General features: G+C 42.5%; 1 protein-coding gene across 5 annotated transcripts; it reads left to right on the top strand.

The window, feature by feature from the left end:
* The first annotated feature begins 14211 nt into the window (after positions 1-14211).
* GPRIN3 (GPRIN family member 3) lies at positions 14212-50657 on the top strand. Of its 5 annotated transcripts, none has more exons than XM_042871532.1 (2): positions 14212-14230; positions 41346-50657. In XM_042871532.1, the coding sequence occupies exon 2, from the start codon at positions 41459-41461 to the stop codon at positions 43670-43672; it is 2214 nt and encodes a 737-aa protein (XP_042727466.1). In that variant the 5' UTR covers positions 14212-14230; positions 41346-41458; the 3' UTR covers positions 43673-50657. The 5 variants fall into 5 exon arrangements, with proteins under 5 accessions (XP_042727466.1, XP_042727462.1, XP_042727463.1 ...); XM_042871528.1 differs by lacking the exon at positions 14212-14230 and adding an exon at positions 15195-15257; XM_042871529.1 differs by lacking the exon at positions 14212-14230 and adding an exon at positions 25537-25588.
* The last annotated feature ends 21432 nt before the right edge of the window (positions 50658-72089 follow it).

The following is a 72089-nucleotide window of genomic DNA, read 5'->3' as shown; positions in this document are numbered from 1 at the left end:
AAAAATGCTGTGCAAGTTACTGGAGAGATTCTCATCAAAGAAGGCAGACGCTAACTGATGACGGGAATTTAGCTCTAAACAGTGACTTAGTGCAAGAAGGGCAGTGCCAACAAGAGGAATGGGTGCTGTGTGGTGGGTGAAAATATGGAGTGAGACACTTATCAACACCTGCCTATTCAGCTACCCTGTTGACAATTTCGAGTGGGCTTATCATGTATATCTTGATGTATTGCAAGTGGTGACTGTAAGGGTGTTGAAGCAGTAGCTGCAAGCATTCCAGCTGATGGGAAAGGTAGCAGAAGGGACTTGAAGAAGTGCATCGAAGCAGGAATGATGTCACAGAAGATAGATATTTGCACTCTTCAGACTTTTCTGATCAACCTAGAAGCTGGCATTTGGTGTGAGATGCAGTGAGGCTGGTCTGACACATCACAGGCTGAATCATAGTAGCAGTCTGGGATGCTCTGCTTTCCTACACAGGTAACTGGAAGAGTCTGATTTCAGGTGCATGGCTTAGAGGCTGGATTCCTACTCCGCCTCATGTCCCTTAATTTTCTAATGTGAGCCCTTGAGGCCAGGAGTTGTGTCACGCACTGGCCAGCTGGGCATTAGTGTAACACAGATCATAATAACTACTCAGGTCACACTGAGGGATGTTGATGAGTCATGAAATCTCACCATTATGCCTGAAGAAAGTTCGTATTTTCTTTCAACAAAAGTGCCTCTTTCCATTCTGAGAACAGGACAAGGCTAATCACTGTTATTATCTTGTAAGGGAGTGATAAAACACAGTGACACGCATGAGGCAGCTGTCACAGCTTCTCTCAGGCAGCCCATCAGCCCTATCTGCTTCTTTCCAACAGATGCGATGGCAGTGCTGTGCTGATGTCAGAGACAGGAAGTGCTGTAGGTGGGGCAGAGGACTGTGCAGTTTGTCCCGTTGCCCAAGGCGACTGAGTTTGCACAGACCTTTGCAAGCTGCATGAAAAGACATTATTTCATGGCCCTTGTCTGGCTTAATTATCACTTCAGCAAGATAATTTCATCTCTGTTTTTCCCCTCCTTCTCCGCCTATTCTTTATGAAGGGCTCTCTGGAGCAGAAAAGGTCAACTATGGAAAAAATCATAGCAGAAGTTAAGGCTAAGTAAAGGTCAGGTGATTTGATTTGACTCTTGTGTACGCAGCAATTGTGTTTTCTTCTTTGTGATTTATGAGGGAACTGATGGAAACATCTATATTTAGATGGTCTGATAGATCTCATTATATTATGGGCTCTTGAGACTTCTTTGCTTGAATAAGCCTGATGTCTGCAGAAGGACTGACTGCCCTGTGGCTGCACAGTGCCTCTGCTTTGCTTATAAAGCCCTCTTCAGTTTCTGTCCGTGGGAATGATTTGCATATCCAGAAAGATACGTGGTAGAACAGGCCTGCTTTTACAGGAAGCAAACAGAATGTCAATCTAACCAAAGTGATCAGTGACTCTGGATTTACAGGAAGATGACAGAAGAGGTTTTATCATTAAGAATTGCTTTATCTTTGTTTATCTTTGTTCTCTGACATCTGATGAATGTGAATTTTTACAATGGCTCACATTCCCCATTTGATCCCGAGGAGTGATTGCAGCTACTCCAGATCTAAACAGATACGAGTTAGGTAAAATATGTGCGTAAATAATAGGAGATAAAAATAGGAAGAAATTTTATTCTCAAAGAACAAGGAAATGCCCTGGAAAAAACAAAGTCAGAGTTTAGGTGGTGAACCATTTAGGCTTTCTGGTACTTGTTTTTTACCTAATATAGACCTTATACCTTAGAGCCACTCAGCATGAGAAGCTGTAAGATATAAGAATTCCTTGCATCTCACTGTATGTCCTTATTGACACAATGCTTCTACAACTGTCTCATCACCTTCCATTTGTTCTATTGGACCATACAGTATGGAACTCACCTGGTCTGTCTCTACTACAAAAATCTGCAAGATAAGACCACTTATCCATCAAATAATAATGCAAGTGCAAAGTATAGAGGGCTGGGAAGGGCAGACTTGCAGAAACAAATTGGCCTACAGGGAGATTTTGAGGTATAAGTCTGGAGAATTAAGGAACAATCGTTTCTGTTACAATGGGCTGCTTACTGTTGATGACTACCAGAATGCCAGATATCTTTCACAAGCAGGCTTTTGGTTTCTCCTGTCTATTTGTATGCAACACATCACACGTTCATGCTCATGGTGAAAGTGACCTTACACGAGGGAAAGCAAGAGTGAGCCCAACCACTGTGCTGCTCCAAGGCAGCCAATCCACAGCCGATGACTCGTTGCTAAATTAAGCAATAGGCCAGGGTCTGTAGCAGACATGGAATCAAGGCTTCATAAATCAAATTTGCTTGCAGCAGTAGAAGCTTGCAGGGAAAATAGCAAACAGTGCTTTTGTAAACCCATTGCTCTTGTTTGGGTTGTTGTTCTTTTTGTTGTTTTTTTTTCTTTTTCTTTGTGAACTGTTCAGTGCTATTAGTAAATAAATGTTGCAATAGATTTTTACTACATGATAATGGAGCATTTAAGCATTTACATTATTACTGAAATATTTATTGAAACTAAACAGTACTATATGTGCAAAACCCATCTGCAAGAAAACTGAAACAGAAGCAGTATAAATGTTGGATCATAATTACTCCTAATTGCAAAATCTTTTAAGCAAAAAGGAATTGAATCTTGAAGCACTTGCTGAGCTTGATTTAGCACTTCATTAGTCAGGTTTTGAACCAGTTACAGAGATGATTTGGAATTCAGTTGGAGTAGCACAGTGGTGAATAATGGGCGTGCTTTATGTATGTACCCCTCGTGGAACTAGAGATTCTTAGGACTTCTAAAGTTCAGTTTTATAAGTCTGAAAACTGAACAACGTCTGAATTTCCTCTTGAATGGGAAAGTCAGTTCTAACTTACAGGTCAGAGGAAACTCAAAACATACAAGCCCTCAGATACTGAAATAGAATCAGAACCTCTCACCATACAGTTCCGCTGGATATGTGTATATAGCAGACGTTATTTGTAATGCGTAAATGTTTCTCTTTTATTGCATGTGTACCTATCTTTAGATGTGTGTTTATATGTCTGCATGACAAATGGCAACATGAAGTCTATCCTACCACAAACTTTATTTGCAAAAAATGATACTCTAAGTCTCCTAACAGTGAGATTCCTGATAGCAATTCTGTTGGTATGTAACGTATTGTGGAATTGCCCATGAGTTAACAACAAAGAAAGCGTCTTTGTTTAAAGCCTTGTGCAAATGCACAGATGTGGAATAAGGAGTGCCTGCCAGATGACTTTATGGTATCACATATTGTATAGATCATTCAGTCTTTTCAGGAGAGTCTATTTTCCTCAGGCCACTGGTTTTATTAGTGTCTTGCTGCAATAGTAACCACTATGTGGTAAGATCCATGAAAATATTTCTTGAATCTTTCAAACCCTGAAAACGACACCCTTCCTTTTCAATAGAACTTGGAGCACCATGTCTTACTGTAGGAAAGCTTTGGTTTTATTTATAGAAACTTGGAGGCCCACTTCTTTTTTCTGAAGCAGAACTGAGAAATAATTGCTTTTTACTTCAGCGTTGCAAAGAGAAGTGACAGAGAACAAGTGAGATTTTATCTGTTACTTAGGTACAGTTCCACAATAGCTTAGGCCAAGTCTATGACCTGTGGGCTTTGTTTCTGTACCCGCAATTCACTTGAGGTGACGGAAGGCCCATGGTTTAGGGGGTTGGGAAAGCTGTTACAACTAAAATTAATTATTTGGAGATACAGATATTTTGTCTGGATTAACCCTCTGGTCTGGCTAGTGGTGAGGCTGGCAAGGATGTGAACAATGCAAACTACCCCGAAACTACACTCTGGAATGTTCTTTAGGCAGCTAGGCAAAGACTGAGCCTGTTGATCAATCATCAGAATAATGATGGTCCAGCTGCTTGCCCTGCTTACCCTGTCTTCTTGGAAGCCTCTGGATTGCAAAACAGTAAGAAAACCTTAAGAAGGGAGAAAAACATCTTAGGTAATTGCCCTATTTTCTCCACTGAATTCCCTCAATATCTTTATTATATGTTTCCAAAATGTTTGTCCTCGCGTTATACAGGCAGAAAAAGTTTTCTGGCATGAAGCTCCTGGGGGAAATGTCCTGGAGGAGACTAGGCTAAGCCTGATCTCAGTGGCTATGGAGAATAAGCATACTGCTGTCCTCTATGGAAACAGGATTAAAACGAGTCAGTAAACAGCACGTGTAGCACAAGAAAAATCCACACACTTCTGACTTATGTGGAAAAGCAATGTCTCGATTACTCTACAAATGCATGGCATCTCTCTTTTGTGTGAGAGACTTGAAATGAACTAATTTGTCTTGATTCACTTTACAATTCTCCTAAAGAGTTGTTAAGATAAAGTGAGCATGTCAAGACACGGCCCAGGCAAGGGGGCCATGCGTGTCAAGACACTTGTCATTTTGCAAAAGTCCTGATCAGCACTGCAGTGCCCCTTAATTAAGGTCATAAGGCAGCCCATGGTAAATGAGGACGCACATACAGATTTCCCTGTGCCCTGCCACTGCTATCACGCAGTTGCGCAATATAAATGAACACAGGAGGGAAAATTACTTTCATTTCTCACCCTTTCTTCATCAATCTCAGCAAATAAGCAGGTTTTTCTCTTCAATCCACTTTTCTCTTAACATAAGTAAATGAAACAAAGAAGAATCTGCCTTTCACTGTGCTCAGTTGAACCTGAGTCCCTTCTTAGCAATGGCACTGAGATCAGAGAAGCATTGTCTGCCATTAACCTAGCCTGAGAGCACAATGGGATCCAGCTTTGAATGCAGTTTTTAATAAGAGCCTTAAACTCTTTGAGAGATTCCTTAACGGAATCAAGATTTTATGTTTTCCTCTGTTCCCTATCTGCATTTCAAGAGACCCATTCAGTGCACTGGTGATATCCAATTTATTTTTCTAGTTGTGAGTAATATCTTTTGTTAGTGGTATAAATGGCACCCTTTGCCCTTGGCAAAATTCTTAACAATTCTCCTGCTGCCTATTAAAGCAGTTACGTAAATAGACCCACTTCATTAATATCAACTTTTTCAACGACTAATTGAATCTTTCCAATATATCTCTGAACAGCCATTGAATTATTTAGATTGTGGTGGATATGTAGAAACTCATGGGCTGTGATGCTGAAAAGTCACTAGAGGCAGGGAAAGAACAGGATGTGCTTGACTTACATGTTAGCTGAGATGCTTCAAAAGACTGTGTTCCTGAGAAAGCAAGAAAAATAGGAAGTTCTGATGAGTATTGTCTTGCTGTGACAGTCATGCTTGCTTGTGGGGAGAAGACTTGTCAAAATCATCTGATGTGAATGCACTGGGAAAGAGTAAGACAAACCAAGACTGAAAAGGGGAGGAATGTCTATGGATGCCAGCTCAAAATCTGGCATGATATCCTGAGGAAAAGAAAGGCATAGATTGTGACATGGCCTTTACAGAAACCTTAACAACACAAGAACTGAGGATGGTAATTCTTGTTGGGAGAGATTCATTTTTAGTCTCTCAACGAGGATTAGCAGGGCTCATTTATTAAATCATCAGGCATTCTGAAATTTATTCTAGGGCAAAGAATCCAAAATCCACCTGCTGAAGTAGAGAAAGGTTGAGTAATACGAACAAGTTCAGAAGTAGATTTTCTCCATATGTACATGTCCATGCATGTGTAACTAATTCACAGTGCTCTTCAGCTAAAAATGGATTGATTTTTATCTTTTTTATCATTTGGGCAATTTGAATTCTTTGCATGGGTACGCATAATAGGCAATTGTTTGCATGTACAAGGAGATAAACCTATTGCAAGTAGTATCAAAAGCAAACTGTTTGTGTTAGCACAAGTTAATCCTGTTAAGACTTACTTAGACAAATACTTGGTAACTGTTCTTGGTAATTACTGGAGTAATTTTTATCTTTGTCTGTGTTAAAGATTGATGGTGTATAGGGCTCAAGACAAGTTATGTAGAGGACAGAGTTTCCTTTGGAGATCCTGCAATGAGTGAGAGTTTATTATTGGCTATATCACTGAAGTGGCAGTATACCATCTATTACAGACTGTTGCCATTGTGTCCATTAGCACAATCCACTTAAAGACTAGGCTCAACCAAATTTCCTGTGCTGAAGAGAGTTCACAAACTGCTTTCCCAAAGAGCAATGTGACCGTTTTTAAAGAAGAGCAAGAATAATGTGAAGTAACTGCATGCTCCAATAAAATTGGAGCCATCCCAGTGGAAAAAACAGCTCTGGTGCCTCGTAGAACAGGGTATTGGTGTCTCCTGGGAATGGGGTCCTTCTGTGAATACATGAGAATTAAAAGGAAGCTGAGCAAATACACAGCTACAAATACCAAATATAAATAAATTTACCAAATTTACCAATTATAAATATATTAGTAAATAAATCATATATTTACCTATATATATTTTTTTAATCAGGTTGATGATCTTTCAGAAAATAATTCATTGCCTTAAAAACTCCCACTGTTTTGAACAGTAAACCATTCTCAAGTAAATTTAAATGGCCATGAACCTCTCAAACATGATAATTTTATGTGAAGAATATGAGTTGTAGGTAGATATGTCAATGTAAAGTGAGCAGGAGTAGTGTCTTATCCACCCTTTGCAATCTGGCAGTTAATATACTATAGCTCTGTGGAGATGGCTATGATGACTTACATCTCTCATGTACGTACAGAAAGTAAGCTGACTTTCTCTATTTCTGTAGTCCTTTAACTACCAAAAGTTTCCCAGAGAGCAATGCAGTAAATCTTTTGATTGAGAGCTAAGTAGGTGATAAGAATGTCAAGCCATATTTATGCTTTTATTCTTCCATAACAAGTAAAAATGATTTATATGTGGACAAAGAGCTGATATAAAAAGATGCCTATAAATTCAAAATGTTTTTTATTCCAGTGACATAAAAGTACACTGTTCTACTGGAAATAAGAAATATTCTTTTTCCATGTATTCCAGAGGCAGCACCAAGAGAGAGTTAAATTTCTAGTCATTTTTGAAAACTCAGAAACCTTTTCTTTGTGGCTGAACTTAAGGCTGTCTCATGTCATTACTTAATTCTCAGGGTCTTTGCAACTCTCAATAATTAGCAAAAGGAGATGTAGTTCCATGACTACTTGATGTTGCAGTCATTTGTTTTGTATCCCAGGGCTTTTTGCAGCATCTGCTCTATCTGGCAATGCTGCCTTAGTTCTACGTCCCCAGAATGTCCATTTAACTTTGTTTTGACAGCTTTATGACTGCTGAAGATTTCTGTGTCGTACTGGACCCTTTAGATCAGCTTTAAGGCTTTATCTGGTCCTGAAGGCAGACTCCTATCCATTGTAAATTGCCAGAGATCCATTGATTTCAGTTTACCAATAATGATTTCTTCTTGCCGTGTTACCAATTGGCCTCATTTTGTTCAAGAGCCTAGCTCAGAAAAAAAAGTACACAAATCTCTCATTTAAATCCAACATAGTTATGCCTGGGGACTGAGCACTTAAGAAACAGAGAGGGTCCAGCTCCTTTGAAGACAGCAGTCATGCAGCGTTAAGAGTTAGCCATGCAAAACCTCAGCCCAGGTTATATCTTTGACTTTGTTTGTGTATACCCTCAGAAAGCACTGACCATGATGACTGAGAACTTTACTTCACTGATATGGAAGTAGTGGAGGAAAGAAGACTGATTTGCCTTATCTTTTTTAGCTTTGGCTTTGCATTCCGTGACCATGTCCAGGATCTCACACCAGCTGAATGTGTTAATGAGCAGGGATCAGCCCCAGGCTTCACGTTCTGTAGTCTCTCCATCAGGATGCTATCACAGAGGAGAAAAAGTAGCAGCTGGCTTGGAAACATTTAGCACAATTACAGAAATGATGGGAGGGTGAAAAATACTATCACATGAGACCTGAGATCATTCCCAGTAAGAGCTTGGGGAAATGTGATTCAGTGGAGACTTACAAGGATGAAGCCTGTTTGTGTTTAATAGTGGGGTCAGAGCAAAAAGGGGGTTTTGCAGATACTTTAGAGAAGGTAATGCCAGTTGAATTGAACAGAAAGACAATTTCTAGTACTTATGCATTTCCTTAAAAACAGGGAAAATGATTTCTTGCTCTGCAACCGGGAGATATTTCTTGCAAGGCTACCCTCGATTCACCAGACCTTGCCTATCTCACATTCTGAAGGGTGTCCCAAATTCCAAAGGACAACAAACAAACAACTGCTACAAATTCCACACGTTTAAAGAAGGGGTATGTTGATACTCCTAATACAATTCAAACAACCAAAATGGATATGCTTTTAGCTGGGGACTTGCACACAGAATGGTGATGAAAATCCATCTCAAAATGCATTCTGTACATCTGCCTGCCATAAAAAGCTGGGATTGTACAGAAAGGATCCTGCACATATCTCAGAGCGATTGGTTCAGTCCTAGCTTGAACAGGTCATGTCTGACTCTTCGATGTTAGTGACAGAGTTTGGATGCTGCCTGTAGCAAGGAAAAACTTAGAAGGAGCAAACAACAAAAGAACAGTGGAAAATCACCCTAGCAGAAAGAGTTATGAGGACAAACAGTTCTGTGGGAGAAACTCACAGGAAAACCTTGTGCATTCAAGTGAAACTAAGCCAATGTAAGCTTTATGGTTGAATACTGCTGTGGTGGAGCCCATGGTGAAGGTGCACTGAGGTCACTTGGGGAAAGAGGCTTGGTTGCACGTGAGGATGAGGGTGTGTGAACAGACTGAGTTCCTTACAGCATGCATGAATGCTTTAGCAAAAAATAGTCCTGAGACAGAGATGAAAAGGCCTGAGCTACTGCAGATTGAGGAAATGTAAAATGAGTTGGCTTGATCAAATGGAGATAGTTACTTCTGTGGTGAGAAAAAGCAAACAAGCAAAACAAGGCTTTTGAAAGATCAAGCTTAGCTTCCATACAGAGCTACTCTGAGCTAAGTTTGAGCTACAAGTAATTTTATTTTTTTTTCCCAAAATATTTATTTCCTATTTATTTAGACTAATAGAAGTTATTACCAGTGTCTGGTGTCAGTGATGTTGTTAGACCCATCGCTGAGTATAAGATAAAACAGAGGCATGAAAAAGCCAAAAAAAAACCTGGAAAGATTGCATGTCTTTATTTTAGATACAACAACATTAAGGATGGTCAGGAGAAAGTAAATCAATTTTTCTTTAATAATTCAAGAATAATTTGCACACAAATTCAATGATACCAAAGAACATCACTTCACAATACACAAATACATCACAGACACTTGGTAGCACACATTTGTAGGATTCTGGTGAGAATTACTAAATACTGGAAACAGGAACATTTACTGTTTCATTTTATACATTATCTTGAATGAATGCAAAGCTTTCTGTTTCAGGGCAGCACTGAGGAATTTAGAGACAATACTGATAGGTGATTTAATTCATGATTTTTTTTTTTATCTTTTCAGGCAGCTGGTTCTAAACTGATATATAGTTTATGTCAGCAGCTGTTGTTTTTATAATATTTTTTACATTTAAACAGGATATTCTGCTTCTCGTCTGCTTTTTTTTCATCTCCACTCCTTACTGTTCACAGTACTTACTCTCCATGTTTACACCTATATATCTTTTATCTGCTAACCTTGCAGCATCAATTACGTCTGCTTTTTATCTCTCCTGTAATATGAGTCAGCATAAAAATCCAAGTTGTAGGGAAGGCTACCATGAGTTATAAACTGTCTTGGTAGCCGCCCAGGAAAGAATTCTTTTGGTAACATGAGGTTAGATATTAGGAGGAGGCTTTTTACTGTAAAGACAGTGAGGCCCTGGTACAGCTGCCCAGAGAAGCTGTGGATGCCTCATCCCTGGAGGCGCTCAAGGCCAGGCTGGATGGGGCCCTGGGCAGCCTGAGCTGGTGGGGGGCAGCCTGTCCCTGACAGGGGGTTGGAATTGGGTGGGGATCGAGGTCCCTTCCAACCCAAGCCATTCTACATCTGATTCCGTGAGAAGCTTCCATCTTGCCTGACAAAATGGGAGAGCACAAAAGTAGCTGCAGTAACATCATCAAAGGATGTTTCTCTCAGAGTAATGTTTTTCCAGACAGCTGATGACACCCAGGGAAGTAGGCAGAACTAGACTGGCAATTAGAAGTAACAAGTACCTAAAATCTGTACAAGTCTACAAGCAATATATAGCAGCCCTGCTTCATAGAAATGCATTGTTGAGATTATTTAATTTCAATTTACGTTTGTCTGCAGCCCTTACAACCACCTCCTAGAAGGTGCTCTGGGTGATTTTCTTATTTCCTGAACTTCTGAAAATATCAGAGACATTTGGTATACACAGTTAACGTAACTGGAGACAAGGCCCTGAATCCAGAGTTCCCATGTATCTGGTACCACATTAGCTTAATTTATTGCTCACAGTAAGCCACGGTTATCTGAGCAGATAAGTTTTTTAGTTATATTATTTGCCATCATTACTGTTGAATACGCACCAGAATACCATGTGGTAAGTACGTAATAAATCAGCTCATTATGTCTATAATCGTTATGATTATGTGTTGTTCCAGATCTCAGTTTTGTTGACATAAAAAGAGGTAAACAGTATAAATTACTGACTCATCAAACGGTAGTTTTAATTTGTTGAGAAAGGCAGAGGGTTATTTTTTTTGCATGGCCTGTTTCACATTTAGAATCACAGTAATGAAAATATAGAATATTTGTGAAACAGGAATAGGAGAATGTGGAATTAATCATACCCAAATGTACTGCACAGACACAAAGGGTGAAAATATTAGTAACACAACATATTGACCAAAAGCTTCCTGTCATATGAAATGAATCAAAGAGTGGTTGAGGTGCTTTTCTGTTGATTGAATAGCCCCAGTATATACCGACGCATGGAGATATTCCTCCCTCGGTGCAGGACTTTACATTTTCCCTTGCTGAACTTCATGAGGTTTCTGTCAGCCCATTTCTCCAGCCTGTCCAGGTCCCCCCAGATGGCAGCAAGACAATCTGGTGTATCAGTCACTCCTCCAAATTTTGTCATCAGCAAACTTGAAGAGGGTGCACTCTGCCCTTATCCAGATCATGAACAGGACTGGACCCAGAATCAACCCCTGGGGTACATGACTTGCTACTGGTCTCCAACTAGTCTTTTGGCATTGATCAGTATTCTCTGAATCTGGCTGTTCAAAAAACTTCCAGTTTTTCTCAGTGCCTACTCACCTAGCCTATGCTTTATCAGTTTCTCTATGAGAACCTTAGGGGAGTCGGTGTCAAATGCCTCAAAGCCACACTGAGTTAAAGTAAGACCACATCCACTGCTCTCACTTCACCTACCAGGCCAGTTTTTTCATCGAAGAAGTTCTTCAAGTTGGTCAAGCACGGTTTCCCTTTGGTAAAACCAGACAGACTACTCCTGAAGATTTTCAAAGGCATGTAAGAGAGGCAGTTGACTATTCAGCCTTGAAAGTCACTGAGTCATGCAGGTTCAGCTGGAAAAACTGGGAAGATTTTCTGTGTCAAACACTTGGAGGACCTGCCTGCAATTCTGAAGCCAAAATAAGACAACTATCGTGATTTGCACTTCGTTGTCACGTGCTTCAAAAACAGTGCCCAAATGTTTTCCTGCGGAGTTCAGATAAAATCCAATCATGTTTCGATTTCAATTAATCCCAAAGTTTATTTCCAAAAAAGAGGGAGGTATTAGCTATAAATATTAAGACAGATGAAATTTCTCTCTTTGCAAACGGTGGCAGAGCCAAATAAGGGCTAACTGGAGACAAGCTTGACTCTCACCTCTCCATGGTGTATATTTCTCCCTAGGTGGGAGAAGTTGCTGTAGAAGGTAACAGCACTAATATTCTTTCAGTGAATTGGGAGAAAGATGCTGAAAGGGAAAGATGGCAGTGGGGTCAAAGCTGCATCAGATAAAGCAAAAAGACTGGCTAGCTTAGATAATTAATTGATTAATTGAGTGCTAAGACTGTGATTTTAGTATATCGGGCTAAGGAGAGGGTATGATCAACAGAAAGGTCTGTATTAGGAATTTGGATAAGCAATTTTTTTTTGCTTAGAAAAGTTTAGGAAAGCCACAATAACTGCCTTCCTGATGTCTGAGGATATCTTTGTAGCAGCAAGGCCTGTAAGTGTCTACAGCTACCTCCTCCTGAAAGTCCAATGGCCAATAAAGGAAATTGTATCATCCAGCCTTCTTCTTTAACAAAAAAGAGGAAACTTTTCTATAGTAATATTAATGGCAACAGGATTAATTCTAGGAAGTCTGGAAATGTTTTTGTAAAAATTATGTCATTTAAGAGAATAATGAGAAGAGTTTGTCAGGCTGATCTGATTCCAGACTCAGAGATGACAAGGGTAAGGAGTAAGCTCTGTAACAGTCCTCTGAAGCACCAAAAAAGGAGCAAGATTGTAACAAGAACAAAGTAGAGTCAGATTCCTAGGAACCCTTGGCTGTGCCAGTACTGTACATCTTTGCTTTTCCTGATGAAGTTTGATGCTCTTCCCACTCTCCCCCTGCATTGAGGTTCTCTGTGTTTGGATGTTCAGGCTCTTAAAACTACTGCTATTTTTGATTTTGGCATATGTGAAGAAGCAGCTGTTGATGGCAGTTATTGAAGATCTAGCTTAAATTTTCCATGGTTAAAGACAGAAAGCCACATTCAGGCATGGATATTACATAAATATGTGCTGACCTCAGTGGCCAGTGTTGGGAAATAAGTTGCACACTCCATAGTAGGAAACAGAAAAATCACAGAAACATAGAATATCCCAAGTTGGGAGGCATCCACAAGGATCATCAAGTCCAACTCCTCGGTCCACACAGAACCACCCAAAATTCAAACCTTTGTCCAAACACTTCTTGAACCCTAGCAGCTTGGGGCCCTCACCACTGCCTGGGGCATCCTGTTTCAGGGCCCAATTACCCTCTGGTTTAGAACCTTTTCCTAACACCCAACCTGACTCTCCCTTGATTCTGCTCCATGCTACTCTCTTGGATCCAGTTGCTGTTACCACAGAGCAGAGCTCAGTGCTTCCCCTCTGCTCCCTATGAGGAGCTGAAGGCTGCCATGAAGCCTCCCTTCAGCCTCCTCTTATCTGAACTGAACAAGCCAAGAGACCTTGGTTAATTCTTATACATCTTGCCCTCTAGTCTTTTCCCCAACTTCTTAGCCCTCCTTTAGACACTCTAATTGTTTTATGTCCTTCTCATTATTGCGGTGACCAAAACTGCACCCCGTGCTCCAGGTGAGGCCACACCAGCACAGAGCAGAGTGGGACAATCCCTTCCGTCACTCAGCTGGCAGTGCTGGGCCTGGTGCACCCCAGGGAACGTTTGGCCCTTTAGACAGCCAGGGCACACTAATGCCTCAGATTCAGCTCGTAATCAACCAGAACCCCAGATCCCTTTCTCTGGGGCTGTTCTTCATCTTATTGCCCCCAGTCCATATGTGTATTCAGGGCTGACCCATCCCAGATGCAGAATCTGGCACTTTTTAAACTTCATGTGGCTGGTGACTGCCCAGACCTCTGATACGTCAAAGATATCTTTGCAAGGCCTCTCTACTCTCAAGAGAGTCAACAGTTCTTCCCAGTTGTCTTTCACAAAGTTATTATTATACCTTTGAGTTTTGCATCAAAGACATTTGTTAAAAACATTAAAAAGAACTCACCCTAAAATGGAGCTCTATGGAACTCCACGAATCAGCAACCATCAGGTAACCCACGAGTCAAAGAGGTTTAGGATCAATAACTGAGCCTGAGGGTGTTTTGCTGTGCAGTGAAGAACATATGGATCCACTAATACGGATAAAGGGAATATGATTTATTAATGCTTGGGGTGATTAGATATCAAAAGATGATTTGTTGGGTCTTTTAGCCTGCTGTCGTTTTTTGCTCCCCGATCTTTTCCTTGATCATGTTACAAAACACTGTAAAAACAGGAGTTCTCCTCACAGCTTCTCCCACAGTATTTCCATAAAGGAAAGTGGAAGAGTTGGAATCTCTCTGGTTGAAAACCTGCCCTCAAATCTCCTGGCACTGCAGAACCGTTTCCTGCGAGTGCAGCAGAGATAAAATTCCACGCTGGTGGGAATAGACTGCAATTAGATCAAAGATTTCCAGACAAATCCTACTAGTGAGTCCTAACACAAAATGTTTTTCTTGCTAGTATTTTTGTGGGGGTGCTGGTTTTTGTTTGTTGTTGTTGTTTTGGGTTTTTGGTTTTTTTTTGCTCTCTCGCCGCAGGCAGACCGGCCAGCGCTTCACAGTGGCAGCTAAATTTGCCTATCAAAAACAACAATCCGAGCCGAAAGCGTGACAAGAGTCCATCAGTATTTGCATACTCTGCGATCCCACATGCAAATGTGTACAACCCCGTAAGCAAACGGCTCGTTAGGTGCCTGGATAGCAGTCTGGAGGCACACTTTCTCGACTGACACATGCAGGACAAGCAGAGGTGGATGAGACTGGTGGATTTCCTACGTGCAGGTCTGGCTCTTCTGTTGCGGAGCAGCCACCCGGCGGCTTTCGCCGTCGGTAGCTTTGCGCTGGGAACGGGAGTGAGCCTGCTCGCGGGATCGCCGGGCGGAGCGGAGGCGATGCGGTGCGATCCCCGGTGCGCCCCGGGGTCTCGGCCACGGCTCCGGGGCCTCTCGCTCAGCTCCGTTTCCTCGACGGAGAGCAGGAGCTCCCCGCGTCCCGGGCCGGCGGCTGCGGGGCCGTAAGAGCCGGGTTGTGCCCGCGCGGAAGCAGCCGCCCGTCCGCCACTACCGGCACCGGCAGGGCAGGAGCCCGGGGCTGCCCCTCTCCGCCGGCGGCCGCGGGGGGGAGCGCTGCCCTGCCGGGGTCCCCGCCTCCCCGCGCCGGACGCCGGCCTGCAGCCGCAGCTCCGAGCGGCCGGGAGGTGCCGCCGCCCGCCCGGCTCGGGTGCCCGAGGCCGCTCCCGCCGCCGTTGCCTCCTCTCCGCCCGCTCCGGCTGCCTCCCCCCTACCTTCGCAGCGGGGAGGGCAGCCTGGCGCAGCCCTCTTCCCTCCGCCCGCCCTCCCACCGCCGCGCACCCTGAGGAAGGGCTTGTTTTCCTGGCCGGATGATGAATTTCTCCGCAAGGTCATCCCTACCCGCGGCGGCGGCGCGCCCGCGGCTCCCCGGGCGCTGCCGCGGAGGTAAGGGGCGGGGGGAACGGGGGGAGCGGTAGCACCTCCAACCCCCGGCACATTTGCCTGAGCGTGGAGCGAGAACGGCTGCCCGGGGCTGCCGGACGTGGCGAGGGCCGCTTGCTCGCCCTGCCCGGCTGGGTGTCCTCCTCCGCAGAGGAGCGGGGCTGCGGGCAGCCCTGGGGGCCCGCTCCCACCTTCTGCTGGTTGTTACCGGTGCTTTGGCTCCCGCGCTTTCATCGCGCCCGAGTGCGGAAAACTTTGATCGTGATAACAATTAATAATAATAACGACGTGCCCTCGCCCCACCCGCCGTGCCGGGTTGCGGCACTCCGGCCCGGCCGAAGGGATGCTCGGCGCGATCGCCACGGCAGCGCTGCGGTCGCCACGGCAACGGCCCGCGGTGGCGCAGCGGGAGAAGACCCCGCGAGTTCTCGCAGCGGGTCGGGGCGGCCCGGCCCCCGCACCTGCAGCCGCCCCGCGGGGCTAAGCGCCGAACGGCGACCTCGTGGCCCGCTCCGAGCCGCCGCCGGGCCGCAGCGAGTGGTGGGCGGCAGCGCGGCGCAGGTGGACCGCGAGCTCTGGGCTCCCGCAGCTTCGCTCTCAGTGTGCCAGCCGGGGGCTCAGTTGCTGGGTTTTCGATCTGCTGCGTTGCATTTGGATAACGGGGTGCGTTAAAGGCTTGCCCGGTGCCGCTAACCCCTTTTAGCTAGCCGTTTAGGTTTGCTGAAAGTTTGCCTGGAGCAAATTGGTCGTAAGTCCCCAATGGGTCTCTTCTTTCTGCTAATGAAGTTAGCAGCCAAACTCGGTGAATTTTACCAAGTTCTGCTGTCCGCAGCTCAACCTACTTTTGTGTTCTCTCTGTGCAGGCCTTGACTTTTTTAACACTTCTTTTCCTTCATCCTACTTTCCTTTTCTCCCAGGAAAAGACAGCAGTGCTGCCAGCGGGCTTAACAGAGTTCTGATGGTGATCCCGTAGCCTAACCTCCTGTATAGTACAAAACACAGAGTGTTCCCCAGTGAGCTGGAGGCCTGGCCCACCAGCCTCTTCGAATAGCTGTGATTTAATGACTTTAAACGATGGGGAATTTACAGCATTCCTGGGTAACCGGCTCCGATTGTTAATCTCATTGTCAAACGTTAGTATCTTATTTCCAGTTTGAACTTTTCTGACTTCATCTTCTTGCTATGAGATCTCGTAATGTCTTTGTCTGGCAGATTAAATAGCTCTCTAGTTTCAGATAGTCTCTGTGCAAGTATTTAAGGACGGTAATTAAATAGCCATTTAGTGTTGTCTCTGATGAGATAAATAGGCCGCGCTCCTTTGGTCTCTCCCAGGAATACAAAGGCTCCAGAGGAAAAGCGGCTGCTCTTCTCCAGGCCCCCAGAGCGGCTGCCTGCAAAGTGCAGCCACCAGCACAGCACAGTGGCTTCCAGGAAGGCTGCCATTAATGTCACTGCAGAGAGAATGACATCGGGCGCAGTATTCCCCTGTCTATTCACCCAGCAGTACGAACTTTGCTTTCCCACGACCACACGCTGGGAACTTGTGTGTCTGTGATCCCTGCATTTCTAGGCAAGCCAGGCTTTTCTCAGGAGTTGGTTGCCTGTCCTGGAAGGAGTATTTAAACTAAAGTTTCCTACATGCATCACTCTGGATCTGCCTGTATTCAAGCTTTTCTCCCCCTCTTATCACTTCCAGGGAGTTTGCAGTATGCTAACAATAGTCAAGCTCTGGTGTTTCTCCCTCTGCAAATCAGCTGAGTTTTTCCTCCATCCTAAAAGTGTCTTTTTCCTTCTCAGTCAGTGTAACCTTTAAGTTATTTGAAGTTTACTGGAGGAGAAGTTATACTGAGTAAAGCATAAACGAAGAACTGAAAGTGTCCACTGCAGTGAATTGGTTTCGTAGCTGCTTTTATTCAGCTGTGCCTCCAAGTGTTGGTGAGGGAGAGATCTGCTTTCCTGCCTTACAGAGAGGTAAAGCCCTCGCTCAGTGTGATGCCAAGGCTGACGCGTACATGGTCACTATGTTGCAGGTCTTGAACTTCAATTACCTGAGTTTTACTTGTACAAATTGCACTCCACCCTGGGTTGATGGTTTTCATTAGAAAGCGCACGGCCTGACAGCATGGGCCAGAGGCTTCTGGCAGGATGTTGTCAACTTGTCTGGTAGCATGCAGCGGCCCAAAGGGGACTGAAAAGCTGTGGGTCGGAGATGTTCTCTGAAGTGAGACCTGTTGGGGTTTCTATAAGTGGCAGAGTTGGCTCAGTAAAGCTGACTGCCCTCTGCCTGTGGGGTTACCAGTGTGCCTGGAGGGAGGGCGGTGTCAGAGAGGCACAGTCAGGCAGCTCTGTGAGGGTGTTGGTGTGTGTACAACTGTGCTGAACGCAGCACTGAGTCAGTCGCTTTCTAACTAATACCACTTAGAAAGTGCAAGAATCATTTCCTGTAAGCCTCATGAAGAAACACTGAAACACTGCAAACAAATGCAATGCTTGCAAAGCTACTGCTAGGCATGCCTGTGGCACAGAAAAGCAGGGTATTTGCCTTTCACAAGCAGAGGAATAGAAAGGCCCCTTATCAACATAGTTTCCCAGTATGTCGTCTGTTCATTGTTGTGGAGCATGGTGATGATACCATTACGAACCTCAGTAAGATTTAAAAAAATATCCTTGGATTGAATACTGCTCCATCATTTCCTCCTTCGAGGTGTTTCAGTTTGCAAAATCAAAGTCCTTATCTATACAGGCAAACCATTCCATTAAGTGAGGTGACTCTATAAGCAGCATTTGTTTGCGTGAATAAATATGGCAGGTTTCAGTCTGAATGTCTTCAGTGGTAGAATTAAGAAAATGTAAATTCTGATCATGTAGTGGCTTAAATATCACTACAGTGAGATCTCTAGCAATTCCACAAAGGATTCTTTGTGGGGATTTTTTTTTTTTTGATCCTAGTCCCTGAAAATATGTCTATACAAAATGCTGCATGAGGTATTAACAGTGATGAATGAGGGAGATGCCTATTAAAAGGGTAAAAATAATTACTGAGCTAAGATATCAGAGAATATCTGAAGGGAATACAGAACCCTGTGAGCCCTCGAACTGAGGAAATTCTTTTCATGTTGGTGTCAGCATATTAGAAATTGTTTATTGTGGATTTAATTGTAGATTTCCCATATACTAAATTCTGAGTTTCTGTTACCTGGAATGCAGCTTTTCCTGCTCATTCAAATGCTGTCTCTTTCTCCCAAACTGGGCTAGTTGTTTTTTTTGTTTGTTTGTTTGCTTGGTTGGTTTGGGTGGTTTTTCTTTTTGTTTTGTTTTTTTTTGTTTGTTTACAACTTTTCTTTCTCAATGTTGCATCTTCTCTTCAACCACTAGAAGAGCATATAGATCTCTCCATAGAGTGGTTGGTCCCAAAACTCATCTGTTTTTGAGTTACTATGACCAGCTTGGGTCAGTCTGGCATTAAGAATGGTGCCTGGTGATTAAGCCCGCTAGTCGGTGATGGACAGAAGATGGTGTTTTTATGAGTCTCACAGTTACAGCTGAAGAGCACTCAGCAAGGAGAGACAAGTGGTGGGTACAGCTAGGTTAATTTCATAAGAAAAATGTGGTCGCAGTAGTAACATTTGTCAAACGGGTCCTACAACCATTAGTGCAACATTTATTTTTGAACTTGAGCGACATTCATTAGATGCAATCAAAACTAAGGGGAAGCTGATTACACTAAGAACAGAACTCTGGCTGTGGTTTGCTTCTGAAATTGATGCCGGTGTGAAAAACGACATGCTTGTAGTCCTACAGCTATAGAGCAAAATCTCGGAACTTGTATGACTATTCTTCTAGATATGCATAATTCCTTGATTTAGAGAACCTGCACTGAAGACAGAGGTGGCACGTAGGCTGAATCTGTTGCAATTGTGGATTTGAGGCTAGTCCTGGATGTTATTTCATGAAATGTAATGATTTCATATCTGATAAAACTTTCAAATCTGTCCTACAGGGTTATGAACTGGTGCAGAATGCTTCAAAAATAGTTGGGTAGTTAAAATAAGTGAAACTCCAGGTTGACTAGGTTTCAAGATAAGGTCAGCTGAAAAATCAAGATTGAGGCTTTAGCCCTTTCCTCAGTCTGCACCTCTGTGTACGTATGAATAGCATAACTGACCAAAAAAGATGATTAGCATGAGGGATTGTTGGCAGTAGTTTGGCATTATTATGGAAGACTAGAAATGTACCAAAATTTACCCATTATTGTTTATTTATTAATCATAGGATAGGAGTTGGATGCACAGAGACATCCAACTTTGTTAAGAGACATCCTCTTTGTTAAGAGACAGAACAAAGCAAACACTGACAGTATTTATTGGTTAAAAAAAGTAATGTTCTGTATACATTCTGAATTAAATTAAATTCTTGCAGGGAACGCTTCTGAGAGCCTCTGGCCACAGTTTACTTCTACAAACAGTAAAAAAAGAAAAAAGGCTGCATATATATTTTTTTATATACATGGACTTTAAATTCTTTAACAGTTCTACAGAAAGAAAGATTTGTACTGATTATTTTTTTAATCACAGATCAGTTACTTATTGAAGTTGAGTGACTTGTTTTTTGGAGGCAGTGACTAAGTGTTCACATCTGTAAATCAGCAGCACATGTGAAAAGGCAGAAGCGTCAAAATGTTGCTGAGCAAATATGAAAAAAGCACATCACTGACACTTGCAACTGCATGCAGTGTGTGAGCGTAAGAGAAAAGAGGAAGGATGGAGACCAGAAGAGCGATGATTAGAAATGAGCGTAGTATCATTTTGTGCCCTGCTTTGTCCTCTGCCAGCAGTGGATGCATGTACATGGGAAAAATGATTAAGCGGAGGGAAAAGTGCCAACAATTACAAACATTGCAATGAATTACTGTAGCATCTTCTATAAAGAATGTCCAGAGAGGACTAAGGGTATTCTTTCTTTCTCCCCATCTCAACTCCACACTCCTACATTACAGAACTTCTTGGCAGGTAAGGAAACTATTACCATAGCCGACATCAAACAAACATGCAAGAAGGTTCTGTCATTACTTTTTTAATAACCCAGAACCAAGGGTCTTTAGCTATAATATCTGTGGTTGTAATTGTCAGCAACTCCTGTTATTTTTACTTTTCATTTTGTTTTTTATTTATTATAAGTTAGTGAAGTGTGGCATTGTTTGAGTTTGCTCCCTTTCATGCCCATCTCCCTCCCTCTGTCCTCGAGAAGTACAAGAACTGAGGAAAACACAAACCCTGGTTCTTGGTTAATCTGTTAGAATCTGCAAATATGGTGCCTAGCGCAGTGCGGAGCAGCTCTTAGATGAGACTCCCAGTTTGTAGCACTTGGAAGATGATGATAATTCATTTTCCCAGCTGAGTTATATCACTGTTTAGTTCTGGAGATGAAACTGCTCTCCTGAGGGCATGGACAAGAGTGTATTCTGAGCTATTTCTCATTACCTTCTTAGGCAACAAAATCGCTACTAAGGAAAGAAAGAAAATGGTTATTTTAAAATCTGTTTTATAGATATTAAGCCTGTCACTAGACAGAAATCTTAATTGCAGACTGATGAAGTTCTGATCCAGGAAGCAGGAGCATTAATTTAAAATTGCTTGTGTTGCCCATGGATTAATCATAGGTCCAATCTGTAGGACACAGAATTTCCACAGCCAGACCAGAGAAGTCCATCAGCACAAGAGTGACTCATCAGCACACTGCATGATGGGGTGAAGAGCACTAAGGAGGGAGCACATGTTGTAGGGTTAGCACTGTGCCAGTCTCTTAGATTTAAGATGCTCCAGTTCTTGTGCAGATGGCCCTGATTAGCAGTTAGTTTCATGGTAACAAGTACACCTTTAAAAATGCACAGAGGTTTGCTTGCTTCCTCTTCTACTTTTCTTTTTTTTAATGCATTATTAGCTACCTACTTTACTTTAGGTAAATCTGTACTAACATACATGGTAAAGTGTCTGCCAAGTCTGTAGTGTGAAACGCATCTGTCATGACTTTGCAGCCAACATCTGAGCCAAAAAGAAGAGAGAGAGGGCAGTCATCTGCAGGGTGAGCCATGGTATGCCGTGCTGATCACATCTATACATTTAAGTTTTTATATCAGTGATGTTCACTATTTGAATACTACAAAAATATCAAAAGTTACTCAGTGAGGACATAGATTCATTTGTGGAATGAATGGAATGGCAGAAAGATCAGTGTTTTCTGAAGTTCTGGTAGCCTGGCAAAGAGAATCATCATGCAATTACCAGCAGTTGTTTTTTTGTCCTCAAGATCCTGAAGATGCACATGTAGTTTTCATTTGGAGAAAGTTGGAAAATATTTGTTGTTGTGATCAGGATCCCAGATTGCTTTCTATAGATGAAAGGTCTTTTTTGTTTAAAACTAGTGATACCAATGTGCAACAAAGGTGCTCAGTTTATAAAAGGGATCTCAAGATAAAAAGATGCAACCTATGCAAGGTGCTATGCATTTTTTACTGTTCTTGGTGAAAAAAAAAAAAAAAAAAAAAAAGGCAGCAGACTCAAATAGCGAACACAAGTACTATGCTACATTATGACAGGTCTAAAAAGGATACTGTAAAAAGAAATAAATGGCTTCAATTAAATAATGATAGTGATGTTGGGGAAGATTTTATTCAGAAATTTTCCATGGCTCCAGGGCCCCCTTTTGAAATGCTGAGCTAGACCTGCTGCTCCATGAAACATCACTAGAGATCTGAGAAAAACAGTTTGGGTGTTATCATAGAACAGTGGGCACTTCCAACGTGGGGTAACAAAGCGGCCTCATGATACCTTAAATTTGTGTAAACTGGTGTTTATCTCACTAACAGTGTGTAAAACAAATAAAAATAGATACGTGGTTGGGTGTAAATTTCAGATGGATGGATTTTCCTTTTCTGGGTGGAACAGAAGAGGAAAATAAGAGTAGGCTAATTACTAATCTGATCTCACATGGTTTTGGGAAGAGATGGGTGTTCCTGTTTGTAGGGAGTAGAGTAGGAGTGTGATTACTCAGATACTGGAGAAACGGTAGCATCTCTTAATGTAAAGCCAGACTGACTGAAAACAATATTCTACTCTTGTGCAATCCTTTTGCTTTTATAAAGAAACTGTACATTTTTTTTAACTCAAAGGACCGGTTCTTTACCTCTGGTAAGTTCTTATTTTGTCAGCGTGATCTTAGCCCACAAAGCAGTGTGTCTGCCAAGTACTTGAGGAAAGGTGTCTCCACTCACATAGGGCCCCGGGACTCAGACCATGGACTATTTCCCAAAGCAGCATTGAACAATGGAATAAATTTGGAAAGTTAGTAGAATGGACTACACAGGAAATCTTCCACCCTGGTAATGCGTAACAAAGATGATATGCAGGGTCATGTTGTGTTTTAGCAAATTCTGGTTTTCTTAGACTATCAAAGCTGCAGGTCAGAGCAGCTTTTAGGGTGGCCTTTATGCACTAAAGAATAAACTGGATATCACCGTGTCCCAAGCTCAGAAGATGAGGAGGTACAGAAGTCCCGTCAGTCTTCCATTTCCAGGAGAGCTGAGCTGGGTTGTCTAGCCCATAGGCTAAAAAAGACAGAAGGATGATCAGTCCTTAGTATTTAACTTTTTGAATTTATGGGTCTCTAATGTTAACGTCACTCTCTTTTCTCTGAAGCATCAGTTTCATGAAAAACTTCACAGTCGATAGGCTTAGCTCTAGAGATGAGTCATTAGGGAAATGATAAAACATAAGAAGCATGCTGGGTGGCATTGGAAGAAGTAGAAGTAATGTGACAAAACATTTGTCAGAAAGATGATACTCTGAGAAGAGCTGTATGGAAACAAGATGACAGAATTATTCCACCCTGAAAGTCTGGTATTTCACAACAAGAGCTGAAAGTTTTATAACACTGCAGCATGCTACAGCATCTCCATATTTATTACAAGAAAATGTTAATCCTCCCCCTGAGGTTAATAATTAGGTAGTATCTGTTAAAAGCCACTGAGAAGGCTATAAATATCTGCATACGTTTATGAGAACCCAGATTTCTGCTCAAGCTAAAGCAATAGCCTCACAAGTTTGTTTGAGTGCTCTGTAAAAGAACTTACAGGCTTCCATCTAATCCACAGGGACAGGTATTCCACTTACAAATGCAACAGTGATAACATTTGACAATTCTCAGAACAACAAAGACATTTTCAGATCAAGGGCAAGTGGTATTTCTGATGGTTACCCCAGTCAGTGGCAGATGGAGTTGAAAGACTCATACCTGCTCGTGGTGACTTCAGGTTAGGACTGCGCATGATTGGTGCTGTTTATCCTATGCCTAAGAACCTAAGATTCATAGGGCTAAATCCAGCTTGTAGTTCTGGCCATGTGCTAATGATGCTGGAAATGCACAAGGATGTGCTGCAAAATATGACTGAGGACCAAAATCTGTTTCTTCATTTCCTGAGAAGTCAAGCAAGTTTCATCAGGAGATGAAAGTTTCATCAGGAAAGTTTTTACAAATGAGGATTACAAAAGGATGAACTTGATTAATTTAGCGACTTGGGCTTTTTGACTCATTTTTATTCATTCAGGAATGAATCTAGGCCTTCGTTTTTATTTTTATTTATTTAGTTATTTATTTTGTCTTAGTCTTGAGTAGTTTGATGCCTAAGAAATGGAAGGGATAAGAAGCCTCCTCTTGCATTTACCAGACGTACAAACTAATACAGAGGTCATCTTTGTTTTGGTGAGGAGAGAGGCCTTTACCTTCCTGGCTAGGTTTTGGTATATACATTAACATCAGGGGAACAATTCATACCTCAAGTCTTGGGGCCACTTTAACTGTCCACAGAGCAATAAAGTCAGCCAGATAATAGAATTCTGTCATAAGGCATAGAAGGCTTCCATTGGAAATATTCCTGTATTCAATTATGTACTTCAAGAGTTGCTTCCAGCCCAACAGTGCTTGGGCATTATCATAGAAATACATGCAGTTGATACTGGGAAATAGCAGAACAATATTTATTCAATCAAAAGATGTTCTTATTATGAAGTGCCTCAGGGGAACTTTGCTTGGGAAATGTATTTTTATAATAAAGTGACCTATTTTAGAATTACAGTTTTCCATGCTGGAAGGTGGCAGAGGGTTTGCCACAGAGACAGACAGTAGGCACACTCACATTTGCTCCCAAACAAGAAAGCAAGTGGACTGACTGTATTAATCAGATAGCACACAGAAGGGGTTCAGCTAGGTTCCTGGATGCAGGGTATGTGTAGGTACCTATCACATCCAAAGCAACATGCCTGCAAGAACATGAGCAGATGTCCCTGTCAGTAGCCAACCCAAACAGGCAGATGATAGGGGAGAGAGCCACTCCTAAAAAAACTTAGGTGTAATAAAATAAAATTTAAAAAGGAAAAGCTAATAACAGGTATTTTTTTTTAAATAGCTAGCTATTCAATTAATAATATAATAATCACTAATAGTGAGCAGTGTAACAAACATTATTCACTGTTTACTCATCAGTTGGATCTGTTTGCTGATGCCCTAAGACAACTCATGTGCTGTTGCTTCTCCAGTAACACAGCCTGCCTTCTAGTGACTAACGAGTCTCTCAGTTTGTCTCTTATTTTGTCTGCTTAAACCTTTTGTCTTTTTCAGTGCGATTTATAATCCAACATCTGCAATCAAATTAGTCTTTAGCCGCCACATGAGGTCAACTAGTCAGCAATCACTGCCACACCTGCTAGTGTGAGAAGTACATTAGTCAGTAGCTTACACGCTGCTCAGAAAGAAGAAAAACACCAAACCTGAATTAGATGGGTGAAATTTGACCCTGTAGTAAAAAGCTGTAATTTCATTGATGAAAATCCCATCAATTGAGCTGCTGTAGTTTATATGAAATATAAATATGGCCTTTTACCAGTAGTATCCAACCAGAGATATAAAATTGCTGCAATTTTATTTCCAGGCACTGTAGCTGCCATTCTGACAGGAAGGCAAACAACATCCTTTCAGTCATCCAGTCTGTAGGCAGCTGATTCAGAATGAATTTAGGGCAGATGAGTTAGAAATGAATGAGAGGAAGATTTAGCAGTGATGCTTCATTCAGCCAGCAGAATGCTCTTCTAAATACTTGTGCTCTCCATTCCTTAGTGATGGTCCTGAAGTGTTCCTGGCTTGTACAGAGCAGTGTTGGTATTCCAAAGAGCTGATAATGATGGTAATGAACTGACAAATAAAAACATTTAAATTCACAGATGCCTGTGGCCAGAAAGAAACTACTGGAGTGGGGAAACAAACTGAAGAAGGAATTATTCACAGTAAGTTATTAAGTTATGGCAGGAACATCAGTTGATGAAACAGTATGATAGCATTTTCCTTGCAACAGTTTTTGGTTTCTTTAAGGTGTGTTTCTTTCATAAAATCTACCAGGGATTTGCCTGTACAGAGTAGCTTTCAGGATGTGCTTTTGCTTGAGCATGGGGTTTTGCTTAACACTATTTCTTCTAGCTTCCACACTTTGATTGTACCAGTGAATTCTGCAAATCTGGAGCCAGTCTCCAATGTGCTTTGTGTGGATAGACTATCCTGTGTGAAGGCCTCAAGCCCACTTATTTCAGTGTGGGTTTTTTTGCAATAACTTACTGCAAGACTTGAGTGGTAAAAACTTGCAGAGAAGAAGACTCTGAATAGGTCTTGTTATTACTTTCTCCATTCTGTAATTGCAGTCACTTTTATGCACTCTTCCTTGATCCTTTTGCTAAGTGGTTAATGATTCAACTTGTCCTTGTATCTTAAATGAAAAGAGTGCAGAAGTGCCTCTTTTCTAGAAGGCCATACTGACACTCTTCCTAAGATCTGTATAATGGAGTTAAAGACAGAGTTAAATGTGTTTTAGGGCAGAGCCATTAGCTTAGTCTTGCAAAGTATTTTGAAGAAATGTACGTGGCCATAGACGTTACCCTTGAAGTAATACAGTATTCTTTCATTTCTCCTTCCCCATCTTGAAGGTTGACCTTGTGTGTTCAGTGTAGAATTTTGTTCATGGGCTCCCAAAATGAATTCCGCAACCAGGATTTAACAGGGATAAATGTTCCACAGGCACACAGTTTTGATTTGAAACTCTTCATTTCTGACAGTTGAAAAGATCACTCAGTCATATGTATTTCATGACTAATTCTGGCTTTGTTAAGGGAAGATTTCTTGTTTGTGACTGAAAAGAATACAATCTTCCCTTTTGTTCATATGCACTTTTCAGTTAAGTCTACACTTTTTTTTTTTCTTCTTATAGCCCTACTCAGAAAAATACTTTCTGTAGAGTGGGAGAGAGTATTTTTTTTTTAATAGTTCTGCTTTTAGTCATCCATTGCAAAAAACAGCCCTACGCAGACTCTACAACAAAAAAATAATAATCAGAAAATAGAAACATAGCAGAAATGCTAGTCATGGCCTGAAGCAGTGATCAAGCCCCTGATGCAATGCAGGGCCAACCCAGAAGAGCTCAGGTGCATGTAGTGTACCTGAGTGACTGAAAGAGGTGGAACCAGGATCCACCCCTTACCAGGTCTTATTTAAGGGTTAGCAGTGGAGGTGAGAGTATCTGTCTGGAGATCCCTGCCTACCTCAGGCCTTTCAAAAGTAAGCAGCTTTTTTTTTATTTTATTTTATTTATTTATTTTGTTTTTGTGTCTAAAGCTGTTGTGTTTTGGCTTGTCCTCGTTTGCTGTAGCAAAGACTTTGCTGCCCTGCTATTATTGTTACTTTCCATCGCTTTATAGCATTACAGAAGAAAACACCCATCAGAGGTTTAGAAATGCAGAGAGATGCTTAGAATGCTCAAGCTGAGCGTACAATGTGGGGCAGCAAGAAGTATGAGCGTGGCTGCTTTTACAAATATTTAAGCAGTGTTTGAATTGTCTTTCAAATGACATGATGCAAAACACTGTTTAAAAACATCCATTTCTTGTGAACAGTTTTCTGGCCTTGAGCTATATGAAGCTGTGAAATACTCTGGCACAGAGCACACAGTAAGAGACAGATGGGGAGTCTGTGCTGGAAGAGCATTCGAGCCTAGGTCGAGGGGGCAGAGGGCCAGCACACAGGCCTGTATCATATGGATCAACCAACTTGTTTCCCCTTGTATGCCTTTGTATGTTTTTTTCTAACCAAGCCGCTCTTACCTTAACTTACCATTTACTGCCTTTCCACCAAGCCAGAATTCATTCTGCAGTTCTAGAGATAATTCTGTGTAACAAATAAAGTAATTGAGTTCATGTGAAAGAAGTGATCCCAGAGTGAGCAGTTCTAGACCAGGTCCATTCTCCAGTTTTGTGGGAGAAGCTGGGAACTGAAGAACACTGGCCTTGAAATTCAACACCTGATCAACTTGATCTAATTGCTGCCTAGGGAAAAGATCAGCAGGGGGTAACTACTTTCCAAGGGTTCCAGCCTTTGCCTGAAAATTTAGGGTATAGTCTGTGCATCGTGGAAGAAAAAGAGCAAGTTTTCTGACTTCTGGGGAGAGGAAAAGAGTAAGAAGCTTGGAGTGATGCTATGGGATTTTCCAGCCTGTCTGCAATGCTGACTGAACATCTGTCTCTCTCTAGCCACCTCCTATGGCAGTCTGCATTTGTGAAGATGTTTTTTTCTCCTGTTGACTTGTAATAGCATAAGCTCAACAGTTTTCTGTTGCCTGCCGAGGTCTGTGGTTTGTAGCTGTTAATAAATTAATAGATTAGGGAGCAAAGTGAATAGAGCTGCAGCAGTGAGGATCAAGCTCTAATAATTATCCGGCTGGTGCTGACCAGCAGCTGAGCAGGTCTGGAGGGGAAAGCATGGGGTTGCGAGTACTTTTCTCACGTGGGTAACCTTCCTAGGCTGGTTCAGCTTTAAGGTGGTGATTTTTGCTAGGCTTTGGGGGGTTCTTTTATTTTTATCATAATCATAATAATTATTATTATTTTGTTTTGCTTTTTGTAAATGCTGGCAGCATCATATTCTATAAACTTGTTTGTTTTTATGGATTATGCTCAAGCGAAGATACCAGACTGCTTCACCTCTTTATAGATTCAGGACATGCTAAATGGCAGTAATCTAGCAAGGTGACAGCCCTTTTGATACCTTTTGGTAATCTTTCAAAAGTGGATCTCCAAAGTCAGATTCCTACACTAACAAATGCAAAGAATTTTCAATAGTAATTATGACGTTATAAAAGAAAGCTGTTGTGTACTAGAACAGCTGGTGTTAGACTCCATGATTTTCTCTGTGTTTTTCATTTGCAATATCTTTTAAAGAGGAGGTGGAAAAAGTTTGAGTTCCTACTTCTCCTCTTATTTTGCCTGCTTAAGGTGCAAATGTTATGTGTTCTTATGCTTACATATACCATCCAGCAAAATGGGAGAATATTTTTGAGTCCTTCTGGCTTTTCTTGCATAAGAACAGGAAATACAAAAGGAATTTTCTCTTCAAAAGTACTGGGCATCTTTTGACTCTCACTGGCTTTGCTGGCATTTCTGATTGTCCAGCACTTTAGAGACTCAGACTTCTGTGATCTCAGAGCCTAGCTTTAATCACCAAGATTATGTAGGATGCCTATTAGCACATATCCAATTTTATTTGTGTCTGTCTGTCTGTAATCTTGCATGTATGCATAGTTTGAGATAGTAAAAATTGTGTCCATAAACAGGATGTAAATGAATATAAATTGTGGTAGGAAGCCCACCGTACATCCACAGCTGGTAAAGTATCCAGTGCTTATATTCAAGAAGATCCCATGTGGAAATAAATCACATTGCCTGGATTTTCATTCTAGCTGAAAAGCTGCCATGTGTTTTCTCACTCCCTCAAGTAGACATCTGTGCATCAGGCATTGTGTTCAATGTGAGTCCAGTAATCAAGCTCTAAACTGTGAATGATGGGTTTTCACGCCCTCCAGATGACTTGGAAACAAGGGCAAAGCTGTTGCAGAGCCCTGCTCTGCCTTGGCAAGGAACAGCCTGACCTCCACTTGCTTCTAACATCTGCAGGTTGAATTCCTGGCAGCGTGAGCAAGGGCAGATGAAGCTGCCCTGAGCGGGAGGGGAGAGGAGTACAGACTGATGTGAGGAGTAGGGTGCTAGGTGATAAATTCAGTAATTGTCTGGGACTGTTCAGTCTGGTCTTTTTTTTTTTTTCCTTCAAAGTTTGAAGGCATGTTTTGCTCTTGCAGTGTGAAGCAGCAGCATGAAATGTAGAACTGTACCTGGAGGGGTAGGTGCCATGGTCAGTGCCAGTCCCACTACTCAGGACTTGGTCTTGAGCAGGTAGTTGAGGCTTCAGCTTCAGTAAACCTGAGGATCTGTTAAACCCAGGCAAGATATATCTTGTTTGAGCTGTCATTGCAATTAATGCTAATGATAGTCATTAAGTAATTTTGCAATCATCCTGAGGAATGGTAATTCAAGAATTCCTGTCAAAGTTAATGTCCTTTACCAGCGCCTCCCCCACAGTATGTGTTGCTGTGGTCACATGATAAATGAAAAGGTGAATTCTCCTGTCTCAAATCTGGAGAAAGGAGAAGTCCAGAAGTCTCGCCCTGGAAGCTCATGGCCCACAACAAGAGTAGTAATGTAGTAACAGCTTGTGTAAGCTCTTGTGTCCTTGCAGAGATCCACAGTCACAAAAAAACAAAGTTTTGGTTTATGTATGGCTCCAGTGATTGACTCCTGATATCATTATTAGCTTTGAAGGGAATTACAAAGCAAGACACACTGGGTCTCCATTTCTAGTGCATTTAAATGAGAAATACTGTAGAACAGCTGAGAGGGGAGTTTTTATTGAACTAGTTTCTGGGTTTGGCTGTGTTAAGGAACTATTTCTGATTTCAGTTGGGTTCTGACACAGATAAGTTTCCTGAGTCTCAGACACTAGGGTTTGTCTTATCAACTTTGTGACTCCTGAGAATTCGGAGGAAGAGAATGAAATTATTCGTAAGCCCATGAAAATGCACATTTAAAACACAGTATAAAAGCTGTATGCAGTCTTAACCACCCTCAAAGGGGCTGGAAGGTTAGAAGAGTGTTGAATCTAAGGATATAAATACATGTTTTGAATAAGCCTTTATTAGGGAACAATTCTAATAGAAGACAGGAGGGTGATTCCTGAAATTGTTAGTGTGAGAGAATTTTACACACCTGTGTTGGCTGCAAGAACAATTCTGAACAGCTATTACCATCAGACACCTGTGGGACAGACTATCTATAATGAGCTGTTCCTAAAATAGGCCGCTGTGTAGCACAGCTGTTGGTGCTTTTCTTGCTGCTGAAAGATGTCATGTTGACTTGGTGAATGAGTTGGCTTCTTTATCCACGGAAACCACTATGCAGACTCTTTGTTCAAGTGTATCCACATGGCAGATGGGGAAGGTTTAAGGATCTCTTTGTCTTGAGGAACTCTCTGGTCATACAGTGAATTTCAGGATTCTAAGTTAGTGAGGTGAGGCTTGAGGCTTATATTATGGAGGTGATAATAGTACCCAAACCTCCATTTTCACCAAGCAAGAGTCAGAGCAAAATTTTTCTCTCAGTTTTACTTGATCAGATCTAGTGTGGTGAAGTTGCTGTAATCTGGGTGGTTTCTCAGATGTGCCTTTGAATGCTGTCTGTCAGCTCTGGGTGGAAACGGAAGAAAATGTGGTGTGGTTTATAGGTGTAAGATTTTACCACCATGCTCCTGTCCTGCATTTATCTTTATTAGGGTTATGCAGGTGGAAGCCCTTAATGATGCACTGCTGTGTGTGATGTTAGGCTGCTCCACCATTTTTTTGATATAAAGAAAGATGGTGCCACTGACTATCAGCTGAATGTGACAAATGTTGTTTTCCCAGGCATTGCAAGGTGCCATTTAGCGTGTCATCCTATGTCTGCTTGGTTGGCACCTCTTTGCCTTCCCATATCCTGTGTGCAGTAGTGCCTCATTGGTTAAAATCATAATAATGAATGGGGCTATATTGCTATTTTCTGGTTTGCTCCAATTCCACCTGAATCAATTAAAAAAAAAAAAAAAAAAAAGAAAGAAAAGCACGTAGCCTCAAGTAAAGGAGTCTGAGACAACAGCTTCTCATGTAACAGCCCGGCTTAGAGCTGTACTGTGAGCTCATGTGGCTGAGGAGAGCAGGTTACAGTCCTCAGCTGGATGTGGGGTTTGTGTCACTGTCCTCAGAAGAGCATTTACCAGCATTGTAAAAGATAGCAGTGAATTGCTCTGATTTTATCTCTGAATACCAAAGGCTTCCAACTTGCCACTGTTTGGCTTCCTGCAGAGCCTCCATACAGCAGACAACAAGTGGCTGTAGCACAAGGTCTCCTCTTGCGATTTTTCAGAAGGTGTTTAGCAGGAGGTGGTTTACTACAGAGATTATTTTGTTCCTTTTACTGTGTTTATTATCGGGACAGGCAGCAGCACAGTAGAGTGAGAACACAAAGAAGAGCAGGAAGCTACTGCGGAGGTGGAGGCAGGAAGAATGGAAGATATTTTTAACTTCTTTAAATAGCCACAGCAATTGCTGTTTCGGCTGCAAGCTTCTCTATTGACATTAGTTGTGTTCTTATAGCCAGAAGGCAAGAGTAGATATGGTGAAATCATCATCATGCTTTTCTTAGGTTAATCACACACTACAGCAAATTTCTGTTACTCTAATGACTGGATGGAGTCTGCATCCTTCTTCTCTAATTACATGCCATTTGGAGTAGTTCTTTTCCATTAGGATAATGCTTGTAAACAGCAATGGGTATATCCTTTGCCAGCTCCTGTTATGTATAGAACTGTTCTCCAGTATTGAGCCTGGTGTCTCCATAAAATAGTATGGTATATGAGGAAAGCTTAATTTCTCAGGGGATAAGAGTTAAAAATTATAGCTGATTCTTAAATTATGCATGTATATATTATTCTTCCTTCTGTAGGCTCATCCAAGGCAAAATTTCCTTAGTTGGTATGTTGGCAAATAACCACAGCACCACAATAAGCTCCTCTGGATGCCAATAATACAGTTAATCAGCAGCAAATCAAGCTTAATTAAGCAGTGTGCTGCCACCACTGCTGGGGTCGCTTCTGCCACAGCAATGGTAAACACTGCATGCGGTGTGCTGGGGGAGTGTTCTTAAGGAGAAAGTCATCATGAAATTCAGGAAATGTGTGTTCAAGGAACCAAAAAGCGTGTTAGATAACATCCTTTGTTCCATGGAGCCACCCTTTTTCCAAGACAGGCCTGCTAAGCAGTAGTTATGTTTTCCTGGCTGCACAAAATGTGGGTTTGGTTTTGGGCCAGTTCCCAGTAGATGTATGTCTACATCAACCACACCATCCTGGTTGCCACTGGTTAACTGGAAATCCTAGCAGAGAAAGCAAGAATTGCATGGGCACTGAGCCAGCAGTGCGCTTTCACCTCTGAAGGTGATCATCCTGCTTTAAAATGAAGTCACATTGGTATTGCTGTGTAGGGAAAAGGTATTTATCATTAGCTATTGTTAAACTGCCCTCTCAAAGAAACAGAGCTTTTGTTTGGCAGCGGTCAGTGTTCAGAGGCAGTCAGTTGTATGATCTACATTAATGAGGGGTTAGATTTCATTGTGGTTTTGTCAAGCAGAAAAAAAGATAGCAGGATAAATGAGGACGGAAATTCCCCCTTAAATGATGGGCAGTCATGTCACTTTCAGCATGAAACATGGGAGTGGTGTTTGAAAGGTTCATACAACCCTCCTGGTGTTCCTCAAAAACCTGTTTTCTCGTTACTCTATAGTAAGCTGAAGAAGCTGAGTGTGACAGTGAGCTGTGTGAAATGGAGTCACCTGCCTGATGTGGGCAGCAGGCTGCTGGCTTCCTTCCACCTGCACGTGTGTCAGGATCACTCATTCCTTGTGAAATAAGGCTTACCCTTGAAGTCAGGCTGCGCGTCCTTAAAAGTCACCTCCAGTGTCAGACACTGAAGTTCAAAAAATGCTCTGATAAATAACGAGATTAAACATAATAACATGCAATAAGAAAAAAAGGAAAACACATAGCCCTGTGGGTTTTGTCAACATCTTGTGTCCCCTCTAGAGTGACCCAGGATACGAGCTGAGAGCGTGGCTGTAGCTTATGTAACTTTTACAGTTGACTGCCAGTTAGGGTAGCTGCTGTTTGATTTGGCTGTTTTCACAAGCCCATTTCTCCTTCCCTTTCACCTTGGAATAGAAGGACTGCCAGGCTCTCGGTGGCACTCTGTAGCAAGCTTGCTTTTCAGCAGGGAATTTTACATTTGTGCACGCCTGCCAGAAGGAAGTGTTTTACCTGGTACTATAGCCCTTGGAGGAGACATGCCAAGAGCCAAGCTGTCCATGGGTCATGCATGGGGTGAGAGAGGATGTGCAGGTGCAGAACAGAGAGGGGACAGCACTCAAAGGTGGACAGGCTGGGACAAAGCAGGCCATTCTTCCAGTGCTGCCATGGTGCATACCGCCCTGCTGCCTTTGTGAGAGGCTGGGGAGGGGTGGCCAGGAGAAGCTCCCCTTCAAAAGAGCTGTCCCAGCCTTGCTGCACAGTACTAGGGACCACTGAGTGAGAACTGCCAGTATGGCTTCTACAGCTGTGATCATTGAGGTAAAGAGCCCATAATTGCATATCTTCTGATGCAGTTATTTGCTGACAGAGACTAAAAGCCAAGTGAAACCAGGATGAATTCTGAGCCAGATTACATGTATGCAGAATATCTGTATCATGATGCTGCTAGCAGCTGCTATTGTGGCCCTGTGGATGTGCGCTGGGCTGTAAGTGGTTGTTGCCTGAGTCTCCTGGCAGAGGCGAGTCGGATCGTGCCCACAGAGTGCAGATTGGACATGGGCTGTAACACCAAGTCTTAGAGCAGAGCTGCAGTCATCCTTCCTTTTAGATGGAAATCTTTCTAATTGAAGGGTAAGTAATTATTTTGCTGCCAGCTGTATGGTGAAGTTGAATTGGGCTTAGTGCACTCACACTGCCACAGATCTTGGACTGATTTGCTCCCTTTGGCAGGAATTTAGAGCAGAGGTGTGCCCAAATCTGAGCTCTTCCTGGGTACAATCCTTTTATGTCAGTCCCAGCCCACTTGCTCTGATACTGATTTCTTTGGTAGTCTTGAGGTCATGCTTGGGCTGCTGTGACTGATGCTTGCTTCTAAACTAGGATAATGATTTCAGTAGCAAAATTATAGTGGTGAGCATGAGGGATTGCCTGTCTATGTACTAGAGAGTATTTGAGACCCAGTCACTGTGAGCTGCTTCTGTAGGCTGCTGGGCACAGTGGCTTCTGGACCCCCAGGAGTTCAGCAAGAGTCTAGAGAGTACAGGGAACTGTAGATTTATAGAGCAAGCAAGCAATACCTACACTCAGAAACAAAATCTGACAACGCTACCTGCATTGTGTGAGTGAATATTTCATATTAGATTTGGAATTGTATTTCAAATTGTATTTGCATATAGTTGAGTAGACTGTAACATTCCCAGTACGATTTCTGTGGCCTCTTGGAAGCTTTGGCCAGCAGTTCAATGGAATGAAGGAAGATGCAATGCAGTTTGTGTTGCTTTGAATTAGGCCCATAGACCTCTGTGGCATTTGGCAGGACTGACTTAACCCCTGTTTTAATTTGCAGGCTGTGGGCGGCAGGTTAAGCTGTGCTTTGCCCTTCTACACTTGGCAAAGTTAAAGAGGCTTTTCAATGAATGGGCTTGTCCGAGTAAAGCACCATTTTTTGCACAATATTCTTATGTGCTGTGATATGCATCACCACATAATTTTATTTGGGCCAAATACATAGAGGGGCATAATAAATAAGCATGCATTAATTTCCAATACTGATTAATAGTGTCAATTTAGAAAATCCTTAAACTTCTGGTGGCTGGGAACTGGAAGGATGTAAGAAGGATCCAGTGTATCTGCGTGCTAGGACTTAAGGCTGGCCAGAATGAATATGACATTTTTCTAAAGAAAACTCCTCTGCCCCAAAAAAGAACAGGAAGTAAAACCTTTCAGAATAAAGCCTAGAGTTACAAACTCATGAATTAGGAATGTATTTTTTAATATAGATAAAAATAAATAGGCTAGGTGCAAGTCTTTGCAGGCAGATCCTTGCTCTTGGACATGGCTGCAGCCAGACCAAAGGCTTCTGACTTAAGAGGCGTCTGCAGGGGCTTCCCATCCATCTCCTTCTCAGCTCTGAAGACCATCATGCCAAGCTGTCTTCCCTCCTCCTTCTGTAAGGGTACAACTGACCCAGCCAACATTTAAGAGAACGTGGCATTGTGTGCCCAAGTAGAACACATGCCATCTATCAGATCTTGCCTGTTCTGTGCTCAGGGCTAATGAGATAGAGCCAAACAAAGCTTTGGGCTGGCCTAATGTGGCTTTCATACTACAGCAAGCCCATAATAATCAGCCCTGAGCCCAAATGCTACAACAATAGAGTTGTAGGGAGGGCGTTGCAGCCTGATAGTGTTTAACCTGTTGCCTCTGCCATCCACGTCTCTGTCTGCCCAGGCACAGGTTCCTGCTGTGTTTGCAGGTTTGATCTGGGTATCATTTGGAGCAGCACCGTCACAAAGGGGATGCAATGACCATATCTGAATGGCCTCCATGTCTTTGTGGTACCCTGGGTAAGCCTGAATCTCATGCACATTTTCTGATGCATGGCTGCTGATAGCCTTGTGCTGGGCATGGTGCACTTGTGGCTGCGGTGGGAGTCTGATGTCTTTCTCAAATGAGATCACAGAACAAGTGATGGTTTTGCAGCACCTGCAGTGACACACAGGTGCTGACCCCAGCTGCAGGAAGGGAAATGTGACTTCAGTTCTTCCTTGTCTAACCATTTGCCTTTGTCCTTGGACAAAAGGTGGCAAAATGAGAGCTGAGCACCTTCTCGTTGAAATGCCGGCCCCATCTCTTGTGGGAACTGCATATACACAATATATCTATCTGTCTGCATCCCATCTTGCACCCCACGATTGTAGGGAAAGAGCCTGTCTCCTGTCAGTAGCCCAGAGCACGCTGAGAGATGGAAGCTGTGTTTATCTTATCTTACCTCTTTGGGTTATTGCTTTCATATTTTAATGAGTACATCCTTGGTTTGATCTGTCTTTCATTTGTAGCGGCAATTAGGAGAAAATAACTCATTAAGCAAATTTTTCTGAAGTTGTATAACTAACATCCTTTGACACTAAAGAGAGAAAGTCAGCATTTTACAGAGAACAACAGAGAAAAGAGCTGGAAGAAAACACAAGATGCAGAGTTAAGAAGGATGCATGTGCATACATACATATAAAATCTAGATGAATGTACTTTGTGATCTGTATATTCAGTGGTCTAATACAAGTTAGAACATCCCAAACCGGTTGTTTTTTCCCAAACCGGTACACAAGAAGGGAGGCTGAATTCCTTGCCACAGCAAGTGTTTATCTGCAACCTTAACCCATATAATTCTGTGATAATTTGAGAAGCCATATGACAAGAAATGCAATAACTAAATTTCTGTTCTTAACATCTGTGGGTGAACAGAGGGCTCAAAGAGTGCAGCGTCGGTGAATGCAAATCTGGTGGGAATCCAGAATTTGGAAGGAGGCACTTGATTTGTTTGGGAGCTGCACTTGGATTGCTTTTCATTATTGATTTTTAAATTATTTTTAAAATTAAGGGCAATTAGAGATGCTGGTAGTCTTATTTGTGTTTCTGTAGATTTTCAGTTTTTTTCCAAAAGAAGTGGCAAGCAAAATCTATTGCTGGAGTGTCTTGGAAAATTCTATTTTGTTTTAGAAAATATGTGGACCTTCTGGTTTTATTGACATTCATGTAAGCAGTGAATTACTGAGAAAAATAGCAGTTTCTTTACATTGTAGCTTGAGGATAAGTACATTAAGTTGCCTGAAAACTTTTTAAGATGATTTGTTTGGTATTATGGATTTTTTTTGTTCGTGTAAAGCAGATAAAGAAGATATGTGCAGTGACAAGAGTGTGTGGAGCTCTGCTGACCACGCAAAGATTCTGCCAGACTTATAAGCCATAGACTTTGTCAGTTTAAAAACTACTTTTTGCAAGAGGTCAGGAATAATTCTACACTGAGATAAGATTGACACGATCAGACAGACTAATGTGATCAGAATGAACAAGGTGGAGGAGAGCTGTATTCACGTCAAGAATCTGTTCTTATTACTAAAAACTGATTTTGACCTTTGTGGAGATACTGATACCTCTTCCTGATGAAAGAAATTTTTGGTTGATTGCTCCAGGTCAGGCATGTAACTCTTGCAAAATTTACTAGCAATCTTGATTTGTTTTGACATAATTTTTTGGCCAGCTACTGAGGTTTGCATTTTGTTCTCTTCTAGGTATTTGCTTGCAGTCAGTGTTGCTTGTTGGTTTGAATCCTCTCTGCTTTGGCAGTGGAATAGCATGCATACGCTGCGCCTGCAGGCCTCACTGTTGTCCTTCACTCCTGGCAGTTGTAAAAATGCCTTTCCAGTTCTGTAATTAGCTGCTTTTGGTGGTTCTTCTCTTGCATAAGACATTTTGATTTTTACTAATTTTGAGAAAGAATATGGACAATAATTACCACACTTGCTTACACTAATACAGTGTTGTTGGTTCCTGTCATCAGCCTAGCTTAGTAAAGAGTCTAACAATAACAAAGCTCTCATGACTTTGACAAGGAAGTCTTTACAAAGACCATGTTCTCATAAAATAATGTATATTCCAGGAGGATGACCTGGCTCCCTGCCCTATGTTCTGTGAAATGTCTGAGTCATGTTCTCTTACCCCACACCAGAAATATGTAGGTTTACGAGGGCAGAAGTTCCTCTTGGCATTATACATCTGGAGATAGGTAGCAGAATCACTTATAATCAGCATTTGTGGCAGTCATTTAAATGTATGCATCAAAAATAAACTTTCTTAAACATACTTTCTAGTGATGCTGCTGAAGAGACTCTAAAGAGATGGGGGATTCATGTGCAAGTTCCGGTCAGAACTGATTTAATTAACTGAAAAATAAGGAATTATTCCCCCACTGAGCGAGTTTCAGTTACAGACAGTGCACCTCCAGTATGCAGAATTCCTGTTACAGCTGCTTCTAGCTGCAGCACACGGACCTGTGCTGGCATCTCTGCTGCTGCAGGATTTGCATATGAGAACGCAGGCAATTTGCTTCCATCCAGAATGTTTGATTTTGTGTACCCCCCTCTCTGAGATTTTTGTATAGTGGAGAGCCAAACAGATCTGCTGTGCCTTCTCTATTTGTTCTGAAACTATTCCCCTAGTTCTATGTCTCATCCTAAGAACCGGTTTGGTTTTGTCCTGAGTTTTGTTTAGTTGGTGTTAAAGAAACTCTTGACCTAAGAACAAAATGACGTGACCTCCCCAACTGTATGTTCTGGTTTGTTTTGCACTGACGCTTGGAAAAGGAAAGAAGAGAGTACTAGAATTTAGGAAGAAAGATGCCCTGAGCCATCTGCTTCTCTGCTCACAGTCATTCGACATTCAGTCGTGGTACAACAGCATGAAGTTGGATGGCATTCCTTCTTCAAGACTGCACTGGCTGACACTGAAGTGAGCACAGAATGAAGCAAACGTGTCTTGTAGGCAGTCACAAAGGGGTGCAACTTTGCGGTCTGTTTTACATAAGCTCAGTACATCTCAAACAGCTTAGCAAGTGTTAGCCTTGGAGCAGACCCACTTTGGAGCAATATGGGGCTGCTAACGCAGATTGCAGCTAAGTCATTTGGTATCCTACAGGGGCAGGATCTCAGCTCCCTGGAAGGCTGTGTGCATCTGTGGTTGGATAGAGCCCAAAGATACAGGATAAAAATAATAAATTATTAATATCTGGAAGACATAAAGGTTAATGAATAAGTAATAAGTTGCAGTGTTTTTCTTAGAAAAAAATAGTGTTGTTTAACTCATCAGCAGCTCAGTGCTACACAGCCATTTGCTCACTCCCCCTTCCTCCCAGTGGGATGGGGGAGAAAATGAGGGAAGAAAAAGCAACAGAGTAGAATTAGTGATATGGGATAAAAATTATTTACTAAGACAGAAAGAAAGAAAAAATAGCAATGATAATAACGTATGTATTTTACAAAACAAGTGTGGCACAGTGCAATTGCTCACCACCCACTGATTAATGCCCTCCCAGTCCCAAAGCAGTGGTTGCTCTCCTGGTGAAATCCCCACCCTTTAGTTTTTTGTGTGTGTGATGTGACATGATGTGTAATATCCCTTTGGTCAATTTGGGTCAGCTGTCCTGATTCTGTTCCCTCTCAGCTCCCTATGCCCCCTCAGCCATCCTCCCTGATGGGACAGTACCAGAAGCTGAAAAACTGAAATGTCTTTGGCTCTGTACAGCACTGCTCAGCAACAACTAAAACACTGATGTGTTACGGATGTTCTTTTTCTTCTAAAACCAAAACATAGCATCATATTAGACACAATGAAGAAAAAATCAACTCTGCCTCAGCTGAAACTGGGACAAATAGGTTGCCTGTATTCATTTAAATTTTCCTCTCATTGAACTCTTTTCTCCTGTTGCTCTTTCTACATACCCTGAAGTGATGAAATTTAGGGTGTCTTACAGCATTGCCATTCTGGTTTACAGAGAGGAGGCAGGTGGGATGACTTTTGGAAAGGACTGATGCTGATATTGCCAACAGATAGTGAGTGGAGGTACTAAGCAATTGCACAGCTCCTGCCAGCGGCATCTCCCGAGTCGCTTTGTGAAGGAGACCCCACTGTGTGCATGTAGAAACGTGGGCACACGTTTTTCCAGCATCATCTGTCTGTTCAACACAAAACTAAATGTTTGAGGTGTCTTCTGAATTACAAACTGGTGCTCTGTTGACAGCATGAGCTCAGGAAAGCATTTAAAAGGAGCTTTTGATATAGCATAGATAGCCTGCAATTTAAAATAAGAATGAAGTAGGACTTAATTGCTGATCCACCACCACTCAGCAGACACTGAGAGAATGATACTTGGACTTCTAGCAGGACCGGAGCTGGGCAATGCTGAGTGTTCTTGAAGCCCCCAGTTAAGAAGCACGTTTTGAGGTCATCCTCTGCTTGAAGTGACAGATTTTCTGCAGTCCTGGCCAGATTTCAACCTGGACAACTCTGCTCCACCTGGTTAAAATCCCTCCCCACTGTTTCACTGGCTATGGCATTGGCTTTGCAGCACAGTAGCTTCTCTTGGCATTCATTCATCTGTGCTACCCAGCAGGTTACCTTCTCTCCGTATTCTTTTTTACCAGACAGTAACTCTGTGCGTGTTAGTCTGTGCTGGCCTGTTGCCTGGTGTGAGCCTTGCCGTGGTCACAGTGGAGGGAGGGAAGGGCACTCCATGGATGGACAGCCAAAGAGTGAGTCCGCTCAGGTCCCAAGGGTTCAGGCAAACAGATCTGATCTTCACCTGCTCACAGCAGGCAAGGTATTGCTTGTTCACATTCCACAGACAGATTGATAGAGGATTTTACCTCAGAGTTTATTTTGTGGCCTCTTGTAGCTAAGTATTTTCACTTAAACTTCCACATCCATTCTGCTTCCCTTTCTGCCCATCCCTCTTTCTCTTTGCTTCTAGTATTGTCTTAAAATTACAGAAAAGGACCTCAAAGCACTCCTAATTCCAGCCCTCCTGCCATGGGCAGGGCTGCCACCCACCAGCTCAGGCTGCTTAGGATCCCATCCAAACTGGGCTTGAGTACCTCCAAGTATGGGGCGTCCACAGCTTCTCTGGGAAATTGTGCCAGTTCCTCACCACCCTCTGAGTGAAACGGTTTCTTAACATCCTAACCTATGTCTCACCACTTTTAGTTTAAAATTTTTCCTCGTTGTACTGAAACCATTCCCTCTTGTCCTAATGGATTGGAGAAGACATCCAAACCTCAGAATTGAGAGATATTTGAAATCTGAGTCTTTTATGTGGCCTTAAAGCAGCATTGGGTGTTTTTCTTTCCTCCCTACCTACTAGTATTTATTTCCAAGCCATCAAATAAATATTTTTGTACTTTTTCTTCTTAAATCTGAATGCAGCTAACACTACATTTCTTTCATTGACAGGTTAGCTCTTCCTGTGCAGCAAACTACTGCTGTTAGCCTGCCCATTGGACCCACTGCCCTGCAAGAAAGCTCCCAGGAGAAGCTGACAGCGAGCCCCATCCCTGACACAGTCCATGGGGACTGTACCACATCCCCTGGGACCTGCCAAGCTCTCCTTGGTCACTGCTCCTGAGGATAAGGACCACCTGGGAGACCTGCCACCTGCTAAGGCTCATACTGCAGAGAGGACCAGCAATGGCTTCCCCTGCACAACACTTGGTTCTGCAGCCTCTTGCGCCTGTGACCTGAAGCATACCGACACTCAGAGGCTTGAGGATGACAGCGTTCTTCCCAGGCTGTCCAGCCAGGCTGCAGAGGGCCCTCAGGCAGCAGTAGAGCCAACCCCGGTGGCAGTGGGTTGCTCAGCAGGGTGCGGGCCTGACATGATGCCGGCCCCACAGAGCTCCCAGCAGTTCATGCAGGGTGGCCAGATGAAGGTGAATGCCCTGGTGCAGGTGGAAGACTCTGCTGTGAAGGTTCAGAGGGCTGAGGAGCAGCCAATGCTCCAGGTAACCCAGTGTTCTTCCCCAAGCAGCCCAGCTGGGGGTAATGAGTCCAATCCTGCTTCTCAGGCAAGTCTTCTGCAAAGAGGGGAAACAGGTGGGAAAGCAGAAGAAGCCGGTGCTCAGTCTGCCTCTCCAGCAAAGGACACAACCACTGATCCTGGGAGAGACCCGCAGGAGGCTGTGGATGCAAAAAGTAGGGCTGCAGGCACTGAGCAGCTGCATCCTACTGATCAAACTGAGACAGAGCAGAGCAGCCAGTCGCCAACCCAGCTCAGCCATGAGGGGACACATCCTGTACGTGATGCCAGTGTTGAGCCAGGGAACTTGGCCCCAACCCATCTGTCCAAATTCAGAGAAACAGGTACAATGACAGTTCAGTCAGAATGCAGCACTTTAACTCAGGAAGCAGCAAGCAGGACATGGAGAGATGCTGAGGTTCAGGCCGTGGCTACTGTGGAGAGCAAATCAGCCTCCACCAGCCCCAGCATCCTTGCTGCCTTCTTAAAAGGGAATCCTCCTCCTGAGGATAAGGAAGAACTGCACATCATTTACAGAGGCAGTGGGGGACTGAGCCAATCTAAGCTTGTTGACAGCTTCTCTTCACAACAGAAATCTCCATGTTCTCCTGGTATTGTGCTGAAATCAACCGTTGGTGTGGCTGTGGCTGCTACAGCCCAAAGCCAGCCTGCTGAGCTGCCTGGAATCTCACCTCATGCGGTGTCCCCAGCTTCAGCAGACAATGCAGAGCCCACCCTCCCCTTGTCCTTAGCAGCTGCCACCTCCCAAGGGATGCCTGTGGATGCAACAAGTAGTGGTAAGGGCAATGCTGCACTGCCAACGGATGCTGCAGCCCTGCCAAAGTCAGTGCCCGCTGAGCAGCTCACCATTCGCCCCCGTCATTGGCCTGCAGCTGGTGAAGAAAATACTGCTTCTGCTGCCGCAACTGAGAGCAAGGTACAGTGTCTTGTCCACGAAGCAGGGAGCAGCAAGTTACCTTCGCTCTGTCACACACAGGGTGAAACCAAGCAGAATGAAGAAGCCCTGAGCAGCTCTGAGCAATGTCAGGGTACAAGTAAAGTGGAGGCGATTCGTCAATCTGCAGCAAAATCAAAGGAGAAAAACTCAATGGTGCTGGATGCCCAGGGAGTGGTAAACACAAGCGCTGAGCCCATCAGCAGAAAGACTCACACAGGAGAGGCAGGTGGGGAGCAGCAGAGCAGAGGCCAAGGAGAGGCAAGGCAGGCTGCAGGGGCCAGCAGGCTGCAGGTGGGAGTGACAGCTGTGCCAGGCTGCAGCTCTGGACCTGTCAGCCCTCACCCAGGAGCCTCGGCAGCTCCCCAGCAGCAGGGCCTTCAGGCCAAGGAGACTAGGCCTGAGATTCATGCCACAACTCATCCTTCTTCAGCTCAGTCCTTGCCAAACCATGGGGAAAGCAAGAAGCAGCCCACCCCAGCCATGGAGGCGAAAGTGCAGGTGAAACAATCCAAGCACATCAGGGATGTTGTCTGGGATGAGCAAGGCATGACATGGGAGGTCTACGGTGCTTCCCTCGATCCTGAGTCCCTGGGAATCGCTATCCAGAACCACTTACAGAGACAGATACGAGAACATGAGAAACTGATCCGGGCTCAGAACAGTCAGAACCGGAAATCCATTTCCTCAGATACATCCTCAAATAAGAAACTGAAAGGGAGGCAGCATAACGTATTCCAGTCCATGCTGCAGAATTTTAGGCGTCCCAATTGCTGTGTCCGACCCGCTCCGTCATCTGTGTTAGACTGAAGTGGTCCACAGGGGTGTGGGTAGATGTCTGCAGTGGTAGCGAGAATCCCTCCCCCTGAGTCTCGAGTCCTGCTGTTCAGTTGTGTCATTGGGGTTGCAAGGCAGCAACAGTGGAAATTATTCCCCTTTGTTTTCTGAGTAGACACTCTCTCCATCACACCTTCATCACCGCCATAGCTGGTGCATTTCCACATGGCACCCCATCCCAATCACTGTCAGATAAGAGCTAGGCACTTAGCAAAAGCACAAATATGAATTACCACCTTGCTGCAGGGAATGCAGCAACTTCTGATAAACCTAGAAGCAGAAGGATGATTGTCAGAAATTATTGGTATACATCACAAGGTCTTACACAAAGGAAAACGCTGGGGCGAGCTGGATGAAGTGAAACTAAGATTAGCAGCTGTAGACACCTAGAGTAGAGCAACACAACCTTCCTCATGTTTAAGTTGGCTACACTGAGGCATGTCCATGAGAAGGTTATAGATGCTGATCACTGGGCAGACATACTGTTGATGCAGTGGGGCTCAGATTAGGTGAGCCTGAGAGAGCTGGTTCTTTTCCCAATGAAGTGGAGAACCAAGGAAAGAATGAAGACCGGGGCTGAAGGATTCTTTCTGGGAGAAGAAGTTGAGTAAATGGGATTTTGATGAGGGGACGAGAGAGGTGTGAGTGTGCTTGAAAGCAGGCGTTGCCTTCGTGTTGGGCTAGACAAGAGAGCGCACACAGCCAGATTTCCTGGCATGCCAGGTGCCAGCCCAGCAGCCACGTCTCACTCTCAGCCTCCAGCAGTGCGGAACACTGTTCCTGTAAAGCACTTTTTAAAGTGGTGTGGGTCTTTTTGCTCTCTTCAGAGATGCATAGTAATATGTTAGAGTAGGAGCAGGCTGAGCCTAGGTCTGTGAGCCCAAGTGTTTAGTGTGTTATGCTGCTCTGATTATTTTTCCTTGTAAGTTCTTATCTGAATCTTTTTTTTTTTTATTTTTTTTATTTTGATGCTTTTCTTGCTGCCTTTCACAAACTTGATACCATTTATTTAGCCTGTGCTTTCCTTGTTTTGGCTAATTCTCTCTATATTATAAACCCTTATAGATAATTTGAAACGTTTACTTTATAGAAGTACTGAAATCTTGAGACAATTTTTAGTGTATTACTAATATTAGAGAACTTGTAGAACCTGCTGATAAGAGGTAGCTTAGTGACTGTTTCTCCAGGAGTGTGGTATATAATAATGTCTCAAATGAACATTTTCACATTTCTCAGCTTAATATTTTACAGCCTGGGAGATCTGTTTCCCGCCAGCTTTTTATTCTGTCCACTAGAGTTCAGGGGAGCTGGGGAACTCCTGCAGTTTGTAGAAAATATAGTTTTCAATTCTGCAAAGCACTGGGGATTTGGATATTGTAATCCTGTAGAGTACTACAATTAAATAGGAGTTATTTTTTATTCCATTCAGGATTTTTCACAAATCACGATGATAATTTATTTGTCTGTAGCACTGTGCATCAGACTTACTCTGTAGATCTTACATATGTTAGTATCCTTTCTTATCTTTTTGTCTGTGAAGTAGCCCTGAAGTGGTCATCTTTTATTTAGAAGACTAGACTTTGAGTGTATTCAACTGCCAAGACTTCAAAGCAGCTGTTGAGGCACCTTTTCCCCAACTATGGGGTAAAACACTGTAATGTTTTATAACGGTCAATATTTTAAACTTGCTCAATGAAAGCTGCTGGCTTGGCACTGAATTGACTCCTGATTTTCCTCTGGTCTGTATTTGGGTCTCTGTGGCACCTCCTCATTCCATTTCTGTGCATTATTTCATCTTCCATTTGACGCTGAATTGTTGAATCTGAAATGCAACATCAGAGTGTCTTCCCACATCCAGTAGGAGGAAAGTCTTCTGTCTTTTTGTTAGTACTGCTGTTCGCATCACCTTCTTGGCAGTGTCTGAGATGTGAGTTTCATGTGAGATTTTGTGTGGGATTAATAGCAGCAGCGTCATTAGGCAAGGTTAGTTGATGAGTTCAGTGTCTCTTACCATGTTGTGTCTGTGTCAGGCTCAGATTCACAGAGTTTTTGGCAGTGTTTGCTGTTCTCCTGTCCAGGCCCAAGGCTTTGTGTGGCTTCTTCTTACGCTTTCACCTTCTGCCTGCTCCCTTTTAGCTGCTACCTGTCCTGTTCTCCTGTGAAACCGTGTCCCTTGACTGAGCTCACATCCCTTCCCCTTACAGCACTGTGATCTGACACGCTCTGAACTGTCCCTGTGCAAATGTTCTCTTCTAGAGAATAAACGGCTATCATGCACTCACCAAATTCCATGAACTTTATCCTTTAGCTCAAGCACTCCAAAATGTTTCTAGAATGTGGGTATGAATGATTTTACTGAGGCTGAACTGAGCTTAGCAATGTGTGAGCACTGGAGTTAATGCTTCTTCAGCAAGAATCTCTGGATCTCTGGATACCCTGCAGCTGCTTCCAGCCAGGAGTCTTCACCAGTCGCCCCCTTTTCCCTACCCAGCAACCTTTCTTCCAGGAAAATTTCACCAATACAGACATACAGCAAAACGTTGCTGGGTAGATAACCAAGTGGATGCATCTAAACAACTGCGTGGGCATAGCTGGAAAAAGCGTGATGGTCAGCCGAGCATTGTGCTTTTGCACTCTGTGAAAATACTTGTGCACAGACAAATGCAAAATGTCAGCAATGCAGAGCTCCTGCAGGCGTGCATTTGAAGCCAAGCAATAATGTGCCAAGACAAACACACAAAAATGAATCGATAATCACCAGCGCATCTCATGTAAAATATTTTGTGCTTCTCCTTTGCCCTCCTAGGGCAGACTGTAGACAACCTGGTAGCTTAACACTGGCAATTTATGGTTTCTTGCGCTTACTATATCTAGATGATGCTGTGAACCCTCAGATGGATGATGTATGTTTATCGGAAGGAAAACAAAACCATGTTTTGGGTAGCAATTAGCAAATTCATGTGTGAGTGGTCTTTTAGCAGCCAAGAAAGACTGTTCTTGGTGTCGTTTCAGCGTCAAAAGTAAAAATGTGCTTGGAGTAGTATATGGCAGAGTGTCTGGGGGGATGATCCATGTGCCTTCATCCTGCTCATCTTCCCTGTGCTGTGACTCAGCATCACAGAGCATTGGTTGAATAGTTAACAATGAAGGAAATCCATTTGGGATAATTAAAAAAGGGTACAAAGCAAAAATTACTTTGTCATTCCCAAGAATGAATCTGTATAGGGAAAAAAAAACACAGAGGAACTGTGTTGCAGCCTGATCAGTTAAAGTAACTCTTAAATTCAGTTTGTTGGAAGATGAGACAAGGGAAACAAGTTAATTGTCAGGAAACATCTCTGTCAGAGCTTCTGGAGAGACTGATGTGGCCAGAGCCAAGACCAGAACAGTTATTGAGAATGCAGTGTTTACTTCTATGTTTCAGTGTTTCCAATACAAAAGCTGAATTGAAGGAGAACCCTGTTGCAGGCAGTTTGCAGCCTGGCCTGGAGTTCAGTTGAGGCCATGATGACTCCCACTGTCTGTGCACTTGGTTGATGTCTGCTGGCTTCACGTTGGCTCGGGCACAAGTGTCAAAGTCTTGCTTCATTTCTGTTGACTTGGTCCTCCTGACCTCTGCTGGCTTAGAAAAAACAGAGTGAGGAAAGATCTGGAGAGAGGGAGGAAAATACCTGTCTTCCCCATTTCAGAGGTAGGAAACCATCCTTGAAACAGTTAAGAAGGAATTACTGAGAAAAGTGAGGAAGAAAAGACCAAATGAAAACTAAAACATAGCTGATATGTGTTCTTCATGGAGATATTTCTGTGTCCTTAGAGCCAATGTTTTGTTTAATTTTTGCAGTTATCCCCACTTGTTCATTCTGAGCTCTCACGTTTTTATGTTCTAAGTGTCCCATGGCTATTAGGAAAATGAATTTTTCCAAAAGCTGTATATTTTGCTAATGTGTATAGATGTATGAAAATATGATTCAATAAAACTGATCTTATAAAGTAACTGGTGATGCCAGTAGGTGAACAAGCTCCATTTAGCACCACTACTACCATGTAAGAGCTTGGAAAATGCGCTGTTTGGAGAAATACCTTGAACGGATTCAGAGAAAGGAAATATGTGGTCTAAAGATAATGCTGGCTTTTATCTTGAGTGTCATGACTGCTTTGAAGTGTTACAGTTAGAAACGGAAATGCAAATAAAAATCAGTGTTGAAGTTGATGGAAAATTCCTTTTGGACATTTGGTGGGATTTACCATATCAGTGTTTTACTACTTAGCAAAGTTTTTATAAATGTAAAAATATAAAACTAAAAATCTTGCTAGTTTGTTAGGCTGATTCTTCATTGTCTTGTTCCGTATCTCTTCCTTTACACCTTTTAAAAATGAATGCAGAAGGTTACCAAGGCAGAGTAAGCCTTTCACAGTCAGCTTATAGAGATGACAGCTCTGAATGCGAGATAAGTGTTCATCAAGCTCCAAGGTCTAGAGCAATATAGAGCCTCTTGCAGTCAGTGTTTCAGTTCCATCATTTAGAAAGGTAAGGGCTATATTCTGAAAGAAACCCTCCTGTCCCTTTTTTTTTTTTTTTTTTCCTTTTTTGTTTTAGTAGCATCTCAGCCTTTGTTCATTAATTTTTTTAGAGGTTTTTTTTGTTGTTATTTCTTTTTGTCTGGTTGATGCTTGTGTAAGTGGTCACTGTTTTCAAAGTTGTCTCAAATGGATGCACTTACATTCCTATCCAAATGCTGCACACTACAAGTATCTCCAGAGTCACGGGGTGCTGCAGTCACCAGTGGGCTTGAAGATCAAGTCCTGTACATTCGAATGTTCTGAAATGTTCTCATAGGGGCCTAAATTTCAATATCCCACCTAAGTTAGTGTAGCTATTTAAAAGAAAGAAGCATAGCAGCTGAACTGATCCAAAGTGAAATGAACGTAATTCATTTCTTGGAAGCTCCGAGCTATAATAATTGGTCTGCTGTGTTCTTTCCTGAGCACCTCTTCTTTCACAGCATTTATAATGTGGATTTTGAATCAAATCTTGGAAATAAAGATTTTGTTATGTGAAACCCATCTTTCATCCTTCAGGATTCTTTAAAGAAGAAATTGATAGATCCCAGCCACGCAGAGAGGAAATATTGTTTTCCTCTAAGAAAGTTTGCTGTAAGTGTTGCTTGTATGTGCTCATGTATGTGTGTGTACATGTTTGAAAGAGCTGTACACATATGTAGGGCTCATGCATTATACATGCTCTAAGGTTTTTTTTCCCTTTGCCCTTTCTAATTGAATGCTGGAGGCTCAACATTTTCCACAAATTTAAGGCAAATTTAGATCACTCTGCAATAGTGAGTAAAAATGAGGGTTTTATCTGGTCTCTATAAGTAAATTCCCGGGGCTCTAGCTAACAAAAGTCAATTAGCCAAACTCCATGTTGAGACTGTCAACAAAAAGCACAGTGCCTGGGTGTGCAGGGATGCACACTGACTTCAGAGTCAGAGCTTTGAGGAAACCGATGCTTCTGTATACAAATGGGTTTGTTCACAAAGGCTGTGGGTGACAGCAGGCATCTGAGCTCACTGGAGACAGAATTGTATGAACTGAGTCGCTTTGAGATTTTCTTAAGTTTCTGCTTAGAGTGTTAACCTCTGGCGTAGAAATAAATGACAGCTCTTCCAGCAAAGTCTCCAGCAGTTGTACACTGCAAAATACAAGTCTGTCAGATACTTCTTAGCAACATCACATGAATAGTTTCAAGTACTTTAAAGCCAGGTTTAGATGCTGCTGTGAGAAGTTTCAGTAATGGGGAAAAAAAAGTCCAAGTGTTTCTGGTATATAAAATCAAGTCTCAGGTCTGAAGTTAAGGTCTCAGTAGCACACTGGAAAGGGATGGGAGCTTGTATACAGAGCTGAAGGGAGCGAAGATGAGTGAACTCTGAATTCCTGGCTGTTGCAAGCACCATAAAAAGGATGATTGTAAATCAGTCAGCAAAAGAAGAAAAACAGTTCTGTGTTTCTAATGATGACTAATATTATTGTGGCTTTATTATTTTTATGGTTTTACTGACTGAATGTGATGTACTGTACAAAGTAAAGCTAGTTCTAGGCTTCCAGATGTACCATAGCATTTATTTGAGACATACCAACAGAAGTCTGCATGTGAAGAAGTCGTACAGTGATATAAAGCAATGTTACTCGCCTGATTGACTTCCTTAGGAATTTAATGTTTGCTGTTTTACATTTTCTGGTTTCCATGCTGAGTACAATAAAACAAACACTGTCTTAATTATTCTGGGTCTCTGTTTGTAGGCTGGCATATGGAAAGAAAGGACATCCCCCACATCCATGGTGGATACACACACCGAGTGGTGTGAGGTGCCAGGAGCATCAGCATCAGAATAACTTGAACCCTCTTCTGCACCTAAGGGAAACAAGTTTTATCTCAAGGTATGAAATAGTGTAAGATAACAGACAATGGCAGCAAAGGTTTTTGATCCAATCATATTACAGGTGCAGTATTCCCATGTGCCTGTCTACTACTAGAGGACATGACTACTGTACCCAGACTTAATCTTTCCTATGGCTATAACTTGGGGAATATGGAAAATCACTTCCTGCCGTCCTACCTTGCCACAATCAGGGAAGTGAAAGGAGAGAAACAGATCTTGGGGAAGTGTGGTTACATATTGACCCTTCTGCATGGCAAATTGGGGCTCTCTATCCAAAGTTGGAGCTGTCTTCCCCAAAATAATGATTATTTGTTTTGTTAAATGTGCTTCTGAACTCACTGTTTTTGTACTTGTACTTGGCTGTGAGGGTTCCAACTACTTCAGCTAATTGCCCTGTGCGGGGTATTTTATTAATGAGCCTTGCTGGATTCCTTCTCATATGGCTCAGGTTCCTGCATGCCAGTGACTGCCAAAGATTATTCCTGACCACTACCTGCCAGGAGCATGGTGTTTCCCTGCAGTGGCTGGATTCATCATCTGCATGCTGCATCTGGCAGGCTGCCTTAGGAGGCAGGAAAACCTCTGAGAGTTTCCTGCTTCATCCTTGTAGTCTTACTGCAGCAAGTAAAAGTCTTTGAGATCCTCTACACAGCAGAAAACAGACAGTGCTCAGTTCTGTGAAAGAAAAAGAGCTAGCATCTCATCAAACCCATCATCACCAGTGCACGGTTTCTATCTGATTTTATACCGTGCAACAAATTTGTCTCAGTGAGGTAGTGCCTGCTAGCTTCTGGTTCATACATAAATTGATTTCCTGAGGGGGTCAGATTTCTGACTGGCAGCATGAGATCCCAGGATATCTGCTCAGCTTCTTTAACCAGACTAGGAAACAGCCACATCTTTGGGGATTCAAACTCTATCAATAACACTGTGTGGTAAGTAGTAGAATTGTGAGTGGAAACCTTAATACTTCTTCATCCAATTTCAGATTGCTCCTCTGAGAACCACAAATCACTAGTTTCACAAGCCAATATTTTAAAATGTAGGCACTTAAATCTGCAACCGAGTATTTAGGTAAATACAGTCTCATTTGTGAAAAATGTTGGAGTGCTCTTTTCTGCTGTCAAGGTCAGGCCATGAAGATCTATGGATGCTTGATACTTCTGCAAAAAAAGCCACTGTTATTTAGACATCTATTAGCCAGTGTGGTAGTAGGTATGTAGCAGTAGGCAGCTATGACTAGTAATGGCAAAGTGCATGTTTGGATGGACAGAAAGTTGCCAGAGCAAATCAGGAAACGTTAATGTACACACCATTGCTGCTCATAATTCAGCAGTGTTTGTACAAGGCAGGGTCCAGCTGTATGGCGGAGCACCCTGTTCATAATGCATTGTTCTTTGCCCTTAGCATTGTCAAACTAGGTGGAACCAGCAGCCTGAGAGTGTGGTTGCCAGACTGCAAAGGAATTTGCCTTTGCTCTTGCATCTCCATGATGAATTAACTTGAAAAAGTAATAATTTAAAAGATGTTTTCTAATAGCCTGCAGTGGACTGCAGCACAAGGAAGGCATTTGGGTCATTCATGATGAGGTACTGCCTTAATTCCAATAATTCTATTTATTTCTTTTCCTAATTAGAAACTTGCTCATGACAATGCTCTTTCTCTAAATCCACTTATATAATATCAGAAAGGCATGAACAGCTAAGGACATATTTATCATAGACCAGTGGACAATACTCTGGTAATTAGAGTGCAGACACTGAGCACCCACACTTTCCTCAACACTTGTTATGAAATGGCTGCACAGATACAGCTGCAAGTCAAACACACCTTGGCACCTGCATGGGGCTGGGAGTGCAGGGCTGAGTCAGGTCAGGTTCAGGAAGGAGAAGAGATGAAGTCTGCCCAGGAAGCATCAGAGGTGAGGCTGTTCAGTAAGTTGTTCCTTCTGTGATTAAGGAAATGCTCGTGTTTCTCCTCTCCCATTCATGTCTCTTCTTTTTTTAAGGAGAGTTACTGGGCTATTAATGAGACAGATTGCTTAGGTTAGCAAGTTTTAAAGTAAGGAGGGAGCCTCTGTGCAGATTCTGGACCAGTACACTGAGTTACTACTCATCCTCCTGGAAAACCTAGGCTCCATTAGGTTATGGGTGCTTTGAGCAGAGCCTAGTGAGCAGGCTTCTCTCTTGTTCCCTGGCTCTGCAAGACCAGCTGAGAAGGAATGAGGTCAAGTTGCATCCAAATATCTCCCAGTGTGACCATTACATCTTGATGTCTAACAGTTCTTTAAGGGACAAATGCTGAGTAGGACAGCTAAGTGCTACACCACAGTTGTAAGCAAAACTGTAAGAGTGCTACCAACTGAAGTGAAGGTAAATTCAGTATAGCTCCAGTTTTGACTAATGTGAAGTATTCTTTGTTATGAATTCACTGTCATGGCATGCTTATATACTTCTCTGCTGGGAAATTTTTCCTGGCATTGACCCTAGCTTCCCTGTTGCCCTGCTTATAGCGTAGCTTTCTACACCTCCTTCTCTCACTTATCTTAAGTAGCACTTTTTCTCCCTTCCCAACCTCACCCATTTCTCCAGCTAGATTCAGCTGATGTTTTCACTTACTGAGAGAAAATCTGTCCATGGGGGGAGGATTAGAACTAGATGGTCTCTAAAGTCTTCTCCAGCCCAAACCATTCTGTGATTCTGCAGTTGAAGTCTCCCTCTACTGGCACACTCCTCTTCTGTACTCATCCAAACTCATCTAGAGGCACATTGCTGCTTGCTGATGGTCTGCACTGATCATACACTCTTCTACCAATTGTAAAGTATCCAATGCCAGCTCCAGAAGAGCTGTCATACTTATTTAACTTGTTCTACAAGTTTTGTTTGAATAAATTATTTTGATCTTTCAGTCCTGTGTCTTATTTCCTTAAAAGGCCCTATGCTTAAAAAGAAAAAGAAAAAAAGAAATTCAATTGTATTTCCAGATGTTAAGAGGAAAAATGTGTTTTATTCCTGTGTTTCTATCATAAATGCAGCATACTTAGCAAAACAAATGTAGTTGGGAAGAAAACCACAGAGCTTTAGTTTTGATACTAAACAGAAAAGTCTGCAGGAAAAGGAGCTGGCTGGTCTTAAATACTTCTTTTCCTGAGTGCTCTATATTTTTCAGGAAAATGAATTCACCATTGTTAAGTTGGTTCAGTTTGATTTTCAAAAATCAAGTTATTGACATGCTTTCCAAAGTACTGTAACACAGAGATGAAAGTGAGCAACAGCTCATTAACAGGAGCATCCCCACTTAGACAAAATAACATCTGAGAAGGTTTTCTATAAAACTGTTTTCTAACCAGCAGTTTTGTCAGGTTGAATCTCCCCTGGGAGAACAGCGAGAAAGAAGGCTCCCACCTCCCAAACCCCAGGTGTGCTGGTGCTATACATTAAGCTGAGGAGGTAGCAAAGGCTTTGCAGGGAAGGGGAGAAAAGTCAACAGTTTAAGGCTTCACCTGGTGAAGTAAGAAAGGTTTTCTGCCATGTAATTAAGGCTAATGCAAGAAACATTGTGAACTGATCCTCTGATAAATGGACACAGCTGTGGCTTGTGTTCCTGCAACTAGTGTGGTGGGGGGGGTTGTCTTTCTGAAGCTGTATTTAAGGCTGCTGTGCTTTTAGACAAAAGGCCGTGCCAGTAAGAGGACAGAAGTGCATGTAGTGAAACATGTAAATGGAGGAACAGGTAAGTGGGGTGTTCGTTTGTTTTCATCTGGATAAAAGGAACGCTCATCTAAAGGATGGATTTGGACAGTGACTGTATTCAATTGGAAAGTGGGAGCCTAGAGAAGGTTGTTGTTGATGTAGTGAGCTGCAGGAAGGTGTGGGTGTAAGAGTGGAAAAGTGCCTCTCACAGGAGAGATGGAAAGGTGTTCTGTGATGGTAGGAGAAAACTGTTTAAAGAAATCTGTGCCAAGTGAGACATGGGTCTCGCCTGTGTAGCAACTGTATCTAAGGTTGGATGAAAGGACTGTGGATCCTGAAGGGTGGGGAACTTGTGGAGACTGGTGTGAAAGGAAGGTCCCAGAGATAGGTAGGATGTTGCTCTATCTGGAAGTCCTTATATTTTTGATGTATAGTAGGGAAGAAGTGAAGTTTATGGGGGAGGCCTTGATTCTTTAAGAAAATTATTTGAGCTGTTGGGCTTGGTTTGTGGCTCTTACTTTGTGGAGCAAGAATGAATAGGAGGAGAGCCATAGGAAAGGATAAAAGGAGCCAAAGCTGCAGCATATTCCTGTGCCCCCACCAGCCAGGGGAACTCAGGGAGAGCAAAGAGGCGTTACTGGGATTATCAGAAGAATGCACGAAGTCCTTTAGAGCAAGGAGAAACCTGGAGGTCTTGTTGCTTTTCTCTCTTTCTCTTGTGAAGACATACAGAAAAATGATATGAAGTTCTTGGTAGATGGCTTACTGTAAGCCTGCATTGATTTTAGTGGGGAAAAACTGTGTTGACTCTGTTTTGATAGATAAAAATAGTAGATATCTATTGAGTGGGTAACATCCCAGAGTATTAGAGAAATGCAAAGCAAAAGCATTTACATGTGTAGTGGATATCGTCAGCAGACTTTTTGTATGCGTTAGGAGTCTAGTAAAGGAATGAAACATGCTTTGGTAATTTGGACATTCTTCACATGCTATATGGGATTGCCATCTTTCTTAAATAAGATATCTTTTAAATGGAGCTGAACTCGTGAATTCTCTGTCTCATAGCTGTCATCTTTGCTTTGTCTGGGTTGTTTGCTGGGGACAAAATGCTGCCTGAGGCATATTGAGCACATGTATATTCTAGTGTCACACTAATGCACTGCACAGAAACACCGTAACAGCTCTAGCAGGCAGTGCTAGCTGTGGTATCACGATGTTCTTTCTTGCTTATGGACCATGTACCTTTGTCATGAGGGACCTGATGTGGTGAATCTGGCCTAGCAGTTTCTGTTCTTGTTTGGGGGAGAAGTCAGGTGTTTCTCTTCAAGCTGCATAGGTTAACTTGAAATTGTGCTTTCACAGTAACTGATTCAGCTATGTGCTTTAAATCTGCAAGCAGTTCCAAATCACTTATTGCAGTGCAAATCAATATCACATTAAAGAATCAACTTTAAATGCCCAAAAAGCTATTTCTAATAACCACGTGCACAGCTTGGTCCTCCCCTGCTGTTGGCTATAGCATAGAAGACTGGTAAAGAGTGAGAGTCTTTTTTTTTTTTTTTTTTTTTTTTTTTCCCCCCAAGCAAATCTTTTTCTCCTTCCTAACTTTCAATGAGCTGTCAAATCTTAATAGAAACTGAGAGGAAACAGCTGGTAGCGGCAGAACTCTTGCACTGAAAGCTAGTGGTCTCCTGTGGGGAGAGTTCCCCACTTTTTGCCTACACAGCCATGCAGCACGTGATTACCAAGTTCACCTTCTTCTTGATCAAACCATTTCTGCAAAATGACTGACTAAACTGTACTTACAGCCCAGGGGAATCAGAGGTGGCACATAATATGCAATGTGTGTTACAAGTGGCAGATCAGTACAAGCTTGTAAATGTGCTTTCAATCACATGAATACCTGCTGCCATGGCTTGTTGCTGGCATACTGAATGGCTGAACTCCCCCTTTCTCCCAAGATGGCTTTTGTGATGAATTTTGCAAGTGGATCCCTTTATTGTAAGGAAACCACTGAATACCAAAGGAAAGGATCAGCCAAGCATGACTTAGCTTGTAGCGATACAGTGCTTGAATACAGCTGCTTGCAGTAAGTTGGGCAAATGTAGGTTTGTATCTCACTGTGGTAACATCCAAACCCCCAGAAGAGCTCCCTTTTCCTGCTGTTCTAGCAAGGGAGTGGTCAGTCTCCGACCATGGCCTTTCCTAAGGATGTCACTTAAACTGACAGCAAAATGGCTAATTTGGCAACTGCGGAGGTAATTTCAGTTCTTATGTACTAAGACACCTTTTTTATTACAGGCTATCCCAAAGCCATTGGACAACAGGGAATCTGGTGGCACTGCTAAGTGTGTAGGTTTCAACTTGTCATACTGGGCTTCTAAATTCTGGTCTTAGAGTCTCTGAAATGCTCCTTAAGCCTCTGCAACATTCAGAGACCTTCCTTCTGTGTCACTTAGGAAATATCTGCACCCTCTGTTACTTTGTGTCTAAGGGAGTATTTCTCTCTGTGATGCTCATGCTGAGCCAGAAGCTGAAGTTGCGCTGTAGTCACACTGCACGACATCTTCCACCTTCTCTACTGATCCCAAGCATTTTAACCCTGTTGTCTTCACCGTGTGAAGTGTTTGTATATGGTTATAGTGTTCTTACAGCCTCTCGGCTGTTGATCAGCTTGTGACATGGATGCAGTGTGATCCAGAGAACCAGAGTGAGGCGATGCTGGCTGGCAAACATCAAATACTGTCAGTGTCTGGAAATGCAGTCCAAGTGAATCACCTGGGAGTGTTGCAGGCAAGCTCTGGCCTTGTCAGCTGGATGCAGAAATTAGCTTACAGGTTTCTCTGACATATATGAGGTAGGTATCTCTGTGGGTGACCAACATGTTTCCTTCTGGTGATAGAGCCTGCAAAATACTTGCGTTTTCTATGTGTCAAGGGACATAGCCTTGCAGAAAACAGTTACTTCTAGAAGCTGAGCTCATTCAGCACTCACTCAGTTGGAAGGAAAGTGCTGCAGGCCTGGTCGCTAGTAAATGGAGGAGGCAGCTCTTGCATCTGTTTGCCAAGATAAGCAGGGAACCTCTGTTAATTAAAAGTCTTAAATGATGCTGCATTCTGTAACAGTTTGTAAGTCACTGCCTGTCTGTAAATCTGTCCAGAAGTTGGTCTCTTCCAGCCAAATTTGCAGTAGCATTACTAATTGGTATGACACAAGCTTTCCTGTGGAATCTCTCTCTCTTTGATGGTGTTGTGTAGGGACACATTACAGTATGGCCTCTTATAAGAGTGAACAAAGCACTCGCCCCAGGTTTCTCCTGCCCCAGCCAGGTGGGGTATCATGTTCTAGCTGTCTTCTCCTGTGTGATTTGTAGAGAGGTTGCAGAATGGCTTTAACTTCTCAGCAAGGCTGCTCTCTGGAAGCCTTATCACTCCTGATCCCCATCAATGAGTGATGGTCAGAATAAAGAAATTCTGAACTGTGGGAACACCCAGAGGATCTCTGTCACAAGCACAGAGCAAAATTGCTCAGTGGAGAGATTATTACCAGGAAACTAAATGAAGTGTTTTAGTTTCCTTCTGAATGCCAAAGAGGTTCTGCTTTCTGCAGTTACCTATTCCCCAGCATCCTATCTGGCTTTTAGTTCAGCCAGCCCCTGCACTGCGATCAGTAGTGCTTCAAGCATTGCAGTTGATTCAGATGACTCCCCTGGAATTTAATGAGAGTGAAGCATACTGAGAATAATACTAGACATCTTGCTCCTCCTGCACTGCATTGCTTCTGCATACAGGGACAGGGACTCTGGTTTATGTAGCTTGTGCTAAAGAGGCATAGTAGGGACTGGCTGCTGTTGCTTTTGAAATTAAGAACAGCATAGCTGTTAAACATGCATGAAAAAATGTCACCTCTCTTCATGTTCTTATTGATGGGCTGTCCACAAATGCATTTGTAGCTTCTCATGTTGGTGTTCTGCTGACTGAAGATTTGTGTCAGCATGAACCCCCAAGGGCCAGATGATCAGCTGCTGTGAATGAACCCTGCACTATTGACTGCAGCAAAGCCATCACTCATTGTAGAGTGGCTGATGAACTGACTTTGATTCTGAGTAACTCCATGCACTGTGCATCTACAACCTGAACCTGAATTGCACAACTGCAGTCCTGTAGATAGTGGCACCAGGCCTTGCTGAAGACCCTATGCATTACACTCTTGAAATTAATCTTACTGGAACCTTCACATACCTTCAGTGTTCAGAGTCAGTGGAGCCCATCTTAGTGACTATTTTTTTGACCTTCTGGCCCTGTATGGTTTCAATTTGCTTTTCTATCTCATTTCAGACCTTGAATGCAGACCAAGAAGGGTAGGGAAAACCCCTACAGAGACCACTCAGCATAAAATAGCTCAGCCTCCTTGGGTACCTGAACACAGAGAGAGCATTTGTAAGGAGCTGATAGGGCTGTTGGTGCTCGCTACAGGGACAAACCAGATGGCTGTGTCCCCAATGAAGGATCTCTTCTAAGAATTAATTAGCTGCATGTCATTCTGTTCCCACCCAGGATCAATTGATGGGGTTGCCTGTTTGCTGCAGCTGTTTGAACACCTGGGTACCATCGTCAAAACCACCTCAGGCAGACCCACAGTCAGGGGGTTTTGCCTCTCAACTCTGCAATATGCAGGGCCTTAAACTATTACTGCAGCCTTTTGACAGTGGCACACAGTTCTGTTCCTTCCTCTCTGTTTGGGGAAATACAGTAGACCTGATTGCAGTTGTGGTTAAGGCATGCATGCTTCAGTCTCTGCCAGGAAGCCACAGGCAGCATCTCGTAGCTACAATACAGTGGGTTTCTAACAACACTAGACAGAATGTTTGGCACCTTGCTGATTTCCAACAAGTGATCTTTAAATCCTGTTTCTACGCATGCATGTGTGGTTAATATTTCAGCTGGCATAGCATGCAGCTGTGGGTAAGCACATTGCACTTCCAGCTGTGCTGGAGGGGCTCCTTCTCTTTGGTAGGTGTTATCAGTGGGTTTATGCACTCCACTATGCTGAACATTAACAGCAGTGGGTGATTGGAATCCCAAATGGATTTGAGGACCATGACTGCAGGAATGGTAAAATCCCAGCCAACCCAGAACTTGTGGAATATGCTGCTTGAGCTGGATGCAATAAGTCTACGGGTTAACCCTAACGTCATCCTTACTTCCCTCCTTGCCTTCCCATGCAGAAGCACTTCTACACATCATTTAAATGAGGAAGCATCCTTCAGCTTTTCCTAAGTCTTCCCATCAATTTCCACATCTGGCTCTAAGAAGGACTGTAAAACCAAACCTGGCCCTAATGCTGAGGTGTGCTCTGTAATCTGTTGATCCAAAGAGATGCACCAAACTGTGCACAGGACAGCGAGCGTGTGCTTGTGTGGTGCTCTCATTGAAACCCCTGTTTTGTTAATCCCATCAAAACTGTTTTATTTCCCAGAAACGCTGTTCTTAAGGGGTTATTTTCCAAAAAGAATATAAAAGATGTAGAAATCAAAGAAATCTGGGTATTGATTCATCAATTAGTACTTCTGAAATGGTGTTTGTTAGCTGCTTGCTAGTATGTTAGCATCAAAAGACGATTTTAAAGGCATCATCATCACCTTAGAATTTGAAGGTCATGCAGTGGCATTGTATTCAGCAATGTTTTTATAAATCTTATTACTTTAATTTGAACTGGGCCATACATTTTTGCAATAGGATCTCTTACGTGAAGCAAGACGATGGAAGTTTTCTTCTCTTACTGGAAGAAGAGGCATGATTCATCTACTGAACACAAAAACTTCCAGCCAGCCTATCCAGAAATGTATGAATATTTAGTGAGTGTTTAAAAACTCCGAATTCTAGCCAGACAAATGAGTTATGGAAACAAGATCTACAACCTGCTAACATCTTCTAGAAGTGTACCCTCCTCGCGCTTAAGTTTTGTCTCCCTCCCTGAGAATATGAGCTGTGTTCTTTCAGCAGCGTTTTGAAGCAACTTTTTTCACTTCATTAAATGCTGTCACTGTTTTCATGCATATTCTAAGTGCTTTACTTCACCTCTTCCTATTTGTGCTGCCACGAAGGCACTGGCTCCAGTGGGCTGTGTAAACACATTCATTTCTCATTTTCAAACATTTGCATTTAAAATTTTGAAGCGATTAATTCAAAATCTCGACAAAGTTTTCAAGGCTTTTCTCCCTCCATTTGTGTTGCCTGTTTTTCGGATGACTACGAAACCTGACAGCAGTTCTGTCAGGTCAGTGTTATCCAGATCTGGTATTTGGCACCTTGGCTTGGCTGTGGAAGAGATACAAACTACTGTGATTTATGGTTTGATGCACAGGTACTCATGAGCAAAAAATCTTAACCAAAGACCTCTAATAGGAAGAGATTCAGTACCTATGTAGAGATCAGCTTGGTGGCTAAGTAAAAAGGGTGTCCAGTGGATATGTAAAATTATTCCTATATTATTTTTCCATTGAATTGCTTTGTGACAGTACTGTCCACACCAAATAGCTGAACTATGACCAGAAAAATATTACATCTCCATGATAACGTATAGGAACTATTTATCTCTGTTCTCTAACTTTTGTGCCTCTACAATTTTGCTAAGCGATCCAGAAACCCAGGATCAGGAGGAGGCAAAATGTTGTAGCAGCAGTGTCCCTGGATATTTCCAATGCAGTCAATTGGCGTCTCATGTTTTGCAGATGGATGACATACATACTCTGTGATATTTCTCTAACTTCTCCTTTATTTAATGCAACAAATCCAGTTCCTGCTCATCTTTCTGTACAAACAAGTAGCTGAAATTGAAGTAAGAACCTTTCGAAATGATTTCTGCACTGTGCAGAAATTTAGTTGATTTCCTACCATTAGCTGTGGTGGCACTATGTTCATTTAGAACCTGGAAGGTTGAAGTGTTCAGACTGCTTAATCGTGACATTTAGCTTTAGAAAACAGACTTTAGCTTTCTGGACTGACTCCACTAATGTCTATTGCATAAAACCCAGCCTCTATCTAGTCATACTCATCTGTCATTCAGCTTTTGCTCCACGATGTTGGTAGGGCTAGGCTATAAAGCTCTTGATAAGCAAGTTAATTTACAAGTGTTATGATTCGGCTGGGGCTCAGCCTAGCCCTTTCTGTGCTCAGGTTTGTTTCTATCACTGGGAACTCAGAGGGGAAAGAATAATGGGAGCTGTCTCCAATCTTCACATCTCTTTTTGAACTAAGCAGTGGGGACAGTGTTCACAAATACAAATATCCTCTTAAATAAAACCTGGCTTAAAATGCAAATCGGATTTTGGACCTTTTCCAACTCAGGATGTCCTGTGATTCTGTAATTCTATGGATATTGTTGTATTGTCTGTACAGTTCTTGGGCATTACCACAGCAAAGCATATGAATTATACCCTTGTTGTCAGTAACATTAATCCAAAGTAACATCATCCAAAGTTAAGCATGTATGTAAAAGGTTGGAGAAATAGGTTTTTAATTTCCATCACTATGAAAATGCTTGCAACACAATCTGCTGCTATTTAAATCTTCTCAGACATGTACAGAGCACAAAATTGTATGCATTCAAAGATGAGTTTAAAGACCTAAGTGTTTGGGTTATTTATTTTTTTAAGATTTTGCTAGCTAGATTTGCTGCTAGCAAGGGAAAATGATAGAAAATGAAGGAATAGCTGAGAGTGGTGGTTTTAAGAACTGGGCATTGGACCAAACTAGTCATCTTTTGCTTGTTACACTGTTGACAAAACTGAATGTGTCTGGTTTTGGATGTTTTTGGAAAAGGGCTGTATGGAGTCTGAAGAACTGAAGTTAGAAGACAGAAGACTTAAAATACACAGACAAACTTATTTCAGCTCTGAGCAACTCTTTCCCTCAGATAAGTGTTGCTTTTTAGGACATTTTTAGCTGGAGAAAAGGGAGGTTTTGTTTTATGGGGCCTCCCATGTCTTTCTCTAAGCCTGTCAGTACAAAGCATGTTGCTGAGTGCCTTCATGCTTTGCATGCCTGTTTCAGGGCCCTTGGGGACAATTTCTGTGTATATCTTGGCCCAATCCTTCAATAGCTAGAACACACAGATCCTGATTGTAATGACAACTTTGTACAGGGTAGGAAAGAAGCTTATCTGGTTCCTGTAAATATGACTGCTCTGGGAATCAGAAATGACTGTTTGCAACTTTGATAGTGCTGATATCATTTCACTTCTTGGGGTTGGGTTGGGAGGAGGCTTGCCTTTGTAAATTGTTCCCAGCAAAAACTCCTTCTTATCATAGCCTCTGCCTCACTGGGACCAAAGGTTCTTGCCTAATCTGCTACTTTGGGTGTAATAATAGCCAATTGTTGTAACCAGACCAAGACTACAAGTCTCTTTTCTAAAAAGCAGCAGAGCGACTGCCATGTGCCAATAAAGTAATCACTGCTGGCTTTTGAGAACAGCACTTCCCAAGTGATTACAGAGATGATGGCTTAATCTCAAGTTGCTGAGGACTCTTGTGAAAACTAAGAAATTAGTTTCGCTTAGATTAGCCCTGCCAGATTCTGATCAGCTGTTTGCACCCTGCTTACTGCAATTATCCTTGAAATCTCAGTAAGACTTGATGTAACAAGGCTCTTTGCTACACAGCATCAGCCTACTGTCTTTCTCTGTTTTCTCTCTGGAGCAGATCTGTAGGGACACAGAAAAGTGGCTGCACTAACATTAAACACGACCTGACACAAAAATGCTATTTTAGAATATGTACGAGTGCCCTGATATTCCCTGGCATGAGGAATACATGGAAAACATAAACTGTTTAATATAGTCCATCTCAGTATGCTTGCTATTATTTATATATGTATTAATAGTGCTCTTAATAGCACCATCTACTGTCATGAAGACAGTAAGATGCAAGCTCTGCATTGTAACAGCAGAGATGAGGAGAGAAATGAGAAAGAAGGCAGCCAACAAGGCTCACTCTGCTCCTCTCCTGCTGGCAGCTGCAGTGCTGGAGCTGCTGCATCCACCTGCATAGGTGATAAAGGTAACCTGGTGGGAGCCAGACAGCAAATCTCTGCTATAGTTTTGTAACCTTATTTTCAAGTTGCCATGGCCCTCCATTCATATTACTTTTATCAAAGCATACCATCCAAACTTGCAATAAATACCAGGAATATTATTTCCTTCAGCACTTGGCCTGTTCTTCTCTGCTTGCCATTGCCAGTCTTTAAGCCCAATCAGAGTGAGTTTGCAATTTTGATTAAATTTTTCTGGGAGATAATAGGCTGGAGAGAGTTATGGAAAGCTCTAATCAAATCAGAATAATATTTTGGGTATGTTTTACTCATATATTCATGTCATAACTACATTCTAGGTCTGATCATAATAGGAAAAGAGTTAAAAACCCACTCAGGAAGTAAGCAAAGGAGCACATCTAACAACCATCCTTTCTCCCTCATCCTCAGCTTGAAGGCCAATGCCTTACAGTCTTTTTGCAAATCTCTGTGTATGGTGTTTTGGTGAGAGGAACCCCAGAAGTTCTAGGTCTGCAGGGGGGTTGGCAAGGGTGCTCTTGACTCAGGAGTTCCTCATGGTCTGGCTTTATCAAAACCAGCATCACCTTCTTTTTGCCACCAACCTTTTACATCTGCTTCTCTGCTAGGTAGTCACAATGTGAATTCTATCCTCTATCCAAGATACAAGCTGTAGATGCTCCTGAACGTTTGTTCAGAGATTAACTAAGCCAGGTAAGGGAATACAGTTGAAGACACATGGATGTGCCCTGCACAAACTAAAATAATGATTAGAGAGCAGCATTGCAGGTCTTATTAGCCATACATGTTTAAAAGCGAGAAAATAACATAGAGCCTAAAGAGCTGCCTGAGTACCAGGCGATGACAAGATCTCAATTCCTGGCAAATATGTTGATGAGAGTATGATTCAATCTTGATTTCTTTGCCTCCTCAGAAGACCATGAGGCTTTGGACCTCTTTGCTCAACAGGATCATAATCCCTTCTTTAGTCCATCAAGAGGGAGCTTTACCCCAGAGTGAGTGCTATGAAGATTCCTGCGTGCTCTGGCCCCAGAGCCACCCCTGGTATTTCATCATGGGAAGCAACTGTCTTATTATTCACTTCAAATTTAGTCTCTTGTCAAAAAGAATAAACTCTTTTGTTCCTTTGCTTTGCCTGTTTTTATACTGTTCCAGGACAGGAACAGTAACATGCAAAGATTCTGTTTTTTCTTTTGTGTTTTTTTGTTTTTTTTTTTTAAAGAGGAATTCAATTACTCACGCCGCTATCAGTGTTCACAGAGCCACTGCTCTGACTTGAGGAAATGAAGGAGAAAATAATCATAGGCCAGAAAAAATAAGCAGAAGAGACTGGTATCAACATGGGAATGAGGAGTACCGGGGGGGAAAAGCAGGTATTTCCAGCACAGAAGAGCCAAGGACACTCGTGTGCTTTTGGACAGGTGAAAATGTCTTCAGTCCGTTGGCAATGAGCCAGCTGTGTCCCTTGCTTTGGGTTTTCACAGAGTAAGCTATCTTCACACTAGTTTCCCTCTCAGCTTCAAATGAAGCATACAGAGGGAGCAGAGAAACAGCATCTTTGCTAAAAGGTACTGCAGAATCCATTGATACTTCTACCATCCAGTGGAGACTGTGCTCCTTTCTTCTTGTGGTGGACATGAGTAATTTTTTAAAAGTAGGCTTTTTAATTGCAGTACATTAAGGAGACTCTTGTGTTTCATTGACATCCAAGCTATGCTGTTTCCACTGACCTTGTTTGTTGCATGTATGTCCCTGAGTATCCCTATAGATTGTGAAATGTAAACAGGATTATCAACATGGAGACTTTTTTGTCTCTGCTGAGGACAAGCACAGCAAGTGGCAATGATTCCCACTGCTTTATGTTCCCTTTTATAGGCAAGAGTGCTGTGACTCCAAATCATTAGGCCCTGTGTGGGAGAGTTACAATAAAAATGACCTTACATCCTCTCTGAGCCGGCACTAAATCAGCTGGCAGCTACAGCAGGAAAAGAGGCTGTGGGAAAATAATAATAATAATAATAATAACATGAGGATAAATCAGAGCAATCAATCACATCTGAGTTAGATCTGCACATGTCTTTTTTTGTTCATCCAGGATCTGATAAGCAGGGATGCATTGAAAGAGAGCTGTTGTCTCTGCTGCTTCCCACAGAAACTCCTAGGCATGAAGAATCCTGTAGCAACTGTTCCAACCTCTACTTCAGTCTTCAAAGCCGTGCAGGGTTCCATTGAACAGCAGCTGAATATGGGTCAGTCGTCCTCTTTCTGCTCTTCAGTTAGAAGGCTCAGCAGGTGAATTTGGTAGTAGTAGATGGTCCTTCTGCTCCACAGAAGCTACCAGAGCTTCCTGGGTGGATGTCTGTTCCCGATCTTGAGCCTACTGTGAGCATCTCTGATCAGTAGTAAGCTGAGAACCTTCTCCCTTCCACAGCAAAGGATAAGGTGGTTAGCGTTAGTCCCAAAGGCCCACCTTCTTTCACGGGGACACCTGTTATGACCATTCCAGTGACGGGACCGCCACTGCCTATTCACTGTGGACTATCACGAGCTCCTTTCCATGGGGCTTAACCTCTTCCTGTGCCTCTAGTTTGTGGTGCTCCCTTGCCACCACCAGCTGCAAGAGATTGCTTCCCTGGCTCACAATTAGGAATGAAAGATCTGCCTGCTGGCCCTCTGCTGCCTCCTCCAAACCCAAGAAGCTACAGACATAGGCCCCCTCATTTCCAGCCTCTCGATCTTCCTAGCCCACATGATTCCCTGCCAGGCACACCACTACACCCACATGCCTGCAGAGACTGTATACCTTCTCAGAAGAGAGACTTATCTCCAGCAAGACCTAGGAACTACCCTGCAGACTCCCTACTACCACTGGCAGGCTGAAAGGACTGCACACAGCCTCCTGTGCAGAAGCCCTAACAGCTGTTTCTGGTCAGCAGCTCAATGGAATGGACTCTAGTGCACCTCCTGTGCATTAGAGAATTTTAGGAAAAGGTTCTCTGTTTGAAGCCATTTGTCTCATTTCAGTATGTTTCAGCTTTTTCAGGATTAATTTTTATCCAGTTGCTGTAGACATCTTATGTGCATTTATGATTACCTTAAATTCATCCATCCTCTGGGGCTTTGAGAATCATTTTGCAATGGATTTGAACATACTGCAAACATGCTGACTCAAACTTGTTGAAATACATTTCCAAAGGTGCTTGTAGATGGCAGAAATACGAAAGACCTGTCAGGGGATGCAAAAAGAAGAAAATTTTTATTCCAGGTGCACAAAATGTACAGAGTTCTCAGTGATTTTCAAGATGAGTGGACAGACAAGTAGGATAGAAGGCCATTGCTCAAGAGGTTTGCTCAAGTCCAAGCACAGTCCAGGGCAAGGAATTCTTTAAATTTTCAAATGAGCTGCTTTTCAATGGGATAATGAGGTTCTTGAGTAAAAAAAGCACATTCGTGGGACTTGTCTGCTTCCCATGGATAATTCCTATTTTGCTGGAAAAGGGAAAATCCCAAATTTAAAAACTGTCAATCTGGAAAGTAGTTTCCTGTAAATCACTGTGACCTGCATTGCTGTGTCATGTCTTTCACGGTCGAACCTCCCCTTGGATGGAGTACAGAAAGAAATCTGCTGGCTCCCCAGGGCCACATCCTACTGCTAGGCATCCCTATCACATAATCTGTCTTCAGACTAATTGCATTTCTTGATTTTACCACTCCATTCAAAAAGCTATTCCAGAACATTTTTCATTTGTTTTTAATTTTATTTCATCCCAGTATTGATCATAGGCCAATTCAATGCCTTCTACTAATATACTTCTACACATTTTGAGCTCTTTCCTCTTTCTAGTGTTTCTCTTTAATATGTTGTGGAGGTAGGCACAACCATATTTGTTTTCAATCTTTGTTTCTCAGCACCAAGCTGATCTCTCCCAAGCCTATTTTGTCTTCTAGCTCTTCTGTGCACTTGTCTTTATTCAAAATAATCTGTCATGAAGCAGAATTGTACACAGTATTGCAGTTAAGCTTGTGCCAGTGCCTCAACCAGCAGAATAGGTATTTCTTTGATTCTGCAGGAAGCACCTCACATGGCACGCCTCAGGACTTTGATCATATCATCAACATAGTGCAGCCTAAATTAGTCTTGGATTTCCAGCTAACACAAATAGGAGCAGGAGTCACCTAGCCAGAATGCCAAGGATGTAGAGTTGAGCTAATTGATTCTCAGTAAAAATGATGTGCGTTAAAATTTTAACACAAAAATCAGCAATTTCTTCTAGAGGAAACTCTTTCCTTGCCTGTCTCTGGTGAGCTCCAGATCTCTCCTAGCCAATAGCCTTCAGAGCAGTGAACAATCCCAACAAATAAGTGTGTGAAAGCCAGTCAAAGTCAAATACATAGATTTTTGAGGAGCAGTTAAGATCTAGATGGGTCAGCAATTCAGGTAAGTCTTCAGGGGTGCTGTGGAGTAGCTTCCTTGAAGGCATAGCAGAGGGTTTTACATTTGTAGTGCACGTGGCTGATGAAAAATAGAAGGTTGCTGAAGAGCAGGAGATCTTGGCTGCTCTGGGTGGTGAGCCCTGCCTCCCTGTGTGGCTTTTGCTACCAACCATCTCCTGGACATGCAGCAGTCAGGACAGAGCTGCTGAATTTGTCTGAGAAAGGGCAGTGAGGTGACGCACGCACACAAAGAATGACATGTCCAGACCAAACAATCAACTTGGTTGTCTGCATGTAGCTGGTCAATGAAAAATGAACATTTTCAGTGTGAAATATTGGAGATATTTCACTTCTATGTTTTGTGAAGGGGTAGTTCTAACATGAAAATTTGATAGAAAAAAAAATATTGTTGCCCTCTCATTTTTATTTCCCTTCCACTCTTAATTTCTCTGGGGAATCCTGGAAAGTCCTAGGCTGTTTTCTGGCAGCTGCTTGGAGCAACTGCTGCTCTCTAAATAGTAAGCAGACCAAACCTTTTCACCAAATCCAGCCCATATTCAAGAGCTCTGATTACCTGCACTCCTGCCTAACGGCAGCTACCTCTTTGCTATGTGGCAGCTGAGATGTAGCACATTTCCCAATTCACACCTGTATTGGCATGAAGTCTCAAGCCCTTCAAACCAGGGCTCCTTGCCCGCAATGCATGGAGTGACTCACAACAAATTCCTTGGAATGCAGTTTTGCTGAGATGTTGGGACCCTGTAATTTTTGACCAGGACAAGATTTTCGTTGAGCTGCCTTTCTTTGTTATAGCATGAGAACAGGTGTGAGATTAGAAACTGCACGACAAAGGTTATCGAACCAAGAGGACGTGCCTTATGCGTCCTGCTGGGTGGTTGTCAAATCAGGGTCACTACAGGCATCAAGTGCCACTTTTGCAGCCAGTAACTGTTGCCACTAGATGGAGATGTAATCACGAGCTTAGTCCCAGACGATAGTTAGGCTACTGCGTCCAGCTCTGGGCTCGCCGGTTCAAAAAAGGCAGGGAACTCCTAGAAGGACTCCAGTGGAGGACCACAAAGATTATAAAGAGCCTGGAGCATGTCCCATAAGCGGAAGCACTGAGTAGAATCATAGGATCATCGAGAATTGTAAGGGACCTTTAAAAACTCACCTCATCCAACTTCCCTACAATGAACAGGGACATCCACAGACAGATCAGCGAGCCCAGCCTCTGGTCCAGCCTGGGCTTGAAAGTCTACAGGGTCAGGGCAACTGCCAGACCTCTGAGCAACCTGTTGCACCTGTGTCACCACCCTCACTGTAAAAGGTTTTTTATCTTCTATATAGCCTAAATCTACCTTTTTTAAGCTTGAAACCATTTCCTTTTGTTCTCTTGCAACAGACCCTGCATAAGAGTCTGTTTCCTTCTTTTCTGTAGCTCCCCTTTACGTATTGAAAGGCCGCTATCAGATCACCTTGGACCCTTCTCTTCTCCAAGCTGAACAGCCCCAGCTCTCTCAGCCTGACCTTGTCGGAGGTGTTCCATCCCTTGGATCATTTCTGAGGTCCTCCTCTGGATGCACTCCCACAGGTCCTGTCTCTCCTGTACTGAGGATTCCACATCTGCATGCAGTACCCCAGCTGAGGTCTCACCAGCACAGAGCAGAGTGACAGGATCACCTCCCTGACCTGCTGGCCACACTTCTTCTGAGGGGTAAGAGTTCTACAGAACAGTGGAGTTTAAAATTTCCAGTGCACTCTCATCTAACTTCCTTCTGATTGTCTTGTTCTTCCTCATAGAATGTCAACTTTGCCTTGTCCAGAAAATGGACAAATCACCAGGGTGAAGATAAATGAAGAAAAAATAGTGAATTTGGCATTGTTTCTTCAAGGCTTTTGTTTTCATAGAGCTCCTGTGATCTGAAAATTCCTTCCCTGTCATTGCGTAGGTGTAGGCATGCTCAGTAGGCTGCGGTTGGAAATGGAAAGCATGAAAAAATTGCCTTGACAGGAATGCTGAAACACTTAGACTCGTATTAGAGCTGGATTTGCTCATGTTGCCTGGTAGCTCGTCTAAAGAGGACAGACAGAATGCCTAGAAATTTCCCCTGCTGTAATATTACTGAGGATACTAAGGAACTACAGTGTGTACAGCTGAGTTCTGGAATACCTACTTTTGTGAATGAACAGCTCTATTTATGTAGTTGGGTATATCCAGCTTGATGTTCACTCTTTTTTTTTTTTCAGGGAGATCAGAACAGATGTCAGTACTATCGCCATTTTTGTTGACCAAGAACAGATCACGGTTCTTTTGCCTAACTAAGAATATTTTTCTACATTAATTAGATTAATGGATACTATTTCTGAAAGTTTTTGGAAAAGCACCTGTATATATCCTTCTCTTGCGTCTGCACTTATTCTTTCCATGGAGGCAGCATAGCTGAGATATGTATGGCTCTTTGATGAAAATCTAGTTATTGTGGTTACTTCCCCTGGAGTGCTTCAGCTGCAGAAGGTCAAGAGGAAGGAGCAGGTTTCTGGTGTGATTCAAGTACCATCAAAGCAAATAAACTCAGGCAAGATCCTGTAATCAACTGATGAGCTGCATTGTAGAGATCACACAGACCAGCGACCCTGTCACATGCTTGGGGCTGGTGCATGTGATGCATGCTGGTGTTATTCACCCAGAGCTTTGAGCAAAGATCAAGTTCTGAAGAATTAGTGAAGCCCTGCAAACATTCTGTCATTTCCAGCAGCTCACAACTAAATTGCTTTGTGTATATTTTAGTTTGTGGCTTGTAAGAGGACACAAAGATCCATCTTTTCATATGGTTTTGTTACCTCACAACAAAAAAAGCAGGAGATTCCTTAGAACTGCATCAACTAGCTCATGGAGGTTTTTTTGCTATTTCATTTCTCTTTTTCATTAATTAAGTATATGTTTAAAATGAGTGGAAAAATGCTTTCAGTTCTCTGCAGATAATAAATTACCCAACAAATTCAAATACCATTACTTCTGTGTATGGAGAGGTTCCTTTCCCTACAAGAATGAGTGTCCATGGTTCTTGCCTTCTCAGGGCCCACATATTTTATTGCTGTCATTTGGAGTGTGCATACTGCCAGGATATATTTTTCATAAGTAATAAGTGGTAGCCTGCTTTGCTATTATTTAGGGATGACTGTATCTAAAACAAATCCATTTGTTATCTATGTTGGAATTAAAACATCTCCACAATGTAGTTGACCATAAAACATCTGATCTCGTTTCAGTTTGTTGTCAAATTATAAGCCACTGCAGCAATAGCGAGAAATAATCCTCTCTCTAAAAACACATATGTGATTTTCTGTTACTGAGAAGAGATTAGTATCCTCCTTACAATAACAGAAAGCAATTCTGAACTTACTAGAGCTGCTTTATTGCTTGTTTTCTATTTAAAGAGTCACAAGTGTTCTGTCCCACGCAGGCAACGGAAGAAATCCAGGCTGAAACACAACTGGCCATCTGCAGTCACCCTGCAGATCTGATGATTATCTGAATGCAGTTGCCAGCTTGGCTGAAATAAGTAATAAGCTACATTTCATTATATGGTTATGAGCAGCCCCTGAAAGCTTTCGGTAGAAAACATTATACGTACATACTTATTTTATGTACATCACTGTTACAAATTCTCCCATTCGTTCTGAGCTAAATGCAAGCATTTCTGTATTTTCCATTTGTCCAGCATTTTCTTAGGTCTTATCACCACTTATACAACAGATTGATACAATTCCATCTTGGATCATCCATATTAAGTGGTGATACATCCTCCCATCACCGACCACTGATATCTTTGTTAATGAATTAATTACTCACAGGTCAGCCCCTGGATGCACTAATAGCAGCGAGAGCTCTACTGAGATAAATCACTTTTGATAAAGTCATGTTTATTGTTATCTGGGGCAGAAGGAAAGAGGGAAGAGAGAGAGTGTTGTGGATTAACATGGAAGGAGATTTAGCACCACAGAATCATTTGGCACTCCCCCCTTTTCCCTTGAAGGAAAAAACCCTTCAAATGTCAGAAGTCATAAACCTTAACAAAATCTTCCCCAAAACAAATACTATATCAAAATATCTATATTCAGCATTCTTCATAGTTTACCTGAAGTCAAGAAAAAATGTTTACAAATCTCATTCATATTTATCACCAATGACTGGGTCTGTGTTTTCTTTTATAGAACCATTCACCTGATGAGCTATCCATTATTCACTGTATTTTGCATTCAGATAAGTCACATGTAGTAATGTCTGCCTCCAACAAATATTAACCTTAAAGGAAATGTTGTACAAATAAAGTGGAATAACATAGATAACAAGAAACTGTTGACCTGCAGAACAACACTATTCAGGCTTGACTAAGCTTTAAATCATGCTTCAAGGTGAAAGCTTCCAGGTTTTTCTGCTTTACAATTAGAACGTCAATATTGGATTTCTCCTTTTCCACACATCCTCCCCTGCCTCAAATGGGCAAGGTCTTGTGAAGACATACAAAATTAATCCTGTCATTTTTGTGGGATTTACGTTGGAAAAGAGATACAAAACAGAGCCCTGCCCTATCTTTCAGAGAAAGAGCTCTCAAATATCCCATTCTTCATTTTCTGCTTACTGTGTATTACCCAGTGGATTTTTGTGTTTCTCAATTTAGGCAACATAATGGACTTACAGTGAAGAGAAGACTACTAGTTATTACTTATGAATGAATATATCATGGCAGTATGC

The sequence above is a fragment of the Lagopus leucura genome, unplaced genomic scaffold, assembly GCF_019238085.1.
Source record: "Lagopus leucura isolate 7727_CA_CO unplaced genomic scaffold, USGS_WTPT01 Super-Scaffold_100004, whole genome shotgun sequence".
Classification (NCBI taxonomy): Eukaryota; Metazoa; Chordata; class Aves; order Galliformes; family Phasianidae; genus Lagopus; species Lagopus leucura.
This window is presented reverse-complemented; position numbering and strand designations above follow the sequence as displayed.

Excerpts from the sequence above, each read along its gene's own strand:
- GPRIN3 (XM_042871532.1), top strand. The coding sequence starts at position 41,459 with ATGGGGACTGTACCACATCCCCTGGGACCTGCCAAGCTCTCCTTGGTC.